At 41.4% G+C, this 72,089-nt stretch overlaps 3 protein-coding genes across 6 annotated transcripts in view; 2 read left to right on the forward strand and 1 right to left on the reverse strand.

Annotated features, from left to right (window-relative positions):
- The first annotated feature begins 4,148 nt into the window (after positions 1-4,148).
- On the forward strand, positions 4,149-30,419 carry pih1d1 (PIH1 domain containing 1). The gene is made up of 11 exons (XM_087837340.1): positions 4,149-4,381; positions 6,354-6,444; positions 10,228-10,285; positions 10,416-10,604; positions 11,752-11,813; positions 11,969-12,050; positions 14,281-14,377; positions 14,569-14,595; positions 14,675-14,762; positions 20,234-20,377; positions 30,308-30,419. Exons 2-11 carry the CDS (start codon positions 6,364-6,366, stop codon positions 30,341-30,343), a joined length of 864 nt encoding a protein of 287 aa, XP_087693466.1. The 5' UTR covers positions 4,149-4,381; positions 6,354-6,363; the 3' UTR covers positions 30,344-30,419.
- A 7,364-nt stretch (positions 30,420-37,783) lies between these two features.
- On the forward strand, positions 37,784-57,427 carry tnnt1 (troponin T type 1 (skeletal, slow)). Of its 4 annotated transcripts, none has more exons than XM_006805108.3 (15): positions 37,784-37,905; positions 44,326-44,353; positions 44,460-44,473; positions 44,849-44,914; positions 45,124-45,141; positions 46,897-46,917; positions 47,380-47,401; positions 47,515-47,575; positions 48,626-48,742; positions 48,855-48,932; positions 54,204-54,317; positions 54,422-54,531; positions 56,226-56,316; positions 57,055-57,095; positions 57,185-57,427. In XM_006805108.3, exons 2-15 carry the CDS (start codon positions 44,328-44,330, stop codon positions 57,228-57,230), a joined length of 825 nt encoding a protein of 274 aa, XP_006805171.1. In that variant the 5' UTR covers positions 37,784-37,905; positions 44,326-44,327; the 3' UTR covers positions 57,231-57,427. The 4 variants fall into 4 exon arrangements, with proteins under 4 accessions (XP_006805171.1, XP_035769917.1, XP_006805172.1 ...); XM_035914024.2 differs by having other exon boundaries at positions 47,383-47,401; XM_006805109.3 differs by lacking the exon at positions 46,897-46,917.
- A 13,374-nt stretch (positions 57,428-70,801) lies between these two features.
- The window catches only part of syt5a (synaptotagmin Va), a 12,652-nt gene continuing 11,364 nt past the window's right edge, over positions 70,802-72,089 (reverse strand). The window contains exon 9 of the mRNA XM_087837230.1: positions 70,802-72,044. Within this exon, the coding sequence (XP_087693356.1) occupies positions 71,835-72,044 (210 nt within the window). The 3' untranslated portion in view covers positions 70,802-71,834. The remainder of the gene's footprint in view (positions 72,045-72,089) is intronic.

A 72,089-nucleotide genomic window follows, 5' to 3' on the forward strand; every position in this document is an offset into this window, starting at 1 on the left:
CGCCTTTACCCAGGGGATGCCATACCCTGCATTTACGGACTTCCAAAAATCCACAAGGAAGCTGTCCCACTCAGACCCATAGTCAGTAGCATAAACTCAGCCACTTATAACATTGCAAAACACCTTGCTACCATCCTTGCTCCTCTCGTGGGGAACACCCCACACCATATCAAGAACTCCACCGACTTCACCGACAAGGTCCAGAAACTTACCCTGGATCCAGATGAAACCATAGTGTCCTTTGATGTAGTCTCTCTCTTCACTTGCATACCCACCACGGAGGCAGTGGAGACTGTCAGAAAACGACTACAAGAAGACAACTCCTTGGAGGACAGGACCAACTTCACACCCGATCAGATTTGCACACTGTTAGACCTCTGCCTCACCACCACATATTTCAAATACAACGAAGGCTATTACAGACAAAAACATGGCTGTGCCATGGGCTCCCCCGTGTCACCTATTGTAGCCAACCTTTACATGGAGGAAGTGGAAAGGAAGGCTCTTGGCTCTTTCAAAGGAAGAGTACCCAGCCACTGGTACAGATATGTAGACGACACCTGGGTCAAAATCAAGACACAAGAAGTGGAATCCTTCACTGCGCACATCAACGCTGTGGATAAAAACATCAAGTTCACCAGGGAAGACACGAAGGATGACTGTTTGCCTTTCCTGGACTGCGCTGTGCACATTGAAGAGAATGGCAACCTCAACATCGAAGTTTACCGGAAGCCCACACACACGGACCAGTACCTCCTGTTTGACTCCCATCACCCTCTGGAACACAAACTTGGAGTAATTAGGACCCTACACCACCGGGCAGAACATGTTCCCTCTAAGCCTAAAGGGAAAAAGAAGGAACACACACATGTAAAGGAAGCACTCAAAACGTGCGGCTATCCGAAATGGGCGTTTTTAAAGTCATCAAAGAGGCACAGAAAAGAAGATCAGACACCAGCGAGGGAGGATAAGAAGGACAGGCGCAACAACATTGTCATCCCCTATGTAGCCGGTGTATCAGAGAAACTCAGGAGGGTTTTCTCCAAGCATGACATCCCGGTGTACTTCAGACCCAGCAACACACTCAGACAAAAACTGGTTCACCCGAAAGACAAAACGCCAAAACACAGACTTAACAATGTGGTGTATGCCGTACAGTGCAGCGAGGAATGCCCAGACCTCTACATTGGAGAGACCAAACAGCCACTTCACAAGCGCATGGCACAACACAGAAGAGCCACCTCCACAGGACAAGACTCAGCGGTCCATCTGCATCTTAAGGATAAAGGACACTCTTTCGAGGATGCCAATGTTCACATTTTGGACAGAGAGGACAGATGGTTTGAAAGAGGAGTGAAAGAAGCATCTATGTCTACTGTGAGCGACCATCTTTGAACAGAGGCGGTGGTTTACGAAACCAACTCTCTGCCATCTATAATCCAGTTTTGAGATCCCTTCCCAGACGCCTTAACACCCACTCACACCCTGGGCCATCTGACCTCAGGAATTCGCATGATAAGGTGGGGCCAGGTTTCACAATGAACTCACCCGAAACTCTGGCTGATTGGGACCCACACCCAGTTCCACACCTTGGCTCAGGCGATTAGAGGATCATCAGGGGGTCCTTTTGTCCCTCTGTGGGGGGAAACTCCCACCAGGTTTATATCTGGGACTCTCCACCATTTGACCTTAGAACTGAAGAAGCCTCTCGGATGAGAGGTGAAACGTCTTCAAGTAACTTAAAGAAGTCCAGACGCTTTTCTTTGCAAGCTCCTTTGACCATATTTATTTATATTTTGCAAGTGTACAGTTTCTCTTTTAACTGATATCAAAAAAATTTGCTTATTTTAAACGCTATTTAACAACAGTACAAACAGTAAATACATACCCACGTTTTAATGTCAACTGTCATACCAAACCAGTAAAATCTGGAACACACTGCATTTAGCGTTTTGTGTGTGCCAGTGTGTCCTCCAATTGGAGATGAATGAAACTCATGAAATATCTTCCTGGCATCATCCATGGTTTTTACTACTCTTCTGGTTCCAACAAAGAGTTCTCCATCTGCAGTAAAACAATATATATTTAGAAATTAATTTAACCACATATATGAGCTGTTAGTATTAACAATAAATTACTGACCCTTTTGTTTGAATTTTGAGGCATATCTTCTGAGCCTTGTCATATCCTGAAGGGTAGGAGCCCGCAGAAATGAACGCGTAAATCTCTTCCCACTTCTTCTCCATATCTACGAATGTAAGTAAACATTTTCTTATGAGCTTCAATATGTGCAGTTAACAATGCAAATAATTTAACTTATTAAATAACGACATTACCGAGACAGCCTTAAAACACCGAAGCTGCGGACTCAAAAGTGTTGTGCAAATACCACGTGTCCAGTAACTTGACAGCAGACTTCACCGAAGCTGCAAATTCGACAGTTGTGCAGAAAGCAGATAGCGACTTCACTTTAATATTGACAAACAATCACAAAGGCTTAAAAAATCAAGTATCAACGTCAATAAAAAGTACTAATGCTTACTACTTACCTATTCTCCTGCAAATATGACAACGGGGTAGCGTGAAATCACAGCCAGATGCGCTTAGCTTCCCTTTTTGTGTTGTGTGCATGCGCGCACATGCTCAGGAACGGTTTACGGGGGTAGGAGAAATTCCCAGAACACCGGATGTAAGTTCCAAAAAACTGAATTTTGGAACTGAAACTGAATGGTGAGAAGTGAAACTGAAATTATTCGAGAGCTAAATTTTTAAAGGATAAAATGCAGTTTCAAAGCAAATCACTTCATTTTCAAACCATAAATTCAATTTCAAATTAGACTAATTCAAATTCAGTTTTCAAAAGCATTTATTCAAGTTACAATTCAGATTCAATCTGAGCAATTCAAATTCAAATTTAACTTATTCAAATTCAGTTTCTGATGGCACAGATTTCTGCCCATAGGAGAGCTGCAGCTTTACTGTTACAGCAACCGTGTGATTACTGTAAGGGTAGACAGCATGCAGCAAGGGCGTAGATTTGGCATGGACGGAAGGGACATGTCCCCACCAATATCCAGCGGTTATTGAATTGTCCCCACCAATAATTTGATCTCTTCGAGTAAAGAAAAACAAACCCGATAGAAAGAAAAAAACGATCTGTCAGCGTCTCATTCACCCAGCGGTGCAGAAAGAGTTAAATTACGTTCTCTACTGGAGTCCTACGTCATGTGACAAATATGGTATTGCTGTAATTGTTTATATGCTTTATATATTCTGAGGTAAGTTGATCTATAGTGTTACATCATATTCTATAAGGATGTTATGTGTTTGTAGACTTTCTGCCCAGTTTGACCCATTTAGCAGAAGTCAGCCTGTTTAAGGCTCTGATATCTATTCTGTATGACTTAAAGCAGTTATGACATGGTCTGATTTTCTCACCCAATAAAAGAATATTTCATATATCAGTCTACTCTTCATTCTATCAGAAACAGTTATCACAGCTCGTACATTTGCTTTTTACACATATATGTAAGCATTGAGCCAAATTTATTAATGCCAACATACTGAAGGAACAACATTTGTCTCTTATATATAATACATCTATAGATACACTGTCAAAGATACTTGAGTGTCTTTGAGTGAAGATTTAAGGTGATAAGACATATAAATAACTGCAACTTGAATCTTTACTGAAGCTCAGTATTTGACAGAGTTCACTCACATGAATTTCACTCACATGTGCTGTACCAGTGTACCTGCACATGTGATGTGACAATAGAAGTGATTTGATTTGAGAGTTCAAACTCACTGCTGTAATAACTAATAATGATTAATATAATAACTATAATATTGGCCACGTCATATTTACACTGACTTTAGTCTCATGAACAACATTAACTATTTGTTATTTACTAGCTAATCTTATATGACTGTTCAGTACAGATATGAAGCCCAACAATCATGTTTTACAGTCCTGTGGTCTCAGCCTCAGATACTTATTAAATCACACAAAGCTCATGTAGAAACAAACGAACGAACAAAATATGTCCAGCTATCATGGTTGCTAGGCAACCTGGGCAGCGCGACGGAGGCTAGACCGTCCCATTTCACAAGCCTCACACTTCCGGCCTTAGCGGTCTTTGAGTACGCGGCCCTTGAGGATCGTTGAGACTGCGTACTTTAAGGCTGCAGACCCTGGATTGGGATACAGCCTATGTTAACAAATGAATCGCTTCAGCCCATTTGTAGGAAGTCGTTTTCGGTCAGTTCAGTTTATGGATGATTTTATTCTGAAATTTCTGGTTCGGAAGTTGTCATTGGAACGCTGTGACGTCTAACAACTGCGCGACATCTGATAGCGATTACTGGTACGAGAAACAAGGTAAACAGACATTTATTTACGCACCTTGTAAACATAATAAATTACATAACAGAAGTTAAAATGACAGGAAACGGAAAGCTAAAAGGAGAGGTTTTCGGCTGGTAAGCTAGTAAACTAAGGCTAAGCTAACGTGTTTATACGGGTAGCAACATGGACAAACATGTGCATAAACAAGTAGTAACGATCTAGCCAGTAGTTTTATATTGCGCTTTGGGAACATGAAAGAGTTCATATTCGCCAGCTTGGCGAATATGGCAAATACTTTTTCACAGCACTGTGTATGGGTCAGATCAGAGGTGTAGCGCTACTTGTTTAAATAGGAGACTTCATTGGTCATGCACGTGTCCATGTGCACAAGCACCTTTGTCTTGTAGCTTTTACCACATTCAACTCTAACTGAGCAAAAGTGATCAGCTGTCAGACTGAGTGTAATAACATGAAATCATCTCTCTGACCATCTTCATCAGCTCTTACATGCTGCGTGCAGCTCTCCCCTTTCTGGATGTCTTCTCTCTCTTTTTCATAGTTTCCTGTGGGATTGATGCCTGCTCTCTTTTGCCCAGGCCTGATTTAGACTTCAGTGGGCAATCTTTGTCAAGCCTATAATGTAACTTATATAAATGGCCAATGGCATCCCTGGTATTTATGCTTGTCTGTGGTGCATTATGCGTTAATGGCCGTGTGGTCATGACCTAATGTTTTATACGTGATGCCAGCCAATAAAATGCTGATAATTCTTTTGCTCTTTGGTGCTCACTCTTGGTTGTGGTATGTTTTTTTCAGGGGCAAGAATATTTGTTTCTTTTTTTATCCTTCACGTTCATTCTGATAGTTTCATCTTCTGTGAATTCAGTGCTTGTGTGTCTCTGGTGTCGATCTGCTACCTGTGTTGTTCTTAATGTGTGATCTGTGGTACCAGGTTAGGACACTACCATACACCTTCGGTATATAGTGTATCTTTTCTGCATGAAATTTTATACCTTGCACATGACACATAATTATGCCCATGAACTGATCCATAAGTGAAATTATTTTTTTTAATTCAATTTTATTTATGTATTTATTTATACAGCGCCAAATTATGAGAACAGTTGCCTCAAGGCGCTTTATTTTGTAAGGTAGACCCTACAATAATACATACATGAGAAAAACTTAACAGTCATACAAACCCCTATGAGCAAGCGCTTTGGCTACAGTGGGAAAGAAAAACTCATACAATCATTATCTTTTGAATGCAGTAGCTCCGTGCAGGTGCATACACCGATTAGTACAATGTTTTTTCACCCTTGAGCTCTAAAAGGCTGATGGAGTAGTTTGTGAATGCCATAACTTTCAAACTGACACCATAGATGCATCTACTAAAAATCTCAGACTAGTTTGAACCTCGGTAACCTTGACCTCAAGGTCAGAGGTCAACATCTACTGAAAGGAGATGCACCTGCTATTGCTATTCAGAGGTAGCAATGGCAGAAACTAGTATTTTGTGCATTATTAAATGTTTTAACACGCTTTGGTGACGTGATTGTGCAGCACTTTGCTGATGGCTATCAAAAGCGTCTGGTTGAGGAGCAACTTGCTAAGAGACACTGAACCAAGTATTAGTGGGGATATGTAGATATTTGAGGTTGTATTCACATTTTACATTACACATCCATTTTATCTTATTAAAGATGTATACTGCACAATCATTCCACCCTGGAACAAACAGTTAAGGATTAAAAAGCCCAAATTACCAAGACCTTCATGGGGCTGAAGTTCCACTGATGATGAAGATGATGAGTGTGCATAAATTTCTGACCACAGCGTTACGCTTCTGCCTGTAAATCTGCCTCTTGAAACTGGTTGTTTTGAACTTGTGGTTGTCAGTGTTTTGTAAAGTTTATGAGAACAGCTGCAAGTATGAGCAAATTTAGTAACATTGTTATTATTAGAAATGAGTCAATTAAACAATTGATTTCTTATATGATTGTAGGAGTTGCTGAATGATGACGGACTCGTCGCTTCTTAACTCTGAGCTGGACTTACAGCAACAGGAAGAGTTGTATCAGCAGCTACTGTTACAGGTAAGTTTGCTTTTATGTTAACGGTGATCACATGGTAACGCATTTACAGTGGAACCCCGACTTACGAAATTAATTCGTTCCCGAGGGTCTTTCGTAAGTCGAAAATGTTCGTAAGTCGAAGCACCCATCGCACCTTTTGAGTGAACGATAGGCTATAGGCTAATTGCTAACTGCAACAACAATACGTCGTTCAAGTGGAACGAAGTGCAAGTACCAAAGCCGAGTGGGCTGTCACATGATTCGGAAGGCATTGTGGGCTCAGCCAATCAGAGCCAGCGGATTTCGTTACGCGGGCATTTTGCCGTAACACGGGCAGAAATATTGCCGTTAAGTGCCTTCGTAACTTGAATTTTTCACTAAACGGGGTATTCGTAAGTCGGGGTTCCACTGTACTTGGCAAGTGGTCGGCAGTTCGATCCTAGCTGGAGACAGAAATCCCCACAGGGTGTTAAATAGTAAAACACAATAAATGAATAAAGATGAATTGTTTTGAGGTAAAGCTGGCCCTCTTAGTCGTGCTACATGAGAAACAAAAATCTGACAAAATGTTACATTTGGTCATAGAGGAAAATTAGTTTCATATGTGTGGGTGAAATGCAATGGAAGCATTTGCAGTAACTGCTAGTCAGCCCTGAAAGACTCATTTTAATTTTTTTCCCATCAGCCTCTCGTCAAAGATGAGTTACAGACTGAGATGTGTTGTGTTGCTGCGTCACCCAAACTCTGTTTACAAACAGATGTTCTGTCATTTTCTTGTGATATGCTGCTATCAATCACAGCTCTTTGTTTCATAATGATAATGCAGCTGCACCATTATCAGCTCACTATTATGACTCATATACGAGATAAATATGGAATTTGTTTTCTTTTTTTCATTGTCAACAAAAAAGCGGTTCAACATTGGTCTCATCTGTCCCTAAAACTCTGTTTCATAGCAGGACTGACTATGTCAAAACTCCTAATCACAGTTGTGTTTTCACTACTGAGATTAAAGTTATATTTATTAAACTTACAGCACTCATGTTAAACGGTGGTTTTCTTGAACAGTAAATATATAAATATATATATATATATATATATATATATATATATATATATATATATATAGTCTATAATATAACCTAGATAAATGGGCCAATGGCGTCCCAGGTACTTATGCTTGTGCCAGCCAATAAAGACCAATAATATGCTGATAGTTCTCTCCCTCCTTGGTGCTCACTCTTGCTTGTCTTTTTCATCTATTTCCAGATTTTGTTCATCCTTCATATTCATTCTGATAGTTTCATCTTCTGTGACTTCAGTCTTGAAGCAACTTGAATCTTTACTGAAGCTGAGTCCAAGCTCACTGCTGTAATAAATCATAATTAATATAATAATAAATATAATATTGGCCATATTGGCAACCTGAGCAGCACAACAGAGGCTAGATCGTCCCATTTCACAAGCCTCGCACTTCCGCCCTCCTCGCTCTTCGGAGTACCCGGCCCACATAGATCAGAAAGCCCGGGTCCTACGAAGTGTGCGGCCCCTGAATTGGGACACAGCTAGTAACATACCTCTCGCTCACTTACAATAACTTAAATGCACATGGACCAATCGCATGATATGCACAAGTCACTTTGCAGGCCCACATGGGGTTTTGAGACAGATATCACCCTCCAGCCTTCTGCAGATCCAGAAAATGTACGGTGCATTCAAGTCCCAGTGGGAAAACTGGGACATCTGGGTTTCCTCTGTATTTTCTTCTCCAAATAAAGCAGGTGTTTCTTTTTCTAAATAAACAGAAGAGCTCGTCACTGCTCTAGTAGAAAGCACAGACGTTGTTGGCATATATGCATCCCAGATGATGACCACACGTCATGTACAGTGGGGCAAAAAAGTATTTAGTCAGCCACCGATTGTGCAAGTTCCCCCACTTAAAATGATGACAGAGGTCAGTAATTTGCACCAGAGGTACACTTCAACTGTGAGAGACAGAATGTGAAAAAAAAATCCATGAATTCACATGGTAGGATTTGTAAAGAATTTATTCGTAAATCAGGGTGGAAAATAAGTATTTGGTCACCTCAAACAAGGAAAATCCCTGGCTCTCACAGACCTGTAACGTCTTCTGTAAGAAGCTTTTCTGTCCCCCACTCGTTACCTGTATGAATGGCACCTGTTTGACCTCATCATCTGTATAAAAGACACCTGTCCACAGCCTCAACCAGTCAGACTCCAAACTCCTCCATGGCCAAGACCAAAGAGCTTTCGAAGGACACCAGGAAAAGAATTGTAGACCTGCACCAGACTGGGAAGAGTGAATCTACAATAGGCAAGCAGCTTGGTGTGAAAAAATCAACTGTGGGAGCAATCATCAGAAAATGGAAGACATACAAGACCACTGATAATCTCTCTCAATCTGGGGCTCCACGCAAGATCTCATCCCGTGGGGTCAAAATGATCATGAGAACGGTGAGCAAAGATCCCAGAACCACACGGGGGGACCTGGTGAATGACCTGCAGAGAGCTGGGACCAAAGTAACAAAGGTCACCATCAGTAACACACTACAACGGCAGGGAATCAAATCCCGCAGTGCCAGACGTGTTCCGCTGCTGAAGCCAGTGCATGTCCAGGCCCGTCTGAAGTTTGCCAGAGAGCACATGGATGATACAGCAGAGGATTGGGAGAATGTCATGTGGTCAGATGAAACCAAAGTAGAACTTTTTGGTATAAACTCAACTCGTCGTGTTTGGAGGAAGAAGAATACTGAGTTGCATCCCAAGAAAACCATACCTACTGTGAAGCATGGGGGTGGAAACATCATGCTATGGGGCTGTTTTTCTGCCAAGGGGACAGGACGACTGATCCGTGTTAAGGACAGAATGAATGGGGCCAAGTATCGTGAGATTTTGAGCCAAAACCTCCTTCCATCAGTGAGAACTTTGAAGATGAAACGAGGCTGGGTCTTCCAACATGACAATGATCCAAAACACACCGCCCGGGCAACAAAGGAGTGGCTCCGTAAGAAGCATTTGAAAGTCCTGGAGTGGCCTAGCCAGTCTCCAGACCTCAACCCCATAGAAAATCTGTGGCGGGAGTTGAAAGTCCGTGTTGCTCGGCGACAGCCCCAAAACATCACTGCTCTTGAGAAGATCTGCATGGAGGAATGGGCCAAAATACCAGCTACTGTGTGTGCAAACCTGGTAAAGACCTATAGTAAACGTTTGACCTCTGTTATTGCCAACAAAGGTTATGTTACAAAGTATTGAGTTGTATTTTTGTTATTGACCAAATACTTATTTTCCACCCTGATTTACGAATAAATTCTTTACAAATCCTACCATGTGAATTCATGGATTTTTTTTTCACGTTCTGTCTCTCACAGTTGAAGTGTACCTCTGGTGCAAATTACTGACCTCTGTCATCATTTTAAGTGGGGGAACTTGCACAATCGGTGGCTGACTAAATACTTTTTTGCCCCACTGTAGAACCATCTGCAGCTAAAATCAAATATTGTGCTGAATATTGAGAAGTTCATATAAACTTTAAGATAGACATGCGAACAGAAGCCTACGCATAAACAGAGGTGGCCTGTGACATTTAAAGTGCACTCAGAAAACTTGCATTGTTTATATTGTCCTCTGTTCGATGTTGGGAAAATAAATTTGTACAGAAAATGTTATTGAAGAATCTCCATGCACAAAAACTGTGAGAATCACAGATGACATTTGATGTTGCAGGTGTTTTTTCTTTGCTGTGAGTTTGCCAAACAATAAATAATATGTGTAATATTTGTTTAGACCCTTGGACAGATCAACAGTGAAAGTCCAGACTCCAAAGTAATCCGACCAGAGCCTGGTGAGCTACGTCACAGATAGATAGTAGATATAATCTTTACATTTTGGAACAATACTCTAAGTTTGCTCATTAATACAAAAATTTCTTCTTGTGTGTTTTTCCCTTCGCCTTTCCTGTCCCACCGTGTCAGGCATGTGTGTGAAGACTTTCTCAGAGTCAAACAAGGAGAAGGTATTTATAAACGTCTGTCAGTCGAACTCAGTCCCGCCTCCTCCAGAACTCTCCAGAGAGAAGCTTGTGGAGCTGCTCCAATCAGACGATCCTAGCGGCTTTCGAGTTCCCATGAGTCTTGGCGAGCCACACACAGAAACAGACAATAGTACGTAACCGCCAAACATGTGATTTTTTAATCAAGCAGACATCTGAAAGGTTTTCACCCTGCACACAGTAGGTTCAGTAAAATGTTGTGACAAGAGTTTGAAAAGGTTGAGAGCTGGTTTATTTGCCACCCAGTATGTTAAAGACAAAACACCAGCTGGCTGCTTCTTATCGAAACAGATTTGGGTTGTTTGGAGCTGAGCTCTGAGCTCTGCATGCCTTCCTTTGCTGGATCATAAGTTACATTTTAGTCCACTGCCTGGACTTATTAAAATGGTCTTTATTTGGGGAGTTCCTGACTGAGGCTTCCTTTGTTAAAATCACCAAGAACAATAACTAAGAAGTCTGCGATTCTTTGGCAAGTGAGCACTGAGCCTGGTGTATATACGATGGTGTACACACACCGACCAGAATGAATGAAGGTTAATGGTTAATTTAAAGGTTAACACGGGTGTTCACAGACGCAGACTACACCTTACTCAAAGCACACTGTGCGCTGTCTATCTTGCGTGCTGCACAATATCGTTTAATATTTAGTATCTACTGTTATCTACTGCTAGCTAGTTAGTAGTCCATACAGGTGATCCAGGTGTTTTGTTTTTCTTTCTTTCTTCCCCCCTTTCTCACCGTCTCTTCTCCCCTCTGGTTTTCTTTCTCTCCCTCTCTTTCTTTCATTCTTTCTCCCTGTCCTATCCCCCAGTCATGTCTGTCCCGTTTGTAGCAACCGAAAATAAAATAAATACATAATTATAATAAAGGTCAATCAAATGGACCAATATGGCCATGATGATCCACTTGGTAAAATAAATCCGCTTGGCATCTTTCTTAGCCTTAAGACAACAATTCTGATGCTAAAGATCCAAACGGGACACAAAAAAATAATAATAATAATTGAAAGGTTAATGAAACAGTGTTTCTGAATAACGATAACATTGTAACACTGTACTGTCCGTGTTGTTTACCTCATCTCTCAGTTGTGTATTTTAATGTTGTGGCTGACTGGTCTAAGGTCTACACAACATCAGTCTGTATAAGTAGTAGTTTATTTATTCATCGTCTCTCCTGATTCAATTTGCCGACAGGATGGAAGCGTTTCAGCTTCCTGTGTTGTGGTGAAAATATTTTTAATGTTTCTTTGTCTGTTTCAGGCTCTCAGGGTTGCACAGCTTATGACGTTGTTATTAACCAGGACTTCTTCCAGAAGTGTCAGGTGTGTTCATGTGCATGTGGTTGTTTTCCTTTTGCATTCAAAAAGGAAATTTTTATTTTATATTCCTTTGAATCCTCCTCATTGCACTGACCTTCATCAACTTTCTTAATTTATAAACTCTGCATAAAAAGTGTTGCATGATTTTTGTCTTGCAGAAGGATCCCTTATTCCAGCAGTTTGTTATCCTCGTGTCTGTAGAGGGTTTAGAAAACAAATACAATCTGGAGCTGAGTAGAGGTTAGTGTGTTTGTGTGTCTGTGTTAATAATTCTTGTTGTGGAAGTACTCCGCACTTGTTGACTCTAGCTTGAATGACGCCATATTATCAGATTCATTAAAATCCTGAATTGATTTTTAAATATAAATTTATTTTGCCCGAAACGCCAGAATCTCAGGTTAAACCTCGCAAAATTTCAACAACCACCAAACAGCTAAAACAGCAAACCAGAGCAGGAACACGGATTCTGCACAAAGACATAAACACAAAGCGCCGACCGCCGACGCATCAGAATCGGTGAGATGTCGCCTTTCTCACCTGACGACACGAACACGGTCGGGCTGAAAGCCGACAGCACGCTGATGTTGGTGTTTCGGTGGGTCCATGCTGTGTGTTTACGTCTTTTTTGCGTTCGATTCTGAAGCTGCAGGTTTTATCTCTCCAAACAATATTGACCGAACCAGCAGCAAAAGAAGATCCAAACTAAACTTCACACAAACATCGTCATGAACTCACTCTGACTTTTGCTGTTTTGCTTCCACCACGATAAAATCACACTTCATGCACAGCTCTCTCTCTCTCATGAACAGTTTCCCATCTAAAAATCAGTTTTCTGCATTATTCGCTTGCAGAATTCATAGCACGGCCCAGCCAGTTCCAGTTTCCAACAATGGCGGCAGCGACTTAGTTTTAATATTACTCTTATTTCTCTTTGTGGGTCGCAAAAAAACTTTAAACATATTTTCAGGTGAGACTGTAGCTGTGTAAACTTCAAATATCTGAGCCGACCGACACATCGTCTTCAAACCCCCGCGGTCTTTTGCTACTCGGGTAAACATGATATATAAGTCACTTTGATAACTTAAAAATGTTATTGTTTGGCTTTTTCAGTGTTTTATTTGTTCGTGAGTAAATCGGTTTGGCTGAGATTAAAGTTATTAGATTAAATTAAATTTAACTTTATTAATCCCTGGGGAGGGTTCCTCCGGGGTTTTCACACAGCTGAATAAACGTCAAACAATAATTAAACAGAAGAGTTTACGTCAGTGCCTGGTTATATATTAGATAGCGAGGAGCGGCAGAGTTTCACTCCACCGAGGGAGCTCGTGACGTGCTACCCTACTACTTTCTTTAGACCGCCAAGGCCGGGTCCTCAGGTGGAAGCAGCCTCTGAATTTGGACACCCCCGCTGTTTCCGGGCCGGCCAATAATAACGGTGACATTTAACATATTTTATCCGATCAATAAACCCTGTAAAATGTATTTATCACCCCCAAACAGCCCTTTTGAATGTCTCCCTAGTACGGCACAACACCTCACTCTTGGAGCACTTTTTTGCCACATGTATCGCAAACCACGTCTCAGCTGTTTGTGGAGGTAAAATAAGTCCGCACAATTACGCTCAGCCATTGTTGTGAGTGCGCACGCCAAGGGGCTGCGAGACATTTATACAGCCGTATTTCGCACATGACTATGAAAGGCGGAAGAGGAAGTAGTTCCTTCGAATGTAGACAATCCGAATGTTATAGTTTCTTTCCACTGTGTTCCTGTTAATGAAACTACAAATTTACTCTAAATTACTAAAATATTGATATTTTAATGTGAGAATCGATTCTAGAACATAAATGATTGGTATCGGAGGAATCGATATTTCAGGATCGATCCGCACATCACTACTTATTACCCACCAGTCTACCGTTGTTCACAGCGCTGTCGGCCGCTGTGTTTTTTACTTACTTCTGACAAGAAATCCTCATTTCTGCTGTTTAATCAGCTACTAAATAGATTTAAACTTTTTCAAATGATGCAAAGTTGCAAAATGCTTAACTGTGTCTCTAATAAAACCTCTGTAACTTTGCTCTGCGTCACTTCAGCAGCATCAGGTAATGTTCACATGCTGATTCATGGTTTTCTTCTGTTACTGCAGAATATTTTTAAGGTTATCTGCTATAAAATCCCAGGCCAGGAAAATCGCCTTCACGTTTTTCTGTGTTTTATCCTCAGTTACTTTGACACAAAAGCATCTGCTGTGATGCTCACACCTTTGAAAAAGTCTCACAAGTGTCAGCTTTCTTTTTATAGATATAAAAATATGGAAATGTACTGATGCATGATAAGAATTATAATATTTCTGACTGTCTGAGGCAAAATTTCCGCGATTGGAATCGAATCAGGACCTTGTGAATCGGAATCGAATCGATTCTAGAAATCAGTGACGATACCCAGCCCTACTTGTTGTGTGTTTTTGCAGAGTGGAAGGTCCTGAAAAACAGAAGGTTTTTGGGTTCTGTCAGTGAGCAGAATATCCGCACAAAGAGCAGGCCGGTCATTGAAGAGCTGCAGCCTCCGTATGTACCCCCGCTGTGCTTAGCAGAAAACACACTGACACACATTTGTATGTTTCATTGCACGTAGCATTGAGTAAGTAATAAAAAAGTTTAAATAAATTGCGCTTTCAGCTTTCAGCTCTCACAGGAATCTGTTTCTGTATAATTTGTAATACGTGTTGAAATTTCCTTGGCTTTCTTTCATCCCGCAGGGAGACGTCTTGTGCAACCACTAAGAGGTGAACCTTTGTTCATTGTTCTGTTTGTCTCATTTTCCATGAAAAGCAACATGATCTGAAATGTCAACCCTTTCCTCAGTTTGCCCACACCAGAGTTCACGCTGATTGTTGAGCCTTCTGCTGGTGAACCAGAGTATCTGATTGCAGAGATAAAGCTCCCCGGAGTGGTGAGATATTAAACAAACACATAATGAACCACACATTTATTTCAGTGCTCTCTGCCTACCTGTTTCTTTCAGGTAGACGTCCTCCTCAAATACAGGCTGGTTTATTTTAGCTTTACTTTGCTGTTAGGGGAAATAAGATGAGTATCTGATTGCAGAGATAAAGCTCCCCGGAGTGGTGAGATATTAAACAAACACACATAATGAACCACACATTTATTTCAGTCCTCTCTGCTATGGAACGCCAGGACTGCCATAATGAATTAATTAAATACACCATTAAATAATTAATTAAATGTGGCAATAATTAATTAAAATTGGAATTAATTAATTAAATAAATAGTTATGACACATGTAATTAATTAATTATTGACACATTTAATTAATTATTTATGTATTTCATATTTTAATTAATTATTGACACATTTAATTAATTATTGACACATTTAATTAATTATTGACACATTTAATTAATTATTTATTGACACATTTAATTAATTATTTATGTATTTCACATTTTAATTAATTATTGACACATTTAATTAATTATTTAATGATATATTTATTTATTTCATTTTGGCAGTCCTGGCGCCTGGCTCTCATCATGAAATAATTTTATCTGTCAACCTCACCCATCAAACTCAGGGGGCGGAGTTAACGCTGATCGACTCAAAACCAGTGCTTTGGCCTGGTGGCCATTGTTTTTAGCACACAACAACCAGCATGTGGAAACTAACAGAACTGAACTTTGAAAAACCCTGTTTGTGTGTGTCACCAAATACAGTTTTAATATTTTTTTAGCCGAGAATGTAGTGGTTTAATCTTCATGTGTCTGGTCGGTTTCTCAAGATACAGCCTCTTTGCAAAAGTGCTTCGATGATTTCGGAGATGTCTGCCCAGTCTCACGGCAAAGCGTGGATAGACCCGCTCGCCTCGCAAGCAATCGAGCTGTTATTACCGCCGACAAGGCTCAGGCCCCGGTACACAGCTGTAATAATCCCCGCTGACACGGACTTCTTTTACTGAGGTTATATTTATCAGGGTTTTATTTCCTGATGTTCTTATGTGTCCTACGTGTTTCACTCGCCAATTCTGAATTATAACTAACATTAAAAACATGTTTAAGGAGGAGAGAGAGCAAATAAATTCGATTAACAGCTGATCTTTGGGTTTTTGTTCAGTAATCAGCGTGACCTGTGTATAAACGCATAAAAGAGATAACGTTGGTGTTTCCTCATGTAGTAACTGCTGGCTTTAACTGTCCAAAGGTTGTTCGAAACTATGACACACATACAGACTTCATGATGTTCGGCTAATATTTTTATTGTGAATATTAATCATGAGGGTAAACGGACCTGTACACCACAGAGCGAGGTCAGCATGTCCACGATATCTTCAGCTCTCTGAGGTAACACAGTTTCCCAGCTGACTAATCTAACTGTCATCTACGAATAATTCACGGGTCATATCGATATGATTTTACAGAAAAGCATCCTTAATACTGCCAACTATTCCAGAGACGTAAACATCTACAGCATAAAGAACAAAAAATATAGCAGTCTAACACAACACTGTAACAGAGATGAACCGTCAGTTTGTCAAAGTGGAATGAAAGCGATTAGTTGAACAGGTGTTCGTGATCTGTGTTTTCTACATTTTCATCAGCGTAAGAGACTCAGCAGTTATAACAGTTATACATTTAATAAATTACCAAATGAACGCAAGAAACGAGCAAACCTGTTCGGACAGTTTGAGTTTGTGTTCCCTCAGCTGCAGACTGTTTAAATGTTTGAGAGGAAGATTAGATATAAAGCAAACGTCAAACATAGACTCAGTCTGCGTTCACATTTGATATGAGACCAGGACGGATAATGGCTGTGTCCTGTTTTAAGATCATACATGTAAAATTGTTGTCTGACCTCCGTCGATCCAGCCGCTCAGAGTTAACTGAACTTGGATAAATTATAGTTAAGGAGTATCACAGATAACACCCACGTGAGCTGTGTGACTGTTCACCACTACACTGAAATCAGTAGGCTATTACTGAAATACACGTGCTATTTCATAAACTATGATATAAATACTAAAGTCCTACTAACATGTTTAGTTTTAAAGGACACCTTCCTGCCTTATTAGCAGTATTAGTTTTCTTCTAACATCCAGAAGTCTGCACCATGTGTTTCATAGTTTGTAACAAACCTTTGACAGTTAAACATAACATGACCGAAAAAGCAAAAAAATAAATAAATGAATAAAAAGAGAGAGAGAGAGAATAAATCACACAAATTATATGTTAACCTCATTTATTTTTAGTTAAGTAAACTCTAAAAATTCTAACAGACAACTGGTGCTTAGAATACAGTTGAATAACTATTAAAAAACAGATGATATAATATTTCTGTCCAGGTTGCAGTCTGCATTATGAACATGTAGTTGGAAACTCTGCTCCTCTCGGTGGAAATGCGCCTTCTCTTTCCTCTTTGTATAAAAACATTTTAAAAGTCAGTTTAATCTCAAAATTCACTGTTAAATCCAAAACACACCAGATAAAGAAAAGCGAATGGTTCAGTCTAACACATGTGCCAGTGAACCATTAAACGTCTGTAAAACTGTGCAGTTATGAAACGTAACTTTAACCTCAGCCAAACCGATTTGCTCAGTTGTAAATAAAACAGCGAAGTAAACGTGACCCGACAGACAAAACCTGAGTGAATTAAGTCCAGCGTTTAACACTGAGAGCTAAAACTCAGGTGAGGTTTCAAAGCTGTGCCGGTGATTGGAAGTGGGTTCGCCTATAAAGTGCTCTGTTGGGAAACAAGCTCCAGCAGCTCTGCGCTCGGGAAAAACTATATTTACTTATCTTGTGCAGAAAAATGTGCTGACGTTGCGTAATATCGAGCACCGGCTGCCCAGTTAAACTGTGACTATCACCAGGTAACGTGGGCGTGTTTCTTGAATTAGCAGCAGGTGTTAAACAGCTGACAGGTGAGGAGGAGGATGCATGCAGGTAAACTGAGGGCCTGTTGAGCTGATCGCTGGTTTTGTGAGAAAAATGTCAGCTCGTTCTTTATGTTACAGAAGCACAGAGACACAAGAGCAGGTGGAAAGAGACGATCGTTCGGTGAAAATGAGAATCTGCGAATGCAACACGTGGAACACGGAGAGTGGAATATGTAAACAAACCGGTTAACGTAACCCCCTCGGTGCACTCTGCATGCTGACTGTTAGCAGACCTACTGAAATCTCTGAAAACATCTGAGCACCTTTGCAAACATGTTCTATGTTGACAACCTGACCCGACATGTGAAGATTACAGCGCGACATTCGCAGCTAAAACACAGTTAAAAGTGTAGTTGGTGACAGAAAAACGGGGTATTTTAAAACTACACCACCAACATTGCTGCCTGTGATTTGAAATGCATTCTGGGATACCTGGCTGCCCCAAGTCTACACAAGCAATCGATTATCTAGGATCGACCTGTTTTGACTTACTTTGCACGGCAACCAATCAAATGTTAGAGAAGCTGCATGGGCAGCGTTAACCCCGCCCCCTGCGTTTGATGGGTGAGGTTGACAGATAAAATTATTTCATGATGAGAGCCAGGCGCCAGGACTGCCAAAATGAAATAAATAAATATATCATTAAATAATTAATTAAATGTGTCAATAATTAATTAAAATGTGAAATACATAAATAATTAATTAAATGTGTCAATAAATAATTAATTAAATGTGTCAATAATTAATTAAATGTGTCAATAATTAATTAAATGTGTCAATAATTAATTAAAATGTGAAATACATAAATAATTAATTAAATGTGTCAATAATTAATTAATTACATGTGTCATAACTATTTATTTAATTAATTATTTCCCATTTTAATTAATTATTGCCACATTTAATTAATTATTTAATGGTGTATTTAATTAATTCATTATGGCAGTCCTGGCGTTCCATACTCTGCCTACCTGTTTCTTTTAGGTAGACGTCCTCCTCAAATACAGGCTGGTTTATTTTAGCTTTACTTTGCTGTTAGGGGAAATAAGATGAGTATCTGATTGCAGAGATAAAGCTCCCCGGAGTGGTGAGATATTAAACAAACGGCTTTGGAATTCCTTACCCCCTGACCTCAGAAATATTAGTTCATTCCCTCTTTTTAAGTCCACCCTCAAAACTCATCTGTTTAAAATTGCTTATGTTTAAACCTCTGTATGCTCTTAACTTTTATCTGTTATTCTTATTATTGTGTATATTTCCAGTTTTTGTGTTTTTATCTGTTGTACAGTGTCCTTGGGTGCTTTGAAAGGCGCTATTTTTAAATAAAATGTATTATTATTATTATTATTATTAATAGGGATGCAACAATACCAATTTTTTAAAACCGATACGATACCGATACTTGGATCTGAGTACTTGCCGATACAGAGTACAAAACCCGATACTTCTACCACACACACACACAAATGCAGACAAGTTTTATTTTATTCTCTGCCGATAAAAAATAAAATCTTAATAAAAATGACCACAAAAAAACAAAAAAAAATTTCTTCGCTTTTCCAAAACCTGAGTTAAAGTTGGCTGTTCCGGTCCACACTGCTGACATTTTGTTTAGCCTAGCTACAGCAGCCTCCAGTTTCTCTTTTTTATCTGGAGCTGCCAGTCTCACTCGCCTAACCTGTGCCTGTTTAGCGCGGGATGTCCCCCTAGTGGCCAATCTAAAAAACTACAACAGAAATGACAAGCCACCCTCTGATTAATGAAATAAGTTAGTATCGGTTCATGGTATCGGTTAACTTTTACGAGTATGAGTACACACACATTTTACAGTATCGGCCCCGATCCCGATACCCGATACCAGTATCGGTATCGGTGCATCCCTAATTATTACATAATTAACCACACATTTATTTCAGTGCTCTCTGCCTACCTGTTTCTTTCAGGGTAGACGTCCTCCTCAAATACCGGCTGGTTTATTTTAGCTTTACTTTGCTGTTAGGGAAAATAAGATGAGATTAAAAATGTTTTGAAGGTCATTTTTTGTTGTTGCTGTCACAGACCTGAGGTGTCTTAGTAAGGCACTGGTGTGTGTATATATCTAAGTGTTAGGGTTTGCGTTTACCTTGAGCTTTACCCCAGCCTAGAGCAGTACGTCTGTCCAAAACAGACTGATATATTTGTCTTTGAATATATCAGAAACAAGAAACAACCTGAGTGGTTAACTTAAACTTCAGTGTGGAAACCAAAGTCCAGCAGAAAGTTAAAAATATGCCTATCTTGTTATATTTACACCAAGCTTACAATAGTCACATGTACCTGATGGCCTCCACAAACAGCTGAAGAGGTCTGTGCCAGTTGGCTAAAATTAAAAAGTTGCTTTCTTAGTTATTTTTGCTCAAAACCATCTTAAAAGTAGAGATCGACAGCTCTGCGCCTGCACACGATGATATGATATGTTGATGTCTCCTGCACAGGGGTCGTCTCGCTCTCTGGTTCTGGATGTGGGGGAGGATCGACTGGTGTTAACAGCTCGGCCCTCGCTCTTCCATCTCGACATCTTCCACCCCTTCCTGGTTGACCAGGAGAACAGCGTGGCACAGTACAACAGCAGCACACAGGTACAGAAAATATACACCCTGTTCTTGGACCCTGTCACATACAGGATTGTGTTCAATGCCCGTTGTTGTTTATGGGATTTATACACGTGCTTCTTACCAAGCAGTGCCACCAGCAACAGCAAGCTTGCTGAGGTCAGCATCACTTTAAGTGGAGCTATGTTTCTGCAATCTGCGGTGTAGGAATAAATGTGCTCTGAGGTTATTTTGGCACCGTCAAGTAGGCTCCGGGTTGCCAGTACTTTGAATGGCTGTAAAGCCTTTTAACCCATCATGCACATCCTTTCACTCTGGAGAGAAAACAGAGCAGATGAAGAAAATTCAAACGGGCACAAGAAGAACGTGCATATGCTACACGGGCGAGCTTCAGACTACAAGCTGTGCCGTGTCGACTGCAATAACACCGGTTTAAATATTAATGTGCTATAGAAATGTTATACAGCAATATCATTGCTATGGCAACACAATACGTTCACGTTCCTTAGTGCATGCAGCGAGCAAGAGCAGTTTGTCAGCCTCAGAAACTTGAACACTGTGTGGGCCTTATTCCAGGAAGCTGGTTGGTTAGTTTGTTTAACCTTCACATTAGGGAAACTCTGGTTTTCTGTTCTGGAAAGAGAGTAAACTCATCTTACCGGGGTCGGAGAGTGAGCGGGTTCAGTTCAAGAGCAAGTTGATCTGTAAAAGTTTATGTTTTTACAGTCACTGAAATCCCAGTCAGATGTTAATCTGTAACTTTGTGTCCTTAACACGAGCACTTTAATAGTTGTTCAGTCCTTGAACTATAAGAAGACAGCACAGATTTAATATCGTCTCAGAAAAAGATCTCTGCTCTGCATCTTTGTAACTCTGAGCCTCTGTGGACAGTGATGATGTCCACAGTAGGGCTGCCACAAATAGTTGCTATTAAAATCATTGATGACTGATTTAATAGTCGACACGTCGTTTGAAGCTTTGTAAGATCCCAAAAGACGCAGGAATAAGTAGTAGGATTTAAGAGTGTAATAACGGACTGAAACAGAAGATGGCAGCACTGCATGTACAAGGATGCCAGCTGCCGTTAAACCCCGAAGAAGAAGAAGCTGTGTCCGGTATTGTAGTTGTGTCCAAATTTAGGGGCCGCATCCTTCGGAGGCCGCGTTTGTAGGCCGATTACTTTACAGTGTCGCGATGAAGGGTGTCCAAATTCAAAGACTCTTCCAAATGCGGCCTTCATTTCCCCAGATTTGAAGGATGGGTCGGGTGTATCCTTTGTGGCCCAACCTATCCCAGAATTCATAGCGCTGCCCAGCCAGTTCCAGTTTCCAACAATGGTAGCAGCTATTTATTTTAATATTACTCTGATTACTCTTTCTCGGTCACAAAATAAACTTTTAAGATATTTTCAGGTGAGAAAGTAGCTGTGTAAACTCCAAATATTTGTTCAGTTTATCAAGATATCACATATTTGCAAAAGCGCTCCGACGTTTTCGGACACGTCTGTTACCCACCAGCTCGTAGCTAGCCGGGGGCTAGGCTAACTAGAACTGGCGAGAACAACGAACTCCCTGCACATCGTTTTTGCTACTCAGGTTAAACATGATATATAAGTCACTTTGATAACTTAAAAATGTTATTATTTGGCTTTTTTCAGTATTTTATTTGTTCCTGAGTAAATCGTTTTGGCTGAGATTAAATGTTAACTCAAAAGACACAACGTCGTACTCTCATTCACAGCGCTTTATTCGTTCCGCCATTTCACATAGGAACAACAACAATACTTTTCGCGGGCAACAGTACTCTCGCGATAAAACAGAAATAACAAGTTAACAATCTCCCTCTTTCTTAAAAAAAATAAAATCAAAATAAAATAATAGTATAAACACACCGCTGTAAACATTTGTATACATATATGTATATATTTATATAAACAAAAAAAACATTTCAAAAGTGCTTTGCTTTACTTAAAGCATACTATCATTGCACACAATAAACAATGGTGCATTTTAATGCAAAGACACCTTTGTAAACAAAGGATTACAGTATCCAGAGTCCTTCATCTAGCGCCTTTAGAAGGGTTAACGGTGAAACTCCCTTTTTTGTCAGACAATCAGCAAGTTGGGATTTTGAATCTGACCAACAAACCTGTCTGATTTTCTTGGCTTGTATGAGCTCTTTAATGCTGCTCATTTCTAGCCTCAGTCTCTTCTCTGTAACCTGCTTAGTAGATTTGAGTGCATCAAACAAGGAATGATTGTCAGTCACACAGATCAAAGGAAGAGCGTTCAGACCAGCGTTACCAGTTGTAAGCTCGGAAAAAAGTGTTGCCAGGAAGACAGCACTGTCTATTCCATCTGACATGGCAAGAATTTCTCCTGCCAGTGTACTTCTGACCACGCGTCTGATTTTTTTAGACTGCCAGAAGAGAGGGCAAAACTTTCCTCCTTTACCCATAAGGAGGATTAATGCCCCTCCTTGAGTACCGCCATCAGGAAGGTTGCCAAATGAAGCATCACTGAAAACAACCAATGTCAGATCCTCACTGTTACCCAAGTTCTGAAACTTAAGAGTCACTTTCTCTGCCTTAAGTTTACGGATAACTTTGTTCACTTCCTGAATAGACTGTACAGTTGCATCTTTGATATTAGATCCAAGGCTACATGTGTCAAACATAACATCAGGCCTCGTTTGTTTGGCAACCCACAAAATCTGTCCTATTTTTGACCTGAGTTGCTCACGTTCTGTTTCACTTAAGGAAGCCTCCCTCTGTACAGCCCGTGCTGCTTGTAACTGAACCGGTTGTAGGTTGTCAATGTAAAGTTGTTGATGCACCTCTATTACATCATTAACTGTACAAATGTCCATACCAACATAAGAAAAGCTGTCATGTTCTTCACGGCCCACAAGGAAGGTAGATTTCAGTACAGGAATGATATGAATTGCAAAGTGACTTGAACCAGCCCAAAGGAAATCATCAACGTGACATGCAAGCACTCCTGTAACCTCAGATTGTTCATTCTGCCAATAGAACACTGCAGGATCAACCTGTGATATTTTACCACCGGTTTTGAGCATAATGTCTTTGACTTTATTGTACCAATAAAGTGAAGCATCTGCAAGTCCATAAACACACTTTTTCAGTTTCCATAGAACATTGTCCTTGCCAGCTTCAGGTGGGGGACGAAGATAAATGTCTCTTGACAGTTCCATTCCCTGCAAGAAGGCAGATTTAATGTCTATTGAATTGACCCTCCACTTGTTTTGACATATCACAGCTAGCAGCAGTCTGAGGGACTCAGACGCACATGTTGGAGAGTCTTTCTGTAGTTCTTTAATATTTACCTCTTCAAACCCCCGTGCCACAAGTCGAGCCTTTGGAACAACACCATCAGTAGTTTCTTTGAGTGTACAGATCCATCTAGTAGACACACATTTTTGACCCAGGTCTTTCACTTCATCAAACACACCATTACTTTGCCAGCTCTCAATCTCCTGCTGCTTAGCAGAATCAAAGGAAATATCTTTTGTTATGAGTACATCTGCATCTCTGTTTTCAGCTTCAGTGCAAAGACCATCAACAAGTGACATGTCTACAGCTTTCTTTTCACCTTCACTACCATCATGCTCAAGATACTGCACATTGTACCAGTTTTTGTATTGCCCTCTTGCTTTTCCCGCTCTGCCTAGCACTCTGGCTGTGTGTTGAACACCGTTGTCTCTGTTGGTAAAAGTGATCAGCTGTCCTGATCTTAACGTTACATTTGCAGAGACATGATCAGTGGGTGTAGAGGGCTCATTTGCAGTTTGTGTGACAGACCTGTTTTCTGTAGTGTTTGTGACAGACATGTTTTCTGTAGTGTTAGTTTCTCTGTCAATAGTGATGTCTTCTTCCTCACTAATACTCTGTTCACCATCGGGTGTGTTAGTGTCATCATTTTCAACTGTGTCTTTGTTGTCATCATCAGTAGTACTGTGTGGTATTTGTTTATCTCCAGTCTGTGAATCCACTTTACTCAACCTTGACTGGTGTACTCTTACAAGAGTCCCCCCATGTCTTACAAATACAACACTTCCATCCTGCCCAATAACTACACCTGGACCCTTCCACTCTGTACAGTCGACTCGTTTGTAGTAAACTTTATCTCCTGCCTCATATTTGTCATCTGTAGGCCTAAGTTGTTTGCGTAGTGCTCTCCTGATCCTTTCTGAACACTCTGCCTCAGTAAATGCTTTCCTAGAAGCATGTAATGCTGATATATGTTCAGCTACTCTTGCACTTACAGTTGTGCCCTCTAAGGCAGGTGGCTTATCCATCAACACAGAAGGAAGGTTGGGGTTTTGGCCAAACACAAGTTGATGTGGACTATAACCATGTACATTAAGCATACTGTTTTTGGCCATAAGGGCCCAGTCTAGCGCAGTGTGCCAGTCACATCCTCGTTCCTTTTTTACCTTCAGGAGGATTTCTGTAAGTGTCATGTTATGTCTCTCCAGTAGTCCGTTGCTCCAGGGACTATACCCCGCCGTTGTTTTTACCTCAATGTTGAAGTTTTCAGCCATGTCCCGAATCTCTGTGTTGTTGAACTCTCCGCCGTTGTCTGTGTAGAGCCGTCTGGGGGCACCGTGAATGCTTATCCAGGTGTGAATGAAGGAGTTGACGATCTCTGGAGCTTTCTTTGTCTTTACAATGCTGCCGGCACTGAAACGTGTGAAGTGGTCGATGATGTGAAGGTACCACACATTGGGCTCCAGCTCATGTAGATCCATCGCTACTGTCTCATTATACTCAGAAGCCAGGGGTAGACCAACAGCAGGTCTCGGCTTGGTTTTGCAATATTTCTGACAAATGTCACAGTCACGAACTATCTCTTGTAGAATAACTGCACATTGTTTATCTGTATTGCCAGAGCTTTGGATGAGCCTCAATAACCTCTCTGCAGATGCATGACCAAACTGCTTATGAAGCTTCACAAGGACTTTCTGTTTCTCTTTTGTAGACATTTCAGCAGTTACCATGAGAACTTCATTTTCATTGCAGCTTTCTGTAGTATTTTCATCTCTAATGTCCACACAATAGTGTCCCGAACTAGTGAGCTCTAGGGGAACAGGCTGCTTGAACATGACAACACTGTCCTTCTCCATGTCTAGAACAGTCCCTGCTTTCTTGAGAGACGTTTTGCTCAGTAGTAGTGGAATGTCAACAGGAACTACTTCACTTTCAATGTCACACTTTGTTTGTCCAATTTTGGCTGGAAGTTTCACTTTTCTTCTGGAATACACTACAATACCATCCCCAAAGCGAAATGGTCTGGAGCTGGGGGTTTCTGATTGCAACAACTTGTTTACTTGGCCTTGGCTGAGGTCACACATGTAACTATCTAGCCACTTCTGACCACAAACTGTACGTGTACATGCAGTATCAATAATGGCTGACCCCAGTGCCTCAGTCAGGAAGATTTCAGAGTCTGTCATTGAGGCTTTAGTGTACAAAGTAATGTTACACTCCTCCACTTTCCCATCTTCAGTTAGCTTTACTTGGTCACCGTTACGATGAGGACAGTCTTTCGCCTAGTGGTAAGTGCTCTGACAAATAGCACATCTTGTTCGCTTGCCAAACTTGTCAAGTGGGTTGGTACCTTGTAGTGGTTGTCGCTGTCCACTCCGCGACGAAGTACCGTTGTTTCGTTTGTATTTGGCACCTCTTTGTTCCGTAAGGAAAACTGCATCTTGGTTCAGTTGAATTCCGCTGAAAACTCCGGTTACTTTCCCTCCGAAAATCCGTTTCAGTGCAGACTTCATAGACGCAAACGTTAAGTCCGTGCACGCTGTCAGTGCAAGCTGTCGACTTTTCTCATCAAGACAAGCTGTATCTAGAAGCTTAAATGCTAGCACAGCGTCAGGCAGCGTCATGTTGTACTTTTTCATCCGGTTATAACGCTGTTCAAAGTCTATAATGTAGTCTGCCATGGACACGCTGTGGTTCTTTGCAATGGAGTCAAAACACGAGTAGGCTCCATAAGCGCGGTCTTTCTCTTCTCTCTGAAACACCGCGTCAAGTTTTGCAAGTAGTATTTCCATACCGTCATCTTTGTCCAAATCTTCCGCGGGTATCTCCATGGCCGTTTCTCTGGCTCTTCCCTCGAGCCCCAGCGCCACCGCGAGTGCCTGTTTCTTTTTATCCAGCTCCGTAACTCGTCTCCAGATATTGACTTCATTCTTCCAGCACTCGTATGGCCTGGCTTCATCAAGCTTTGGTGGTACTTTGTAATTGGTAACCATCCTCTGCTACCAATGTTAACTCAAAAGACACGACGTCGTACTCTCATTCACAGCGCTTTATTCGTTCCGCCATTTCACATAGGAACAACAACAATACTTTTCGCGGGCAACAGTACTCTCGCGATAAAACAGAAAATAACAAGTTAACATTAAAGTTATAGTTTTTACACAGCTGAATAAACATCAAGCAGACAGCTGATTATCAGAAGTGTGAGATGCTCCAGAATTTACTCCGGTGTCCTGTTATATTTTAGATAGCAAGGAGTTTATTAAACTTCACCGAAACAATCTGCAGATTTCATTAAAATTTAATAAACTATCATCTTGTCTTTATTTTTAGTTAGCACATACCTTAAACACTTAAAGCTGTAAGCTAATGATAGTTATATAAGAGCAGATGCTGCTGGTGCAATAATCTGTACGTTTTACGTCCAATGGATGATGATCTGATTAGTCGACTATCAAAATAATCGTTTGTGGCAGCCCTAGTCCACAGAGTCAGTTTCCCCTTTATAATATGCTACACACTGATCAGTGATCAATCATTAGATGTATAAGTGATCACACTGATGGAAAAATATGGCGTTGTTTTAGTGCCTCTATTCTGAGCACACGTTAAAAAAAACTGCAAGCGCAAATGTTGCGTGTTGAGGAGATTTGATTTTGAGCGAACAAATTAATTTCTGCATGCAGGAAATGTATTTCAGTGTTTGCTGGTATCCACACACACACACAATAGCAGCCCCTCTCGCTCTTGCTCAGATCTCTGCGGACTCAGTGTGTCGTTCCCCACTCACAACATTTCTGCTTCATGTGCGCTCAACTCTTTCTGTACACCGTTATAAGTGTGCCACAAAACCAACCAATCACAGACTTGGATGCAAAAAAATCTAACTGGCTGTTTTGGTCTCCAATCAGCTTGCTAGCTACTGTAGCCAAACCCAGGCAAATATCCCAGAATGCATTTCTTCCAAACCTCAAAGGAGGCAGTGGTGGAGGAACGCAGAGTGGCAGATTTAAAATATTTCTTTTAACATACAGTGGATGCAAAAGTATTCGGCCCCTTGAACTTTCCCACATTTTGTCACATTACAGCCACAAACATGAATCAATTTTATTGGAATTCCACGTGAAAGACCAACACAAAGTGGTGAACACGTGAGAAGTGGAACGACAATCATACATGATTCCAAACATGTTTTACAAATAAATAACTGCAAAGTGGGGTGTGCGTAATTATTCAGCCCCTGAGTCAATACTTTGTAGAACCAGCTTTTGCTGCAGTTCCAGCTGCCAGTCTTTTAGGGTCTGTCTCTACCAGCTTTGCACATCTACAGACTGAAATTCTTCTTTGCAAAACAGCTCCAGCTCAGTCAGATTAGATGGACAGCGTTTGTAAACAGCAGTTTTCAGATCTTGCCACAGATTCTCGATTGGATTTAGATCTGGACTTTGACTGGGCCGTTCTAACACATGGATATGTTTTGTTTTAAACCATCCCATTGTTGCCCTGGCTTCATGTTCAGGGTCGTTGTCCTGCTGGAAGCTGAACCTCTGCCCCAGTCTCAAGTCTTTTGCAGACTCCAAGAGGTTTTCTTCCAAGACTGTCCTGTATTTGGCTCCATCCATCTTCCCATCAACTCTGACCAGCTTCCCTGTCCCTGCTGAAGAGAAGCCCCCCCAGAGCATGATGCTGCCACCACCATATCTGACAGTGGGGATGGTGTGTTCAGAGTCATGTGCAGTGTTAGTTTTCCACACAGAGCGTTTTGCATTTTGGTCTCATCTGACCAGAGCAGCTTCTTCCACATGTTTGCTGTGTCCCCCACATGTTTGCTGTGTCCCCCACATGTTTGCTGTGTCCCCCACATGTTTGCTGTGTCCCCCACATGTTTGCTGTGTCCCCCACATGTTTGCTGTGTCCCCCACATGGCTTGTGGCAAACTGCAAACGGGACTTCTTATGGTTTTCTGTAACAATGGCTTTCTTCTTGCCACTCTTCCATAAAGGCCAAGTTTGTGCAGTGCACCACTAATAGTTGTCCTATGGACAGATTCCCCCACCTGAGCTGTAGATCTCTGCAGCTCGTCCAGAGTCACCATGGGCCTCTTGGCTGCATTTCTGATCAGCGCTCTCCTTGTTCTGCTGTGAGTTTAGGTGGACGGCCTTGTCTTGGTAGGTTTACAGTTGTGCCATACTCCTTCCATTTCTGAATGATGGCTTGAACAGAGCTCCGTGGGATGTTCAAGGCTTGGGAAATCTTTGTGTAGCCTAAGCCTGCTTTAAATTTCTCAGTAACTTTATCCCTGACCTGACTGGTGTGTTCTTTGGACTTCATGGTGTTGTTGCTCCCAATCTTCTCTTAGACAACCTCTGAGGCTGTCACAGAGCAGCTGTATTTGTACTGACATTAGATTGCACACAGGTGCACTCTATTTAGTCATTAGCACTCATCAGGCAACGTCTATGTGCAACTGACTGCACTCAGACCAAAGGGGGCTGAATATTTACGCACACCCCACTTTGCAGTTATTTATTTGTAAGAAATGTTTGGATTCATGTCTGATTTTGGTTCCACTTCTCACGTGTTCACCACTTTGTGTTGGTCTTTCACGTGGAAGTCCAATAAAATTGATTCATGTTTGTGGCTGTAATGTGACAAAATGTGGGAAAGTTCAAGGGGGCCGAATACTTTTGCAAGCCACTGTATTTTCAGGCAAGAATGTTGCTGCGTAAACTTCAAATATCTGCTCGATTTATCAAGACATCACATATTTGCAAAAGTGCTCTAATGTTTTCCGAGATGCCTGTTACCCACCAGCTGACTGCACAGCTGGACTGGCCATCGGGCACACCCGGTTTTATGTTTATTTGTTGTTTTTGTAACGGTATAAACAATGAAAGGTGGTGGATTAGCCAATTGGTCATGATCGACTCTGGGCTGGACCAAGTACAATACATCCGTATTGAGGTGAAATGTTAAAACATTCTTTTAAATGCAGCTGCCCGGCATCTTTTCAGCTAAACGTGAAACGACTACAGAGCTCTGGGTATTCACAGAAACTCAGTGAAGCATCCCTGCTGTGGCAGTTAGAGAGCCAACATCTGTCAGTGAAGGCTGACATTAGATCAGATTAGAAAACTGTGGAGCATTAAAGGTTTGCTGTGAATGTCATTAATCATTTTTATCTAATAATTCAGAAATAATGAAACGAGGTTGATAAATATCATGGTCAGCCCTTCATTTACCTGTTGCCATGGTGAATCCTGATCTGAAAGCTGCATTGCTGGATGCTTTCTTTCCCTACTGATGTAGGAGTACTCAGGATAAACACTCGGATGTTTTCTGCTCAAGAACATCCGAGTTGCGAGTTGATCCGTTACAGTTTGTTGGACATACTTTCTGGAGGAGATGCTAGCAGGTGGTGATGTACGACCCAAATTTGCAAGCGCCAAATGATGAACAGTCAAAATAAATCTGAAATAAGTATAAAAATGAGTGAATTAGCAGACTGCACAATGTGAGATGACGAGTAACAGTTCAGAATTCAAATGGCGCAGCAGCCACAGGAACCAGCAGCGAGCAGCTTAACGTTGCAGCAAACACACACATAACTCAGTCAAATTCAGTCTTTTAACCTGCTGTACGATGTGTTTCTGTTTTCTTTTCCCCAGATCCTCACAGTCACGATGCCCGTAGTGTCTTCATGAAACTGCAGAAGTCTTGTTCAGTTTGTGATGTTTTTTAAAAAAATAATACTGCAGCAATAAAAGTGTTATTCATAAAGTCGTTTAGTGTTGTTATTCCATTAATCCTCAGTTATCACAAGGATAATCTGGAGGGCCTGAAGTCTGTAAAACCTGTTTTGAAGGTTTTCTCAGGCTGTTGCCCCACAGTTCATGTTTATTTTTCTTTTCTAAAGCAGATGTTAGACCTGTCAGATTTAATGCTTTGACATTTTGAAATATTCACACACCATGTAGTAATTACAGGTAAGTTTCAGATGTCGATGCCATATGTTATAATAATAATAATAATAATAATAATGGATTGGATTTATATAGCGCTTTTCAAGGCAATGCCACTATTCATTCACTCTCACATTCACACACTGGTGGAGGCAGCTACGGTTGTAGCCACAGCTGCCCTGGGGCAGACTGACAGAAGCGAGGCTGCCATATCGCGCCATCGGCCCCTCTGGCCAACACCTGTAGGTGTCTTGCCCAAAGACACAACGACCATTAAGAAAGCCCGTCAGCGTCTCTTCTTCCTCAGAAGACTTAGAGACTTCCATCTGCCACTGAAGGTGCTCAAGAACTTCTACTGCTGCACCATCGAGAGCGTCCTGACGGCAAACATCTGCACCTGGTTTGGGAACAGCACCGAGCAGGACAGACGAGATCTGCAAAGAGTGGTGCGCTCAGCCGAACGCATCATTCAATCAGAGCTCCCTGACCTGCTGTCCATCTACACCAAGCGGTGCAAGACCAAAGCTAGGAAGATTATGATGGACCTCTCCCATCCCAACAATGGACTCTTCTCACTGATGAGGTCTGGGACGCGCTTCCGCTCCCTTAAGGCCAAAACAGAGAGAACGAGGAGGAGCTTCTTCCCCCAGGCTATTCAGGCCCTGAACCAGGTGTAGGACTGGACTCTCCCACACATCACATCACCACATGCACCACCACACTCTTCCTATAATCCTATCATTCCTATAATTTATAATCTTGATAATCTCTTTTGTAATTTTGTAGTAAATTGTAAATACTGTAAAACTGTTTTCTGTCATTTAATGGTCGGGCATTGTACAGCTACAAGCATTTCACCCCCATGTCATACTGTGTATGGTTGTGTGTGTGACAAATAAAAAATTTGAATTTGACCAGGACAGAGCGTCCGTGAATCGAACCGGCGACCTTCCGGTTACAGATATGCTTCCCAACCCCCTGAGCCAAGGTCGCCCCTATATAACAGGGAAATCGCTCAAAGGTGGAAAAGAAAATATTAATAACACTTCACATTTTGCTAATCTTGTAGCAAAGCCTCTAATCTCTGTGAAACTCCTGCTCAATAAGCACCCGTTGAGTGAAGCGAGGCAATGAATGCCTCCTCACATTATTCTGGAAAACCAAATGTTTTTAGAAAAAGGACAAGAAACAAACATAGCAGCAAAAGGACTACTGTTACCATATATCATAAACACATAAAACGCTCATTAATAATTCATTATCTTGTTGGAGAAGATTTCTGACTGTAGAGAAGCCTGGAGTTACTTTAAAGTTACTTTAACCAACAACAGCCAGTGCAGTAAATACCCTCCATGGTCCCTCAGGGCAGTGAAGATGTTGAAAGAGCAAGAAGTGATTTTGCAACTTTGACTGACTGCCAGATTTCCTCTGTGCATCCTCTTTAACACAGAGCATGTGAGATACATTAGAGTGTGTCTGAACTGGTTTCCAGGCTTGGCTCCATTTGCTGCCAGCTGCTGGTTCTTTGTGTCTGGTGGGAAATTGATAGATGTGTTTTCAAAACTTGGCAAGATTTCAGTTTTATCTGTGAAGCAATCTTGATGATGGATAGGTGAAGATTCTGTAACTGAAAGCTCAGAGGTTGAAAGCTTGGAGTAAAAACATGGTCTCAGTGTTGTCAGATCTGTTTGCGATTAATGAAATTACCCGCAAGTATCTGTGAAAGCGCTGGAGGATCCTTTACGACAGGAAGCTCTCAACATGACTGACAAATCACAGATGTAAGAAAAATGAGTGTTTTTTCTTTTTAAAGGCATGGCATGATCTGCTGATATGTTCTCAGGCTGTTACACCCTCAGCTCATCAATGAATGTTAACACTTTATTACCCAAGCATCAAACAGGCCGCCTGGAATTATTTTGCAGTTTTGGCTGTAAAATTACAAAATACTTCTGATCTTTCAGAAACAATTTGGAATTTCCTAAACATTCATCTCTCTATCAGGAATTGTCCCGCACACATTTCCTCACCCATTCTGATCTGCTCAACAGCACCCTCCCCTGTTTTCGTGTCACTCTTATAACTCAGCAGTTTCAGAATCAGCTCATTCAACACAAACATTCACGTCTGTGTCCACACAAGCCGTTTAAAACAAGTAGGTCTCTGTGGTTTGTTTGTTTGTTGATTTGATTCGACTGCACTTCTTTTAAAGCAGTTCATCAGCACACAGTCGCCTTCAAATGAAAGAAAAAAACTAAATAGTAAAACTTGTATTTTTACATCTTTTTCTGCTGATAAATACCAATTAATGACCATTAATACTACAAAGTAAATAAATGAAAGATGAACAAATCACATTTTTCTAGTACTTTACAAACACATTTCTTACAATTTAAGCACAAACAGTCATAACAGACAGAAGGGGAGTTCACTTATCATCATCAAAGTGAACTGTATGTTGTAAATTGAGTTTTATATTCCCGGTATCCTGAGACTATCCATCCATCCATTTTCTTTCACTTAATGACTTCAATGCCACAATATAGTGTTGATATAATGTTTCCTTACCATGCATGTGAGTGCGTCACCAGAACAGGTGGCTTTGCTTGTTCATGTGTGTCCCAACCAGTGTTGGTCAAGTTACTTGAAAAAAGTAATCAGTAACTAATTACTGATTACTTCCCCCGAAAAGTAATCCCATTACTTTACTGATTACTTATTTTCAAAAGTAATTAATTACTTAGTTACTTTTCAAAAACACGATTTACAACCTGAACAGGTGATAAAGCGATAGATCTTTCAGCCCAATTCTACTTTTTCTACATAATCATCATACAAAATGTAATCAAATGGAAAAGTCTCTTTTTAAAACTTGTTTTATTAGTTTTAATCTTTTAACTTTATGCATCAAGCAAAAATGTAATTATATGCAACATTCTTTGACTGGAAGAAATTAGTTTAACATTTAAACCTATTTTCTGCACATTCCAGCACATAAAATAAAATATTTTTTGTGTTTACACTCAGTCTTTCAAATAGATGCAAGTAAAACACAGCAGAAAATAAATAAAGTCAAAGACTAGCGGTCCTGTTGCTCTATTTTCACCTGTAAAGCAGGAGTGGGGTAGGCGGAGGTTTACCCTGGTGCAGGTGTGCCGCGGTCAGTGGAAGAATCCGCGAGTTTCTCTGTGAGTTTCCCATTACGTCGTAGCTACTCGGTGCTTGCTCGGAGGTTTAGGGGTTTTTTCGCTGTAAAAAGAAGTTTTCTTCCCACGCACAACGGACACTAATAGTAACGCAGTAATGCAGCGTTCCTACGGGAAATCTAATTACCATTTTTGCAATAGTAATCCCTTACTTTACTCGTTACATGAAAAAAGTAATCGGATTACAGTAACGCGTTACAAGTAACACGTTACTGCCCATCTCTGGTCCCAACTCCATACATCAACAGACGACAGTTTGTCGCTATTTATTTAACGTAAAGGTTTAAATTATTTTAATTGTTTCTTTTATTGATTTCAGTCATCGTGAATGAGCAAAAGCTGTCTCGGGTCTTGGGGAGGAAGTCGTAACATTAAAAACAGTTTTGATTTAGTTATTATTTCCAGTTTACTCCGGCTGGATATCTGGTGTCCTACACTACCCATGTGATCCAAGTCTTCAAAGAATGAACTCTTATCCAAGAATCTCAAAATAACCTTTGAATATCAGTTGTGTGTTCACAGCAGATCACCAGACTGTTCCATCAATTTTCCTAATACTCGCCGAACTGTCCCAGGTAGTACAACAATCACCATTGTTGCTTGTTTTAGCTTTAGCGCTAAAGGTCTGATAAAGATCATCAATTTATGTGCACAGAACTGATGACCTTTAGCTTTTGAATCTGATTGACTACATTTTATTAGACTGTGTCCTAGAAGACTTTAGCGTGAAGCAGTAATTGGCCTCTATAGAGGTTTCGCAGATAGTCCAGCCCCTCGAGGATGGCATTGCCAGAAGGTTTACTGTTTCCCAGCATGGTCGAGCATGGAGGAGATTCTAGGAGACAGGAAGTTACCCTACGAGATCTGGACAGGGACGTAGAAGATCCATAACCCATCAGCAGGACTGTTACCTGCTCCTCTATGCGAGACAGAACAAGATGAGCCATGCCAGAGCTACAAAATGACCTTCAGTTGGCCACTGGTGTGAATCTCTAACCAATCAAGAACAGACTTCATGAGGGAAGCCTGAGGTCCTCTAGTGCAGCGGTCCCCAACCCCCGGGCCTCGGACCGGTACCGGTCCGTGAGTCGTTTGGTACCGGGCCGCGAGAGTTGAGGCTCAGGTGTGAAATATATAATTTTCAGGGTTTTTATCGGTTTTCAGCGTTATTTTGTTATCGTTTTTATCGTTAACTCGGTTTTCCTGGGTCTTTTCATGTGTGTTATGAATAAATCTTCTTTTTTTCGGTACCAGTACTAGTTTTATTTTGTTGTATTTATCCGCAACACCTTAAAGGCCGGTCCATGAAAATATTGTCGGGCATAAACCGGTCCGTTGCGCGAAAAAGGTTGGAGACCGCTGCTCTAGTGGGTCCTGTGCTCACTACCATGGAGCATGATTGGCATTTGCCATAGAATACCAGAATTGACACGTTCACCACTGGCACCCTGTGCTTTTGTCATTAGGTTGTCTTTTGAGTTTCCTCATAGGTTACATTTAAGTACAGTAAGTTAGTCTTAGGGTGTATTCCAATAGCCAAGAGAAGTGACCTGGAAGTATCTGCGTGGGCACCACAATAAAAGCTGTTCTAATTTTCCAAACACAAAGGAAAGACTCTTGAGTGCTTCCTTTATTGCACAGGAAACACTGGAACCATCCTTTAAGAAGGAATAGGAGAGACTGTCATGCCATAATTCATCGCGGCGAACCATTCGACGAACAGTCAACATCATAAAAAAAGTGGTGGAGATCATATAAATGTTAGCTGTAGCTGGATTTTCCATTTCATTATAAGCTGAACTGATCAAAGTGTGTTTAAGGTTCTGTAAAATCAAAAAGAAAAGTTTGTTGAAATTAATTTTTACTGTCCTTTTCAAATTCTCAGCTGGAAGCTTAGGGAGGGGGGAAAGGGGAGCAAAGGAGTTGCACCGGATAACAAAAAAATATTCTGGAATTATAGGTTTAGATGCTACGGGGCAGATTTAGTAAGAGGAGGACTAACAGAAACCTCTTCTATCAGGGCTGTGTAGTGTACTCACTTGGTGCACATTAGAAGTTGTTGGTGCACTTGTACTTTTTCATATTCTAGTAAGTTGCTTGATTGCTTTTGTTTGTTTATATATATACAGTCCTCTGAAACAAACAACACACTTTTGTCTCAGAGGACTGAGACTCAGATTCACACTGAGCTTATGCTTCAAGCAGAGAGAGGAGGCTGAAGGAGAATCAGGATGTTTTTGATATTATGGAAAACTTCTGATAGAAATGAATGGACACTGCACTCTCCTGGCACAGCAGACTGCAGTGCAGGATTATCCAGATGAGAGCTGCAGCTGACCTGTGCACTCACGAGATGAGCGTTTACTGTCAACGCACGAGCTGTTCCTGTGCCACGTGGGATGGACCAATGAGAGAGAGGTACTCCAACATCAATATCCTAATGCCACTGTCATTACGTCAGGTTGACATTTCATAAATAAGCTTAAATCATCTTCTAACCAAGCAACACTTCATCCATGCTAGTTTGTAACTGCCAGTCAAAACTAATTATCACCTGTTGAGAAAGAAAAAAGAAAACAAGCAGAAGAAAACGAGAGCAACATAATAAACAACATCATGATGATCTATGTGAATATAACAGTAAATACTAAATGTTAAACATTATTGTGCAGCACGTAAGATCGACAGCGCACAGTGTGCTTTGAGGTAGGAGCCAAAAAGGGTGTAGTTTGTGTGTGTGAGCACCCGTGTGAACACCTGTGAGCATGAACGCGCTTGTTTTTAAAAGGTTCCTTCATGTAATGATCTGCTAGAGGGTGTGGGGGGGCCACAGCCCCGTCCTCCAGGGCATGAAGCAGGTATGGAGGAGATCAAGACTCAAATGAGCAATGAACAAACAGTATTATTAAAATTCTTCATGACTGGGACAAGTGTCCTCTTTTTTTGGAAACCAAAATGTGGTCGCCCTACTATTAAATATTATGCCACTAATAGAAATACTTTTCTTTCTTATTCTCATTTAAAATGTTGAGCTTTTAATAAATAATTATCTGAATCTTACAACCAAAGTTTTCATCTGATGTAAAATGTATAGAAATCCATTATAGTATTCAGTAAATATCAAGTGTAGTATATATCGTAGTAAGTTATAGTATTCTTTCCTTTGGGAAGGTACCATCAGTGCAGTCTGCAGTTCTGTTGAAGAAAGATGTTGAATCTATTTATTACTGGAGAAAAATAACAGATTTCTGTGCATTTGTTTTATACGTGCATTAAATTAAAATCGGTTTTGTCAGTTAAGCATCTTGAGGCAGGGAGTTGGCAACCCTATTAGTGAGATATATGTAATTATAAATTAGGTTGTTTTAGATTTTTGCTAAGTACTGTTTAGAATACCAGAATAGGGAGGATGGTGTAGGTTTAAGTTTATTATAAAGGCTTTATGGCTTTTCCTATAATACCATGGTGGGCCGGTCACTGGTCAAAATGCCCGGGCTGATTTTTTGTCCCAGTCCCGCCCTCCTCCAAAGACAGCGTGTCGTGGCCCCGTACAGAGAGAGACGGGGAGCCGGGGTTAAATGCGAGCGTGATGTGAGCTTCTGTAGTAGCAGCTTCTTCTTTCTCTTTTATCTTCTCCACTCCTCATTATTCACCCCCCAGTGTTCAAACAGTTTGACTTAGTAAAAGAAAAACACTCCTCATCCACCCCATCCATCAAACCCACCCTCTCTCCGTTTTATCACCCCTCTCCACCTGCCCTGTGGCATCCCTCCATTTGTCCAGTGAGGTCATCCCTCTGTTCCATCTAATCCTGCGAGGTGCTCATCTTTCTGCCTCCATTTAATCCGCCTGTGTCCCCTGGCTCCAGCCACACACACACATGTGCATGCTTTTGCACACAGTTATTCTTGTATTGTATAGTCAGACACTCAGTAATTCTCACAGCATGCACACACGCACAGTCATTCAGATAGCACACATGCACTCATTGTGCCACGCCGCCGCTCTCTATAAAACTGCCCTCGTCTCTGTACAAAAGCCATTCTGTCTGTCCCTCTGTTTGCCTTTGTCGTCTGCTGATACCCCATCACCACACAGGTATGTCTTTCAGGTTTTTAATGAGATCTTTCTGGGGTTTTATTCTCACGAGTTAGCATAATTAAACAGTTAGACAGTTAAACATCATAGAGTGCAAATTTTATAATCTTTAGAGTTTTTTTCCTCTGTGGGATAATATAAGTAAAACTAAATTTAACAACACAGTGCAGTTTTTGCCGACCAGCTACTGTCACTGTGACGGATGAGACTCATTCATCATCACTGGTCATTCTTTCCCACGTTGGTATGTTCAAGGAATGTAAGCATCCCCGAACGCACCACAAAGGAGAAATCTGTAAAATACGAATATTAAAATCAGCGATTCAGGCAAACTTAAATGTGTTAATATTAGAGAAAAATCCAAATAAATTTTAGATTTGTTACTGCACAGAATAATTGTTAAGGCAGCACAATTAAGTGTTCGAGGAGAGGTCAAAAGTCATCAACACAGCACAGTTGTTGTGTAGCTTCTTCAGAGTTTGCTGTCTGACAGCAGATTAACTCTTATGAGTGTGTGTGTGTGTGTGCAGCATCATCAGCGCTGTGGCTTTGCGGTCACTGTCAGCAGCAGACAGTTGCTGATAGTCTGATATCAGACTGGTTCATTTAGCACTCAGATGATGTACTAACAAGTGTGCACAAATTGTGGTAGCATCATCACGCCTGTTTCTTTCATCATCCGGTTAGTCGCTATCCAGTGTTTTTCAGGCCTGGCTTGTTCCCGTGTTCAGTACAGCCTTTATTACAAAACAAACAACACAGTGGGAACTTGCATGTTCTCCCTGTGCTTGTGTAGGTTTCTTCCAAGTATTTTGGAATCTTTCCCACATTTGGAAGATATGCATGCCATTCCAGTTGGACGTGTGTGAGGTGGATAAAGGGCATGGAGTACTGTATGACTGAAAATAGGACTTGTAGTCTAATAGGGGTGGGGGGAAAAATGGATACTGTGTAGCATGGTGATATTTTGTTTGCTAATAATGTATGGATACAGGGACAGCAGAAATCGATATTTTGTTACAAAAAACTGAGCAAGAATCCTGACATTCCTTCACTGTCCAAATGTGTTTAACTTTTTTATGGCAGCAATAAACATGACAGTTTACTTATTTTAATTTAAGACGTGTTTTATTTTAATTAAGTTAAAAGGTCGCCAGTCTGTCGCAGGGCCAACACACAGAGACAGACAACCACTCGCACTCACATTCACTCGCACATTCACACTTAGTGGCAATTTGGATTATCAATTAACCTATCCCCACAAGCTGCATGTCTTTGGACTGTGGGAGGAAGCCGGAGTACCCGGAGGGAACCCACGCAAACACGGGGAGAACATGCAAACTCCACACAGAAAGACCTGATGGTGGAATTGAACTCAGGACCTTCTTGCTGTGCAGCAACAGTGCTAACCACCGTGCCAGTATCGCAAAATGTTTAAAGAAATTGCAATAATATCGTATCGTGCGTTAAGTATTGTGATAATATCGTATCGTGGGATGTATGGTGATTTCCACCTCTATAGTCTAAAGTACTTTGAATGGTCAACGAGGCTAAAAAGGCGTCTCATTAAGAAATAAAGTTACACTCCTGTACATGACACTAAGTTGGACACACAACCTAAAAACCACTGAAGCAGAGATGTGCTGACAACGATGGATACAAGCCTGTAAAAAGAAAAGCTTTTAAAAAAGTTCTGGAATCATTTTTGTTTCCTTTTCCAAACTCTTTTGAGTATGACAACACAATGGCTCATACTCAAAATAAACTAATGATATATTGTGCTGTGCGCTGTGCATGACACACACACACCTGTTGTCCTTGACTAAAATTAACCCACTAAAGCCTCTGCTAGTTGTCCACTGAAACTTGACCCTTCTCCAGATCCCTGGTTTACTTATCCTCCCTCCATTCAGTTCCAAATATGCACTTTCCAGCTATACCGGCAAGAAGTGTTGAAATATAAATATTTAAGGAATCCAATTGTCATTTCTCTCATTGCCATGCGCCATAGCTTTATTCATAGGCTTCACTGCTGAATTAGGAGTCAAAAAAATTCATAATAAAATGTCACTACCTTTCTATGTGAATGCAGCGTGAGGGCAGCACAAACTCTGGGTCCACTAGGGCTCACAGCTGGGCCCACCCAGATGTGGGCCTACAGTCACAGTGGAACCAGTAAACCAGTTAGGTTGGTGTTCATTCCAAAGCCACCTCAGTCAATGCACTGAAAACACTTTTGTTATTCTTGCAAGAAAGCACAACACACTCGCACAATGGGAGAGGCGAGCTTGTATAATTAAGGTTATACAACGGGTTTCCCATCGCAGTACTTTCAGACACTTTGATACGAATTTACATGGAGGTTAATACGTTTTTCTGTCTGCACACCAACGATATCTCATGCTCAGTTCCTGTTTTCATTGTTCCCTGACTTTCAAAACACGCTGTTCTCGAAAAATATTATTCACATATTTCATTTGAATCCATGAGAAAGTCTGTTTGAAGGAGAAATAGCTGTAAAAATCGGCTGGTACAGCTGCAGGAAATGTCACTTCATAAAATGAATGATATTAATGAAGGATTTTACATTCCTGATAAGAAGTGTTTTGAACAAACAGTTGCTCTGCAGCTCTATTTAAAAGGCGTTAATTAACCAGTTTTATAAAAGCATTAAAATAAAAGCCAAAAGTTCAAATTTATTAAAAATGATTATAAATAAAATGCAATCCAGCTTCATAATTAGGGGTGGGTTTCGATCAGTGTTGGTCAAGTTACTTAAAAAAAGTAGTAACTAATTACTGATTACTTCCCCAAAAAAGTAATCAGTTACTTTACTGATTACTTATTTTCAAAAGTAATTAATTACTTAGTTACTTAGTTACTTTTTAAAAACACGATTTACAACCTGAATAGGTGATAAAGTGATAGATCTTTCAGCCCAATTCTACTTTTTCTGCATAATCATCATACAAAATGTAATCAAATGGAAAAGTCTCTTTTTAAAACTTGTTTTATTAGTTTTAATCTTTTAACTTTATGCATCAAGCAAAAATTTAATTATATGCAACATTCTCTGACTGGAAGAAATTTGTTTAACATTTAAACCTATTTTCTGCACATTCCAGCACATAAAATAAAATATTTTTGTGTGTTTACACTCAGTCTTTCAAATAGATGAAAGTAAAACACAGCAGAAAATAAATAAAGTCAAAGACTAGCGGTCCTGTTGCTCTATTTTCACCTGTAAAGCAGGAGTGGGGTAGGCGGAAGTTTACCCTGGTGCAGGTGTGCAGCGGTCAGTGGAAGAATCCGCGAGTTTCTCTGTGAGTTTCCCATTACGTCGTTGCGTTACAAGTAACGCGTTACTGCCCATCTCTGGTTTTGATTATCCAATATTATCCAAGCTAGAATCGATTTTAATCGGAAAATCGATTCTAGCTTGGATAATATGATATCGATTCATTAAAATCCTGAATCAAAAGTCACTCAAAAGTTTGAGAACCAACAAACAGCTAAAAACAGGTCGCACAAATCCACCGTTATGTACAGCGCTGACGTTTTTTTGTTTTGTTTTTTTAATTTAACTATCTTTCAACAAGAAAGTCTCATTTCTGCTGTTCAATACTGAAGAAATGTAAACTTTTTAAAATCATGCCAAATTGCAAAATGCTCGGCTGTGTCTAATCCAACCTCTGTGACTTCAGCAGCATCAGGTAATACTTATATGTTAATTCATGGTTTTCTTCCATTTTTGATCTACTGCAGAATATTTTTCAAATCAAATCAAATCAAAATTTATTTATGTAGCACATATTAAAACAACAGTGTTGACCATAGTGCTTCATTTTTAGGTTATCTGCCATAAGTGTCCGTTACTGGGAATTTACTGCTAGATGTGTTATTTTAATTAACAATCATGATGCCCATCCTGTGTTTTGTAAGAGAAAGATGTGTAATATTGTTGTGAATGAACATAGCTAAGAGGGTGGACAGGAAGGACATTACATGAAAGGCTCCTTCATCCAGCATTTAATAAATGGCGTGGACACGAGTGCTAAACAAGGCCTTTCTGCTATAAAGAGTCATCAAAATCCCAGAAAGGTTAAACCTTTCCACATGAGTGTGTGGAATTTGCTTTATATTTTATACATACCAAATGATTTGGAGGTACTTTTGGCATATGATCTTTAAGTGAGACTGAATCTTTATAATATTTTGATTTAATGATGAGTCCTTTAAGATGACTAATTACGTCTATCCATGATAGTGTTTTGGATCAGTACGTTTCTGGAAGTTATATATCATGTGCTAAGCTAAGTTAACCTGTGGCTAGTGTGTATACAGAGAAAATTAAGGCCATGCAGCAACTCCGAATGCTGTGGCTGATTTATGTAAAGGCCTTCCTCTGTATATGCACATGCACATGGAGTGAGGGGGTGAGTAACAACACATGGAAGATTTCAGATTTTAAGATGTAGCATTAAGGAGCCGATGGGCAAAGCTGTGGGTCTAATGTTGGCACTGCATCACAGAGGGAGGAGAGGCCACAGCCTAGAATAACAATTCTGCCTCTTTCAATTCAACGGCACAAATTCATAAATGATTCAAGATGAAAGGAAAAGGGCCAGGCCACGATGGAAATGGTGATAAACGGGTCTTGTGATTTATTTATTTTTTTAATTGTTAACAGACCGGTCTTCCTACATGGAACTTTTTCCACTCGTTGAAGTTTCAGAAGCCCAGTCTGTTAAAACTTAAACCTAAACAGGAAATCAATCAAACACTCTTTCAAGTTCTCCCTCACACTGTGTTTATACTGTAATGTGCAAATGTGCTGAGCCACCATTACCACATTGTAGTTCCTAAATTATTTTGCTTTGTTGGGTCAGTTTTCACATTTTAATGGATTGCTAACGTGACACACCGCTTACAAAGTTTAATCAGAATTCCTTCACAATGTTTTGAGCTATCATGTTTACAGGCAACCAGCCTCAGAACCTCCTACGTGGAGGTTCAAGACTTTTGCACAGTACTGTATTAGGGCACACAATAATGCGACAGGGACCGGAGCGCCTGAGATGAACCGATGAAAGAGCTCGATAGTTATCTGGCTGCTTGCAAAATGCTCGTCTGAACATTTGAAGCTTGGAATTGAGCCACCTCCACCACCACCTTTCCAAACCACACCTGCTAACCTGTCAGACGCACCACTGAGAGACTGCACTGAGGACAAACATCAAGAGAGAGAAGGGAGACACTAGAAAGTGAGAGAAACCCGATCTCTCCTGCTCTTTATGTGTTTGACCCCTGTCACATTCTCACCTGTTGACACTCCATCCATCTCCAACGTGTCCCCCTGCCAGGACGGTGTCAGCGCACACCCACTGTGGATGTTTGTCTCTGTGCAGGGTTTTATGTCAGAACAATGGCAGCTCAGATGGATGGTGTATGACTAAAAGCGTCACGATGGGGATTGTGTGTTTTTCTGTCTCCAGAGTGATTAATCGCACAGAAACGTTAGTCACCTGTGATTTAGTGAGGACAACAAATGGTCCTTTGTTTCCATAATCCAGGAAAAGCAGATTTTATATATATATATATATATATATATATATATATATATATATATATATAAATATATATATATATATTTGTTTTCTTCATCTCTCACATTTGGTTGCAGTCACTGCTTTATTTTACACGTCTACAGGACAAGAACATTGTTTTGAAATGTCACGTTTCACCCCTGGTAGCCATTTAAAAACTTGTTGTTTCCCTTTTAAAGTAACATTTTTCTATCCATTTTCATCGTCCAAGATAAATTGTAGAGTTTTTGGACGTCCCTGTGTGTTTGCTTGTTTTAATTCTGGGCAGCCCGTTGTATACCATCAGTCTCCATGAAGGAATAAAGGGTTCCTTTGTCCTTGTAGGCTCTGCTTTAAATGGGGCAAAATTATATAACTGCATAAACAACAGGATCATTGCGGTTCTCACTTTATTGGATTTGATTTTTATGCTTCTTTCAGGGATCCAACTAATCATTTTTGACTGAGTCAGTTGATCCCCGGCTCCTCTAGTCTGCATAGCAACGTCTTTTTGGGCTCTTATGGAAACCCACCTGGCAGCGAGGTGCTTTCACCAGAGTGTGTGGGGCTTGTAGTAAAAAGAGCTCCATTAGAGTCGAAAATGAGACATAAGTTCATTTAACCATTTCCCCTGACTTTCAATTTGCTTTTGTATTTATTCCTTAATTTTAAGATGTGATAATAATATTTTCTTTTCAATAATAAAAACATTAATCACTGCACTCTTTTGTTTTATAAAAATGCATTGGTTAGTTATGCAATCAGTTGGAAAAAGTCTTTTGCATTTATGTTTAACATCTTGGCGTCATCATCCTGCATTTTGCTTTTGTTGCAGGCATGTCAGACGCAGAAGAAGAATACGAGTGAGTGAAAGAGAACTTACAAGAGTTTTTCATTTGATGTCACCATGAGCTGACAGGCCTACTGATAAATATTGGTTTTCTCTCATCCTTTTTCTCACCTCTCCAGGGATCAGACTGTGGGTAAGTTCAGTCAGATCGGTCCATATCAGTCACACGCATGGTGCAGTAAAACCATTATGCCTTAAAAATATACTCTTTGAAGTCGAGTAAGTTAAATGTAAAGACCTCAGTAAAAACTTTCCTGATTAGCTTATGGTGTCATTTGTAACTTGATCACTTTGTCCATTATTGTTTCTGTTGGTGCCAAAAAAGTCAACAAACCAGGGTTTGCTTTACAGCAGGCCAAGACATGTCCACCTTTTAAATACACGATATAATCAGCATGGGTCTTTAATGTGGACAAGACACATTCAATCAGACACATATAGACATATAGTGACTGTACTATTGTACACACATCTGACTTGGTCTTTATCTTTGTTTTCCTTCTCCCAGAGGTTGAGGAGGAGCAGGAGCCTGAGCAGGAGGAGGAGGAGGAGCAGGCGGAGGAAGATGGAGGAGGTAAGGTGTTGGAAAAACTGTTTCTATTGTGAGTGGATGAGAACTTTTCTCAATCTCCAGAGATGCTCTCAAAGAGTTGGCCAAGCACTCTTATTCATAAATGTGCAAGTTGCGGATGGACTGACCTATCGATTTTCCCTGTGTCCTTCTTTCCCTCGTTTCCCAACATTGTTGGCTAATATTCTGCTGTTGTTCTTATGGACCATCAGAGCAACAAGAATATCAAGGTAGGGTGATTCACACCAGCTTGAGCCTCAAGTTTGCCACATTTCATTTCATTAGTCACTCACTTATCAGCAGACTGAAAACTTTAAATGATTCAGAGTTAGCCCTACAGGCTAGTTTAGACACCACTTGTATACACACACACACATATCTATCTATCTGTATACACACATACACACACATATATGCTTGTTGTTGCAATCTGTGTTTTAAAGGAGCAAACACTCAAAACAGAAGTTAAATATAATATTTGTTTGTAGAGTGTGCCGTTTAAAGCTGCAGTAATAAATGTTGCTTTATTGCTTTATTGGATCAAGTGATGCATAATGTGACAAGCTTAGCTCATAAAAACAAATGAACTGGGAATTTTACAAACTCTGCAATTGCCCTGTGCTCCGAAATTTAATGACTTTCAGTTCATTGTTGGGGTTTTACAGACCACAACTTTACTGTAAGAAGCTTTTTACTGTTCAGTACCACATAGCAGTTAGACAAGTTAGCAGCTAAGTGCGTAATTAGCAACTAAAGCTACAGAAGCTGTCCTTAGAAGCTGGGTTTGCTTGATACAAATGGATAGATTTCATTTGAATACCAGCTGGATACTTATAACATGAAAGGACATTACTTCAGTTTTAAAAGCGCAGTGAAACATCATAATATTATATGAAGCTTCTGTTTTGGAAAATTGTTTCCTTTTAAAACTTGTACTGTGTTGTTTTCATTTCTTCATCTGGAACCATTCGAAATATTCTGGCGTTCATTATTACACAGAGTGCAAAGTGTATAGATGTGTTTCCTGCGTTTCCAACATGAAATCAGTTCGACCTCAGAGAACGTTTATGAGTCAAACTAAAATGCATGCAAAAACATCTGCATTTTGCAATAATGAATGCTCACAGAATATTCCAAAAGGCTACATTTCCCACAGCCACCATGAGCCAGTGTACAACTGGCTCTAGTTGCATGATGGGAAATGATAGTTTTAAAGCAATAGCTAAGCATTTTGGAATATGTGCTTATTACTTGGATGCTAAGAGTCAGATGAGATGGTTGATAGAACTCTTTTAGTAAAAGCTACAGCTAGCTGCCAGCTAGCTGTAGCTGGCTAGCTAGCTAGTTTTTTTTCCCAGCTCTCGGGCTAAGCTAAGCTAGCTGGCAGCTAGCTTAGCTTAGCCCTAAGCTAGCTGGCAGCTAGCTTAGTTTAGCCCGTGAGCTGGAAAAAAAACTAGCTAGCTACCAGCTCCGCTAAAATGAGTTTATTAGTGTCAACTTACAGAAACAGTGTTTCCACGTTTCCAGTCTTGGGCGTAGATTTGTATTTACAGTACAACTTTAAATACTCTAATCCAGGTATTAGCTAGAAAGGTAATTGGTATATATTCCAAAAATAGCTAAATCCTGCAGCACCAGATATAACCTGGAGCTTCTTCTGGTCATTTCACACCTCTTTTCCCATTCATTTATCACGTTTTTTCCCTTCTATTTTTATTTATTTATCTATTTTTTACTTTCTTTTGTTTTACACTTCCTTCTTCTGGATCTTTACAACTTCATTTCTTACTCGTCCGTATTTTGTTCTCCTTTCAATTTTTGTTCCCACTGTTTTTCCTTCCTACCACCTTTTTTGGTTTCTGCCTCCTCTTTCTTGCTTTGCTCATGTTCACACTTCACCCACAATTAACCCTCCTTTTCATTCCATATTTCCGTGTTACCATCCTTCCATGCTTCACTGTGTCTTTATGTGGATGGTCCTTCAGATCAAGATGCCCAGGAGGAAGGTGAGATCTAGTAGGCGTGCAGTTCCCTGAAGTGGTCACACTCATCACTTTCTGTTGGCACTGTATTTACGTCATTAATTATCTAACACATTGAGAGCAGGTTAACTTTTGTGGTTCTCACTGGACTCAACAGTTTTAACTGTAGCCTTTGAAAGCTATGTTATGTTTCCTAAGTTATTACTTTCCATATGCCTCATTTTCTGGTAAAACCTTCCAAGACAGCCTAATACAAACTATGTGGTCAAATTCCTGTAACGGTTTAGTGTACCCAAGCCCAAGTTTTTAATAGTATTATTTCACATTTTGTTATAACATTTAAAAAACCCGTGTTGCATTTCTTTCTCACTCCCATGCTTGCTGTGTATTGAATGCAACATTTTGTATTTGACTAATGACAACCAGTCATTGTAAACACTTTTTGCTCATATAGCCATTTGTTTTATCTTTGTCTCTTTTATTCAGAAGAAGAGCGCCCCAAGCCCAAGTATGTTCAGTCCATCTGTTTTTCTTTTGTGTTTTGTAGCAGAAAACAGATGTTCTCTATTCATTTAAAGAACAGCAGTCTCACTTTGAATCTCTCGTAATTTTTACCTTCAGACCCATGGTGCCACAACTTGCTCCCCCAAAGATTCCTGAAGGAGAGAGGGTGGATTTTGATGTAAGTCACAAACATGATATTAAACCAGAACATCTTTGTAATAAACGGCAGACCTCACCACGTTTTCATAATTTTCAGCACACTTAATCATTATTTCACAAACTTGGCTGCAGCTCTCCCTCTGCCAGCCGCACACATCACCCACAACACACCCTCAGGATCCATTTATGCAGGGCCGTGTGATGAGCCGATGTGCGTCAGCTTCTACTGCAGCCGTGCCGCAGCCACGCCCACCACAATCTTTATATTCCTTTTTTAATTTTCTTTTTTAATGTCATCTTAATCTTAGTCAAGTTTCAATTTGGAATTATTTCTGTTTCCTTTACGTTTACTGTCCTTGCATATTCCTAGCCTGTAACCAGATCCAATCCCTTTGGCAAACACATGCCAGCCAGGGCAAGAATAAGTTTGTTAATATCTGAGACTTGCTGCTGTTTTAGGTGTGCAAATTGACTTTAACACTGTGCACATACTCTTGCAGCATTTTAAGGACATTTTCTTTTAAGCACTGTGGCTTAGATTGTTCTTCCACATCTGAATCGAAACTCAGTGTGTAATATTATATCTTTCTATTCTATGAATACGGTGTTCCTCAGGGACTGGTAGTAGGATCACATCTTTTTGTGCACATGCGTCTAATTATACAATGTTATTTATTGTTATTATGCCAGAAACATTCATCTTCCCGTTACATTTAATGATTCCTGCAGCCTGTAGTCTATCTAAGATCTATCAACAGATATGCTACATTTTCTGAAAACTGTAACTGTCCCAAGAATTTCAAGTTTGGGTAAACTATTTGAAAAACAGTTTCTGGCCAGTGCAGCACTGTAGTGCAGCTGGTAACACTCTTTCCTCACAGCAAGTAGATTCTTGGTTCAAACCAGCTGGTTGGTTCAGACCTCAGCATGGGGTCTTTGCATGTTTTATCTTGCGTGGATCTCCTCTTGGTAGTCCCTTTGGAAGTCAAAAAGAATGCATTATGGGTCAAGTGGTTGTACTTGACCCTAAATCTTTTTCTAAGTTACAGAAACATTTTTCTCCCCTCAGGACATCCACAGAAAACGTATGGAGAAAGACTTACTGGAGCTACACACTCTGATCGATGTGCACTTTGAGCAGAGGAAGAAGGACGAGGAAGAACTCATTGGTCTTAAGGAACGAATTGTAGGTTTACTTTGCTACCAACACCTCTCAAAGCAGTTCATCCAACAAATGAATCATGTGTAGGATAAATGCTTCTTCTGTGTTGTTCTTAATATTACATGTTTTGCTGTAGGAGCGTCGTCGCGCAGAGAGAGCTGAGATCCAGAGGGTTAGAGCAGAAAAGGAGAAGGACAGACAGAACAGAATTGCGGTAACAAACATACACTCTGACATAACTGTAAATATTTAGAGTGAAGGCATTTCCAGCTTTTCCAGCTTTAGACAAAGCTAATAGAGTTAGCCAAATTGTGAAATTACCTTTAATATACGGTGCTTCATAATTTTAAATTATTATTGTGCAAAAGTCTCAAGCCCTGTGAATTTCTTTGTATTTCTGTAAAAAAAGAGGAGTGCCAATTTATTGAAACATAATATAAGATATTAAACCCTGATTCTTTTGTCCCCGTGATAGAACAGAGAAAACCGACTCATAGTGTGTTAAAACATTTATATTTCTTTTTATTCAATCATCTTCCGGAAGAGAGAGACCCCTGCACAGCTCAAACGCCAGTTGCAAGAGCTCTAACATTTTTAGCTCAACATGTGTCTTATATGGTGTTATTTCTGTACTTCAGACGTCACACACGTCACACACAGTTTCAAACATTGCTTATATGGCAAAGTTCCTCTTTTCTGTGTCTTTATCTATTAATATGCCTGTGCACTAAAACTTCCTGTTTTTCAGTCGGGCTGAGTACTTAGTGAGTCAAAAGTGGCCTTGCTCTACAAGCCTTCATTATTAAAGTACATAAAACAATATAATAGGAAAATAAGGATACTAAGGACATTGATTTCATGACGAAGACAAAAGCAAAGTTTGAACAGTTCTAATGAGCTTGAAAGGTAATATTTGGTCAATACGGTTTGAACTCTCTTAGGTTTTCCTGTCATTTCTTTAAGTAGTTTTAAGGAACAGTTCTCCAGGCTTCTTGAAGGATATTCAAAGCTCGACTTCGGATGTTTGTCTGCCTTTTTCACCCGTTCTCTGTCAAGGTGATCCTCAGTTAGCTTGCAAGTCAGATGCTTTCCAACAGTTTTAACATGGTGGATCAAAATCTGACTGTACTTTTCTACAATCATAATTCCATCATTTCTGACAAGATCCCAACACCACTGGCTGGAATGGAGCCCCAAAGCATGACAGAGACTCCAGTGGGTTTAACAGATGGGCTGTAGACCCTCACTGTAGTACCTTTCTCCTGACCTCCTTTATGCTTATCGACAACAGTTTGAATCCATCACTACACCCATTGCCACTGATTTTTATCCCACCAGCTTCTTCATCTTCTTCTCTCCCGTTGCCCGTCCTTTTCTTAACCTCCTGGCGTCCACACATGTGGACATCACATTTTGGGTTGTCGAGACCAAAATATCTATTTTTACTGTAGGGCCTGATATCTACTTATGAGGACATTATGCTGCCACTGTTCTATCAAAATTTAAAACGAATGTCCTCATATGTGGCTCTGATTTTTCTCAGAAACAAAAATTAGGTAAAAAAATAAAAATCTGGTGATTCTTTGTTTTTACATTCATCAGGTCCCAATCAGCCCAAACAGCAAAGAAAAATTAAAAATGCATGCCATGAAAGAGTTCAGGTCTTAGGAGGTTAAAGTGGCTTCATCACAGAATATTGTGCAAAAATACATTTTTATGTCCGTCAAGATTTGTTGTCTTTAGTAATTTTTAGAGATTCAACTAAAGAAATGAGAACAAATGTGTTTTTGCAACAGGCTGATAGAAAGCTAGAAATACTAAAGATACAATTAAAAAAAATATGCTGACTGTAGGTTATGTGTAGAGACAACCTAACTCACTGTCTTTTTTATGATTGAACGTGCTATATATCAGTGTGTAGTGGCAAAACCCTGACCTACAAAAATGGCCAGGTACAAGAACTTGACTGAAAATAAATGATACCAAACCGATGTCTAAAGACATAGGGAACTGTTGTTGAAGACCACTCGGCTCCTTGGAAGCAGAATATAAAGACATGAGGGGTTACTCTAGACCAGAGGTCTCAAACTTCAGTCCTCGAGGGCCGCTGTCCTGAATCTTTTCCATGTGTCCCTGCTGCAACACACCTGAATACAATTAGTAGGTCATTAGCAAGAATCTATAGAACTTGACTGCATGGTGAGGTGGCAACCCCTAACCCTACTCAAGTATATGTAAGTGTTTGGAAAAATGTACTTTTAAAAGTACTTTTATTGCACCGTGTTCATTCACTCACGAGCTGCTGTAACATGAATCCAATGGCTGAAATGCCACCTCAGCATGCAGTCAAGAGCTGTGTCCCAAAACGTCGGCTGCATCCTTCGGAGGACCCGGCCTTCGCGGTCTACGTGGGCCGGGTCCTTCGAAGGCCGAGAAGGCCGGAAGTGCGAGACTGTGAAATTGGACGGTCTAGCCTTCTGATTTGCGTCACCGCTGTGTCGGTGGAGTTTAATAAACTCGGCTGTCTGCTCCTTGCTATCTAAATTATAACAGGAGACTGCCGTAAATTCTCGACCGTCTCACACTTCTGTTTAATCAGTTTTCTGTTTGACGTTTATTCAGCTGTGTGAAAATCCCAGAGGAACCCACCTGATGGATTAATAAAGTTTTATTTAATCTAATAATCGAATAACTTTGATCTCAGCCAAACCGATTTACCCCGGAACAAATAAAACACAGAAAAAAGGAAAACAATTACATTTTTAAGTTATCCGAGTGACTTATATATCATGTTTAACCTGAGTAGCGAAAGAGCGGGGGTCTGGAAACGATGAAGCCGGGGGTCCGCTGTTCTCACCGGCTGGAGTGACCTTTGAACCCCCCGGCTTGCTATCGAGCGAGTGGGTAACAGACGTCTCCGAAAACGTCGGCGCACTTTTGCAAATATGCGATGTCTTGATAAACGAAGCAGATATTTGAAGTTTACACAGCTACTTTCTCGCCTGAAAATATGTTAAAAGTTTATTTTGTGACCCAGAAAGAATAATAAGAGTAAAACTTAGAAGGGGAGAGGGACAGTGAGAAAGGGGGGAAAAAAAAAAAAATCTCCGGGATCACCTGTTGAGAGAAAAAGAATAGAAAACAAGCAAAAAAACCAAAACAAAACAAAGCAACATACTATACACAACACCATCGCATTAATCTACCTAAGTGTAAACAGCAGTAAATACTAAATATTGAATGTTGTTGTGCAGCACGCAGGACAGACAGCGCACAATGTGCTTTGAAGTAGCAGCCAAGAAAGGTGTGATTTAAGTCTACAAACAGTGAACACCTGTGTGCACACCTGTGTGGGTCGGCGCGCTTGTATTCAAATGGTTTCCCCATGTAATGGTCTGCAAGAGGATGTAGAGAGCCATAGCCCTGTCCCTCAGGGCATGAAGCAGGCATGGAGGAGATCCAGGCCCCAGACATCCAGAGGTCCCAGAGTGCAAGAGCCCAAGGAGGACCACCGGAGGGGCATCCGTGCCACCTTCATGGGAAGGGCTGAGGATACCCAGGCGAGGGGTCACCCAGTAGCCACCGGGCAGAAACCAGAGGGGGCTGCACCGGCGTGCTCGTCGGCTCCGCCGGCAGCCAGCTGTGCCAGAGTGAACCGAGCCGCAGGCACAGAGGCCGGAGGCCCGAGGGCCCTCCGCGCCCCGGAAGAGGCCTGACTGAGCAGCAGGCGCCAGGCCCCGCCAAGTAGCCACCAGGAGTGAGCTGGCAGATGACCTGAGCGCCCAGCCCCGGACACCGAGAACCAACAATGCACCGACCCCTGAGGGCATCAGTCACCGGCAGGGAGTGTGGTGAGGGGAGATAGGCCTCCACACTTGGAGGGCCTGGGAGTTCCCAGAGAGGTGGAGTCTAAGACCCGACCTGACATATAGACACAGACAAACAGGCACACACAGACACAGACATGCATTCCCACCCTCATGCACACATATACAAACACTCAGCACTCACCCAACGTAGGAATAAACGTAAATGGACATGTACACACAATCACACTCCCCAAACATACTCTATACCCCGGGTCCAGGTATCCTCGCCCCCAGAGGGGGAAACGGCACCCAGACCCAAGAGATGTTACCCTTCCCTCCGGGGTGGAGGCCAGCAGACCGCCCCAGGCTCCGCAGCAGCAGGGAGGCCAATCGGACAGCCAGCATCTCTTCCCAGCCCCCCCGCCCCGATGGCTAGCAGAGAACGGGGGTGTGTTAAGACCCCATACCCTCCTCCTCCCGCTCAAGTGTAGTGTTGCTGCGTGTTGCTCTAAAGTGTGTTTAAAACAAGGGAGAGCATGGTGCTGCTGCCAGAGAGCAGCAGGTGTTAGCACGGCCCCTCCCGAGAACCCTCAATGTCTACATGGATTTAAAATTGAGAGGTGGGCACCGGCGCCAGAGGTAGGTTTGAATACACAGACCGTCTACTGGACGCCGTTAACGTGCCCACCCTCAAGGCCCTATATATATATATATATATGTGTGTGTGTGTGTTATGAGAGTGTAAGTAATGTGGATGTCTAAGTTGTGAGATAAAATTGAGGCACAGGTGGCCAGAAGAGGACAGAGGGGGGGGGAATGTCTCCCCTGCACCCTGGTGACACACCCGCACCCCAAAGCCCTACCTGTGTGGGTGGGTGTGGTGGAGCGGGAACCTTCTGTTTTTCTTTTCCTTCCTCTTTCTTTCTTTCTCCCTTTCCTATCCTTCACTCATGTCTGTCCCGTCTGTAACAACTGAAAATAAAATAAAATAAATAATAAAAACAAAGGTCGATCAAATGGACCAATACGGCAATGCCATGATGATCCATTTGGCAAAATAAATCCATTGGGTATCCTTGTTGGTCTTCAGACAACAATTCTGACGGCTAAAGAACCAAATGGGACAGGCAAAAAAAAAAAAAAAAAAAAAAAAAAAAAAAAAAAAGAGTAAAACTTAGTAGCGGCCGCCATTGTTGGCAGCTGAAATTTGGCTGGGCCGCGCTATGAATTCTGGGATATGGTGGGCCACGAAGGACACACCCGACCCATCCTTCAAATTCGGGGAAATGAAGGACGCATTTGTCGGCCGCATTTGAAGGAGTCGACGAATTGGGACAGCCTTCGTCGCCTGGCTGTGACGTAATTGTCCTTCAAATGCGGCCTCTGGAGGATGCAGCCGACGTTTTGGGACACAGCTAAGGTCTACAGAGTCTAATAAACTACTAATTGTATTCAGGTGTGTTGCAGAAGGGACACATGGAAAAGATTCAGGACAGCGGCCCTCGAGGACTGGAGTTTGAGACCCGTGCTCTAGACTTTGGCACAGTATTGTATATTTTGAGTTAAGAATACCAAATGTCAGTTGAGTTCTCTGGACATTTTACCACAGCGTGTCTCTCAGGTCAGCCAAACTGTTTCCAAATGTGTTTCTGGCTCAATTTTCGTTCATCTGACAGGAAGAGCGTCACAGAAAAGAAGAGGAGGAGGCCAAGAGAAAAGCTGATGATGATGCAAAAAAGAAGAAAGTGCTGTCTGGAATGGGGGCGAACTTTGGAGGCTTCCTGGCCAAGGTAGACAAATGGCTGTTGTCAGTCTGGGGTGTGATGGTGATGATGAGATATGGAGAAAGTGTTTACATATAGAATAACTGTGAAACATATGTGTTCTGTCCCAGGCAGAGTCGAGGAAAGGGAAGCGCCTGACAGGCAGAGAGATCAAGAAGAGAACTCTGTCTGATAGACGGCAGCCACTAGCCACCGACACTCTGAGAGAGGACGGGCTAAAGTGAGTCTCCTCCAGTTGGGACTGTAGACAGCTAAGTAGTGATTATAATAAAATAACTACTATAACTTCTCTATAAAGCAGCCCACCTTTTCTTAAAGCATTTTCCGGAAACTCAAGATAGTGATGATGTAGCAATAATGTCATGATTTCAGCACAATGATTTAATGTATTTATAAAGCTCAAAGATCCAATGAATGAGTGGTTTGTAGAACCATTTCAGCAGAAGTAAATGATTGTCTTGTCTATAAGTATGTAGCTTAATCAGGCAGCAGGTCACAGCTGATAAAACCAGGTAGCTAAGTACCAAATTAGCTAGATTAATCCGGTCGTTAAGTGATGATGTGACGAATCCTACTTCCGGGCCTAAAGTAGTCTGCATTTAATATGGCTTTTGTGTTGTTAACATGTTTAATGTTTTGTATTTTCTTCTATTTAATCTCAAAAAGCTCCTGAAACAGTCAGTGATCACTGTTGACCTCCCTCGGCTTTTATTACCGCTAATCATTTATTTAAGCTCAGTTTTTAAAACCTTAGGATGTAGCTACAGCCCAGCCCATGCAGCAGTATATGAATGACTAACCTCGTATTGTGGATGGATTATCTCAGTTGTTCTCCTGGTTGAAGTTTGGTCCTTTTACAGCATCCTGCCATGCGATTACATTTGTTCCTGACCACCGAGAACACTCACGTTAACTTTTATCGAGTGGAAAAAAAGTTAGCTTGTTTATATTATGCTAACATAGCTGTGTCGCTAGCGGTCACGTAGCACATCATTATATACCAGCTAGCCAAACTTCAGTAACTCTACAAACGTCACTGCTGTTTAGTTTTCTGTCTTCATTTATGTTGGAAGTGATAACAGAGCTGTACGTTTGAATTTGTTTCCAAAACCCCGCAGTCAGGACATGCTATATTGTATTTAGATAGAAGCTAGCGAGCTAACTTCCTGCTAACTTCTAACTCCGTTAAATGTCATAAATTCTGTTTTCATGGATGCCTGGATGTTAAACTCAATTGTTACACCTGGTAGAGCAGAACGCTGATCATTTTATTAAAGATGAAAGACTTTAGACAGTTTTTCAACTCTCAGTAATGCCATAGTGATCGTTTGATATATGGACCTGCAGCGGAGTTTAGGCCCAGACACGGCTAGTGATGTCAGACTGAACGACCGGATTAGACAAATCCACAGTCACTGACTACAAATGTGTAGCCTGCTACAAAAAGTAATTCTAACTATTTTTCACTTAAATTACTTAAAGCAGCGGTCCCCGGGCCATGGACCGGTGCCAGTCCGTGAGTCGTGAAATTGATGGTTCTCAGGGTTATTAACTCAGTTTCCCTGGGGCTTTCGTGTGTTATAGTTGTGTGTTTATTTTGAAATAAATATTTACACGTTACCATAGCGACCAGAGAGCATTAAGGGGCAGAGAGGAGGATGTTACTGTCAATGTTGTTGGCGCATTTCAGGAGGACTCTGCTAATAAAGTTACACAATCACACAGTGAATTCGCGTTTATTATTATATTTACAAAATACCACCGTTTTTGTCTCAGTCGTATCATTTTATTTTGTTGTATTTATCCGCCACACCTTAAAGGCCGGTCGGTGAAAATATTGTCTGACATTAAACCGGTCGCAAAGAAGGTTGGAGACCGAAGATCATTTCTAACTTTACCAACTCTGCGTTCTAGGCAACGGGCCCAAGAAATGTGGAACTGGATCTACCAGCTGGAATCTGAGAAGTTTGATTTCATGGAGTGCATGAAACACCAGAAATATGAGGTAATACTGCAAACGGACTTCATCACTTTAAATGTCAGACGAACCTTTACCCTGCCAGTTTTGTTCTTTCCACTGTCCATATGTTAGTGAACACTCTGTTTGATCGGCTGTGACATGAGGTCGGTTATGTAAACACAGGCAAGTGGGATATCCACCGAAACCTTACCTTAGCTAAAAGGTCATATAAATAATTTCCACTATGGATCAATAAAGTATTCTGATTCAAACCATTATAAACCATTTCTATGACCACCAAATACAGTGAAAACAACAAACCATTAAAAGAGCAGTTAAATAATTTCACAAAATTGACATAACACACAAACAAATGAACCCCGTGTTCACTCTGACCACGTCAAACCAGGCAAACAACTCATTTTCTAAAAGCAACATCTCACAGATTTCAAAACTGCAAGTTTCATCAAGCTCTGACCAAAGTTCAGCCGCAAAAGAAGACCACAAATAAAGTGCTGTATACAACATCTCTCATCCAAACAAACATTATTATGAGCCCTTTGTTTCCACTGCTAAGTGCTCTCTAGCTCACATTCTCACTCCAACAAACCCATCAAGAGCAACTCAGGGTTCAGTATCTTACCCAAGGATAGGGTTAGGGAGTAGCAAGGGATTGAACATCAACCGTGGCAGATAACCTGCTGTACATCTTGAGGTAGACTCAACAGTAGTAGTCAATTCAAAGATGTGTTTTTTAATTGTGTTTCTGTGTGCCTCCTGCAGATCATTGTGCTACTGAACAGAATCCAACATGCCCAAAAATTGTGAGTAGTCGCTTTTATACTTTTTTTTATACTCTTATATACTCTTGTTTTTTCTTCTTTTTTAATTATCTCTGTTCTTCGTCCTCCAGCAAAAAAGGTCACGGCAAAGGAAAGGTTGGCGGTCGCTGGAAGTAAATCCGGGTAATTCCAAAAAGGAAAACCACAGGACAGATGACAGGGGAGAAAAAAATGAAGTCACCGTGGGAATTAAACATTTCTTCTCCGTGCTTCTCTAGAATCAGAGCCTTTCTGCTTTCATTTTAAGAATGTGGTAGATATTATATCTCACTGCAAATGGATAATAAAATATATGCACTGTGTTTTGAGTAGCATCTTGAGTCTGCTTCATTTGTTTTGATTTTGCAAAGGCATGTATGCACATTATGCGGAGCAAGTCTAATTAAACCATTGCATTTGTTCTGATTCTGCTGCTTGTGGATCACAACTTCATCTGGTGTCAGTTCTCGTATATCTACATGGATAAATGAGCACAAATGAGCACGTACTTTTACTTCATTTTGCTACAAAATGTTTATTAAGCATGGTTGTGAGACTCCAGTGTTGGGGAGTAACGGAATACATGTACCGCCGTTACGTATTTAAAATACAAAATATGAGTACCTGTATTCTGTTACAGTTACCGTTTAAAAAGGTGGTATTTAGAATACAGTTACTTTGTTGAAATAAATGGATTACACGGCGGTACTTCCCTCTTTCATATTGTGGCGGGTCAGGACTGTTTGGGTTTTGTTTGACAGCTACGTTCTGTTGTTCCAGGCGGCAGCGTTACGGTTGCCATGGTTACAGGGTGACGCTCTCTCTCTGCGTGTTTTCTGGGTGTTGTTGTTGTGCTAAGCTAATAGGCAGAGTGCTACCAGTATAGCTCTAAAGAATGTAGCATCATAGGCAGTGTAGTCCGTGCTGCAGGGAGAATGGACTGCCATACCCGTTATGTGTCTGTGAGCGAGGGAGGGAGAAAAAGGAACAGTACGAGCTGTCATCGAGCAGAAACGGGAGCTGGAAGCATGTAAATATAATAATAACCACTGCAGCCAAGAAGAGTGCCTGACGAGCCCAGTTGTAAGTAAGCTATTAAGACTCGACTGTACACCGTGTTCGTGTTTTCCTCCAAAAACAATAAGGTCCGTTGGAGCAGCCTTTCAACGCCTCTCTCTGTCTCTCGCTAGCAAAGTTGACCCAGACAACAAAGTAAAGCTAGTTTTCGGCTACGAGCCCGACACGAACCCGCCGTATTAGCCAGAGGTCCCTTTACTACGGTTTACTACGGTACCGTTTACCGCAGACCTTCAGTAACAATAATAAATCACAGCAATAGTACATTCACGTAGTTGTAAACAGCATGATAATATATTAAGTAATCCAAAGTATTCAGAATACGTTACTCTCATTGAGTAACGTAACGGAATACGTTACAGAATACATTTTGGGGCATGTATTCTGTAATCTGTAATGGAATACATTTTAAAAGTAACCTTCCCAACACTGTGAGACTCTCTGAGAAACATGAGGCATTTATCGGTCCACCTTTTTACAAATCTACAGCAGTGACTGAGAGGAAGAGCCGTCAGATGAAAAATGTGAATGTTTAACAGCCTTGGTGACAGGATATGAATGTCAAACTCATGTATGCCAGTGTAAACAAACTTTAATTACACATTTAATCCTGGAGATATTTTCTTATAAGAAAAACACAAGTCTGTTGTTGTTGATAAAGAAATCTGTCAGCACGATTCTTTGGGATTAAGTTGTCAGAAATAAATGTGTAAACTCCAGAAATGTTCTGGATGCTCATCGCACCGACTGTGTTATAAAACAGAGTTTCGAGTTTATAAAAAAAATCTTATAACAAAAAGAGTTTTGATCATTCACATTTTTTCCTGACTTAAAGAAAAACTGTCAAAAAACAGGAACTTTTATGTCATTTAATTGTTTTTTTAATTACTTAATTACTTTGGTACGTAGTGTGAATGTGACATGCTAGAAGAAGAAAATGTAAACAGACAAAGAAGCTGTACAAGCCCGTGAGTTAACAGGAACAGGAGGGGAAACAATTGTTGCAGTTCATTGATCTGGGCCCGGTTACAAATGGTAAATGGTCTGTATTTGTATAGCGCTTTACTTGGTCCTAAGGACCCCAAAGCGCTTTACACTATACACAATCATCCACCCATTCACTCTCACATTCACACACTGGTGATGGCAGCTACATTGTAGCCACAGCCACCCTGGGGCACACTGACACAGGCGGACACTGGCGCCACCGGGCCCTCTGACCACCACCAGTAGGCAACGGGTGAAGTGTCTTGCCCAAGGACACAACAACCGAGACTGTCGGAGCCGGGGCTCGAACTGGCAACCTTCCGATTACAAGACGAACGCCCAACTCTTGAGCCACGATCGCCCGGTTATAAGGCAATTTCCAAATAATTTGAAGTGCGTCATTGTACTGTGAGAAAGATTAGTAGATATTTGAATTTTTTTTAAAACTTTTAAAACAGTTGCCAAAATTCATCCGTCAAAGGCTGAGCTGGGGGATTGGAGGCATCAGTCTGCCAGATGCAAGACTGGCCTGAGGGAGTCCTGCAGAAGCAAGTACCACAACAGAGCAGCCTGCTATGGTTGGCCTGCAAGATGCCAAGGTGACCACGGAGACGAAGGCTGCTGCTGAGGGGCACCCACTCCCGAAAAAGGAGCTGGCTGCTACACTCGGGCTCCTCAGTGCCTGTTGCGGCACTGAGGAGGAGCCACAGGGTCGCCAGAGCCCTGCCTAACACCAAGACTTAATCGTGGCCTGACTCTGTTCCTGGGGAGCTAGCCAGAGGTTGTCCTTAGGACAGGTCACAGCTTTGAAGGAAAGGATGGACATCCTCCTCCTGACACTCAATCTTCACTGACTCCTGCCTAGGGCGAGGGCAAGGGAGTGGCAGCTGGAGGATGGCCACACAACAGATGGTGGAGCGTCCCTGCCTGAGGGCCCAGACACTCCGCCATTGCTTAAGAGACATCTACCTTCCTCACCTTGCACAAGCATCCAAGACAGGGGAGGAGGGCTGGTGGTCTAGCCTTCTGAAAGTGGGTGGCCAAGCTAGATTTGTGACCCGATGGTGACGCAGGTAGAGGGACCAAATGGATGCCAAATTGGCTATTAGACATGATCCTGTGCAGCCTAGCCAGCAGGGAGTCTATAAACTGTCCCTACTAGGAGAAGTGGCCCTCAGGCAATCTGCTCCTGGCTGTGCATGTTGGAAAACCTAATGCAGGCAAGGGACCACCTGTGCAAAGCAGCACGGGCGGCAAACTGCCTGCAGACCAGGTCCTTAAAATAAAGCTGCAGCTGAGGGTGCAAAAGCTGCGTGGCATCAAACCTGGAAGCCACCCCTGCATGTCGGGAAGTGGTTGGCTGACATGTTTAGAGGCAAAAAAGCGAGCATGGGCCTCTCTACTACATGCTGGTAATATGAAACAGTCCATGCAGGACTGAGCTTCCCTGGTCAGCATGGCATCTTGATAGCCTAAGCATAACACATATTTATCATACCCATATTGCAAAGGCATAGAGATGCCTCATCAGACACAATTATGGCACATTTGGACCACCATACTCGCAAAGGGGCGGGGCCAGCTCACACACACACACTATGATTTCCCTGCTTCCAAAAGTAAGTCACAAAATGCTAAGTTTAGGTAACTTTGTTACCATCCTTTGCAGGGCTCTCTGCTCTCCAGGAGCTCACTCTGCAAGTGGAAGAGGGATCTAGCAGAGGTGGAGGATGAACTCCACCTGGCTGTCTATTATCTCATGGAGTCTGGGAGTTGATGGAATGTTGGGGCGGGTGTAATTTTCCTCTGCAGTGGGGTTGGGTGGGCCACCTCGGGCTCAGTGGGGCTTGGCGGTGCTGCTGCGGATGGGTCCCCTGCCCTTGGTGGATTCCAGGGAACGGGGCTGCCTACCGGGGTCAGCAGGGGAGCTGGCTCAAGGGAGGAGGTGCTTTGCCAATTTTATTCCACAACCTACACATCCACTGTACTTACACTCTCACAACACTTATATATAGGGCCTTGGGGGTGGGCACACTAAACAGCATCCAATGGACGGTCTGTTTATTCAACCTTACACATTTTTGATGGACATGAGAAGAATTATGAACTGCGGGCGACAACATTTTTAGCACATCTTAGACCAGCGGTCCCCAACATTTTTAGCGCCATGGACCGGTTTAATGTCAGACAACATGGTAAGGTTCACGGATAAATACAACAAAATAAAATGATACGACCGAGACAAAAAGTGTGGAACTTTGTAAATATAATAATAAACGCAAATTCACTGTTTAATCGTGTAACTTTATTAGCAGCGTCCTCCTGAAATGCGTCAACAACACAGACAGTAACATCCTCCTCTCTGCCCCTTAATGCTCTCTGGTCGCTATGGTAACGTGTAAATAATCCTTTCAAAATAGTTAACTGAGTTAACATACCGCCGACTCCGTTGGTTTGGCCACATTTGTCGAAAGGACCCGAGCCGCTACCCCCATGGCCTACTCTGGTTGACCCGCCCCACCGATTGGAGGGTGCATCGAAATGCACCAAAGAAGACATGGATGAAACAAATCCAGGATGATTTGAAGGCCCTTCGACTTGACCTCGAGCAGGAAGAACCATCGCCTTAGATCGAAAAGCGTGGAAGATAATCGTTGATCAAGCAAGAGAACCTGCGGCACCTACAGCAGCGTACTGGTTGCGCGGCAGACCACCGCCACTGGTCGCTCGCTAAGGACAAGAAGAAGAAGAACTGAGTTAACGATAAAAACCCTGAAAACATTAATCTCACACCCGAGCTTTAACTCTCGGTACCAAATGACTCACGGACCGGTCCGTGGCCCGGGGGTTGGAAGGTCGAAAGACACAACATGGAATAGTAATGGTGAAGACGAGGACGATGAAGATAAGAATGCCCAGGCCTATACAGAGTTAATCACTTTTGATGAGAGAAGCTGCTGCTGATGGCCGCAAGACAATGAAAATATTAAGAGACTATTATGCTGGAAAAGGTAAACCAAGAATGATCAGCCTTACTGAATTGATTTCTCTGAAGAAAGTAAGCAGTGAACAAGTTTGCTGGAACATGACATGACTGTTTGATAGAAAACAGTTTCCTGCAGAGTCCTGCAGATCACTGTGTTTACTCAAGGAAAACAAGAAAAGACAGTGTGATCCTCATCCTATGAGGTGATGATATTATTATTGTAGCCAGTGATGAAAGTGTTTTAAAAACTGTGAAGGGAATGCTAACTGCAAGGTTCAAAATGAAAGATAAACTCGAGCATTTTCTCAGTGTTGATTTCAGTCTCAGGAGAGACTGTGAACCAAGATCAACTCCTTATGAACAGCTGAACTACAACGATGATGCTGAAAATGAAGAATGCCAAGATGTACAGAGAGGCAGTAGGCAGCCTTATGTACTTGACCTCTTGCATACGACCAGATTTGACTTTCGTTTTAAGTAAGCTATGGCAGCAATTCAAAGAAGCAACTTTGGAGCATTACTGTAAAAGCAATCAGGAGACGAAACATTGTGGTACAGGAAAACTAACAAGGTTCTGGGAATACAAGCTCACGGTGACTCAGACTTGGCTGCAGAGGTGACTGATGAGGAGTACTACATGGTTTAGTAAGTCTGAATGAATGATACCTTAGTATCAGCCAGCTGTTGCCTTATCAACTTGTGAGACAGAGTGCATAACTTTGGTGGCAACAACACAAGAAGGTTTGTATTTGACACACCTGTTGCAAACCACGTATGTGCAACAAAAGGGACCACCAAGGATTTTTGAGGATTATAGCATTGGCAAAGAATCCTGTTAACAGGCAGAGATGTAAGCATATTCATAGCACATTTGGGGGCAACTTGAAAGAAAGGCAGACCTGAAATATAAAAGTGGGGTCTGAGGTGGCGGGGAATCTACGGAAATGGGATCTCCATCAGTGGTGATGGGCGCAACGGCGCTTTCGGCACGGCCGGCTGGTTAACCAGCTGGCATTCTGGGCACGAAGCACACCAGCGGCGCACGTCGGCCCAAATGCCCGGCCAATATAATCGGGCCATTATGCGCTCCAGAGTTTTCTCACAACCCAAATGCCCTGCCATGGGGTTCGAATGAGCTTTGCGGCACCAACAACTGGGTGCGGATCTCATTAGTGTGAGTGTCGTGGCTCAATAAAGCCGATCGTTCCGCAATTGGAAATGAGGGTAAGTCCGCGGAGCGTCAGGGCGCACCAAGCGACCATCAATATCTATCACGTGGTCATAGGCTGAGCATAGGGTGTCGTCCCGAGACTGGGGTGCACAGTGGGGAGGCAATGGGGCTACCGTAGAAGTCCCCGCCACCTCCTTCCCCCCCGAGGGTCAGTGTCAGTCGACCCTGCGTCACCGCTGAGCGCCGCGCAAACGTTATACAAATTTACAGACCGCGATCGCATCCCCGCGTACTGCCCCAATAAGCTGTGGAAACCCGGCCAATCCGTGCCCAAAATTAGGGGATGCGACAGGTGCGGGCTAACCGCTGTCTTAACTCTATGCGTTTTGCCCCTGAATTTCAGCAACAGCGACACAACCGGGTACTTGTGAATATCCCCATGCACACATTTCACCTCCACCCACTCTGCTTCCAACAATGCCCCGGGGCGAACCAAGCTTTGGTGAACTAGGGTCTGCGTACAGCCAGTGTCCACCAAAGCGTGGCGTATACCCCCTCGACACCTTACCGGTATGGCCCCGCCACAGTATCTTATCTTATCTCATCTTATCTTATCTTATCCAACTGAAGTTGAATTTGAAGTTGCATAAAGAATGGTAGGTGGTGCTTCTCTTTTGCTACGATGAGATAGAGCATCATCTTACTAGCAAATGTTGCTACGTTGATGATACTATTTGACTTTAATGTGTATGATATTTTTGTCATGCTATTTTAAATCCGGTCCTACAAGTGCATCCAAGAATAACATGCAGATTGTTATCTCAGTCCGTCGGTGGATGGTGAGCAAAAAAAATCTAAATTCTGGGCCCATAAAAGAGGTCAAAGTAACAGAGCTCTACTCAAAAGCTGGCAACAAACAAACGGACCCACTTAAATGAGACCAAGGGGAAACTTAAACAGTGTGTGATCAGCCCACAAAGACAAATAGGCTAGAGACAAAAACCTGACTGAAACTAACATAAGAAATTCCATTTCCCGGGATGATCCACAGTTGTCGTAAGGCCTAATTTGCAGGTCTCCATATAGGCTTGCTCCGCCACTTTTCCACCTCTTAAGTCATCAACCAAGGCACTGGGAGCAGCTGCTACTGAGGTCGCTCAGAAAACAAAGAAAGATGAAATGATACACATAACAGTGTAAAGTAAAAGTGCGCACTTATTTTAGAATACAGTATTGTTTGATTGTATACATAAATTAATTCTAAAGCAAAATGAATTCTTACTACACTTTAAGGAATGTCTTAAAGACATAAAGACCTGGATGGCCGCTAACTTTCTGCTTCTTAATTCAGATCAAACTGAGGTTATTGTACTCGGCCCTGAAAATCTTAGAAATATGGTATCTAAGCAGATTGATCCACCGTCAGCATCGGAAGGGAATAAGCGTCGAAGGCGTTTGGAAAGGGAGGGGGGATGAGTGTGTGCATATCAGTGTATATGTATGTGTGTGTGTGTCCATAGTTCAGCTGAGACAGTGTCCTTCGCCCTGCCAGGCTAAGTAAACAGTCTTCCAGCCAACCCAGGTGGCCTTGCATGGAATGGGAAGAAGAGTCTAAACACAGTCGTCATCACATGCAAACGTTAACAAAGACATAACCTCCTGGATGGAGGTAAGTAGTTGGTGCACACTGTGCAGAATAGCAGCAGCTGAAGAACCAGCCACCAGAGAGTTAACATCAAACTTACCTTTTGACATACATGCTTAATAATTTACCGTTTTTATTTTTTTTTAATCCCCTTCACAACACTTGGGAGAAAATATTCAAAAATGGGAACAAAAACTACATACAAAAGAAGCATAATTGTAGGATTAGGTTTCAGGGTCATGTTCAGGGTTACACCAGAGGTAGAGGTTGAAGAGTCGGTCTGTGAGCCACAGGGTAGAGCACCGGATTGGTAGCAACGTGGCATGTCTCAAAGAAGGAAAACACAACACTTCTGCAAAAATCAACATGTTTTCCATACTGAAATATTTCCCAACAGTTAGTAATGTTTGAAGCTTTGTCATAATTAGTGTTTCACATGACAAGCCTTTATCTGAGCTGTCTATAAAACTGACAAGAAACCCAGAACACAGCATTGCACAACCTGAAAGGACACGCAACAGCAGGTACAAACGCATCATAACAGGAACGATTATTACATTTTTTTATTTATTTAAGCTAACATAAAATAACTATAATTTACTGCTGAGTGGGGCTTTTGTTTGATACAAGCTGCAACTAAATCGTGTGTTCATTAGAGGTCCTTTTCCTTGGAAAGAGCCTGAAGGGAAACAGGCATAAAGACACTTGTTCATTGTAGTTTAATTGGCCCAGCAATTATCAGAACAAATCAAACTGGCATGTGTCCCAGGTCAGCTTCAGTTTGAAATGTGACTTTGTAGAGTTGCACCATATCTGGTTGATCTGCTTTTGAGTTGCAATGATTGCAGCGATTTCAGAAGCAGTCTAAAATCAAAGCAAAGCAACATGCTCCCTCAGGTGGACTATAGTGGCACTGCACTGCCATGGAAGCAGAGGACTGCACGGCAGTTTTTCATTTAAATTTATTTCATCGATTGTATAACTTTTTAAATCAATATATTTATCAGTTATATATTGTTTTTTTTTTTATTCTATAGCTAATAAGTGATAGTAAAATATATGTTCTGGTAAATTACAACATTTTATGTGCTCTGTTGAATACTTCTGTTTAGCCAGTGTTTCTGCTGTTATCTGTTACAGATACCTGCAGTTTATCCTTTAGCACAGGTCCTGTAATGCAGCGGTCCCCAACCTTTTTTGCGCCTCGGACCAGTTTATGTCCGATAATATTTTCACGGACCGGCCTTTAAGGTGTCGCGGATAAATACAACTATATAAAACTAGTATAAAACAAAAAAATAAGATTTATTCATAACACATGGGAAAAGACCCAGGGAAACTGAGTTAATGATAAAAACAATTAAAACCATAAAAACCATGTTTGACCAGGATATGTCCTTCAACGCACATATTAAACAAATATGTAAGACTGCATTCTTCCATTTGTGCAACATCTCTAAAATTAGAAATATCCTGTCTCAGAGTGACGCTGAAAAACTAGTTCATGCATTTATTACTTCCAGGCTGGACGACTGTAATTCATTATTATCAGGATGTCCAAAAAACTCACTGAAAAGCCTTCAGTTAATCCAAAATGCTGCAGCAAGAGTACTGACAGGGACTAGAAAGAGAGAGCATATTTCTCCTGTTTTGGCTTCCCTTCATTGGCTTCCTGTTAAATCCAGAATTGAATTCAAAATCCTGCTCCTCACATACAAGGTCTTAAATAATCAGGCCCCATCTTATCTTAATGACCTTGTAGTACCATATGAATGAATGAAAGCCTTTATTTGTCACATACAGGTTGCCCTGGTGCGAAATGGAGACCCCCCCCGACCTTACACACAAGACACAAACATTACATGGGGTTACAAGTCGGAGATAGGTAGCGTTACAGAAAAACACCGAAATGTTCACACAACGGGAAGGTACAAGAGGAAAAAAAGAGACCTCCCCTCATGCTGTGCTTCCATGGTAGGACAGCACGAGAACAGGAAACAAAAAAACTCCTCTGCACAAAAAAGCACATGAATGTCCACGTCACAACATAATAAGACATAACAAGCCACAGGGTTGGGTAGGGGATAAGGAGTAGCCCCAGGCAACACAGCAGCAATCCTTCCACAGCGCCGTCTCTTGTACAGCGCGGGCCCAGACCAGCCTCGTGTTCCTGGGGGACAAGAAGCATCGAAGGCGTTGGAAAAAGGGGGGGGGAGATGAGTGAGTGCTTATCAGTGTAAGTGTGTGTGTGTGCGTGTCCATAGTTCAGCTGAGACAGTGTCCTTCGCCCTATCAGGCTAAGTAAACAGTCCTCCAGCCAATCCAGGTGGCCTTGCAAGGGATGGGGAGAATAGTCATCACACAGTCGTTATCAGGGAGTGTTTGTCCGGCTTCAGCCTTGGGCCTGTGCAGCTGGCGCCGTGGTGGTGTCTGCATTTTCATCCCGAATTTGTTGATTTCCTTTCCAAACGAGCAGCTCACGAGAATTTTCAAGCTGATCTTACACTGATGCTGGTCTCTCGATCTCCCGTTGGAGAGCCGCGAGCCTCCCCATGATGGTATCAAACTTCTGATCCATGGTGTTATCATTCTTTTGATTCTGAGACCTCACAACTGCAGTGATCCGTTCTGTGATGTGATCCAACTTTCGCTCAAGGGTCTCATCTTGAGCAGGGCCCTCTCTGATGTATCCCACCATACACTCAATGGTGTTGTTTTGAGCCTTCACAGCAGCTGTAAGCGTCTCCAAGGTGTTAACCATGCTGCGTTCGTTGTGAGAGGTCGCGCCTCGTCCCGTCACTTCGATTCCAGTGGGCAGCCTTGGGGGGGTTTGAACAGCCGGTTCCGCTCTCTTATTTCTCCGATAAGTCAGGGCCATGCCAGCTCCGATCAGCAAGAACCCCGTTATCATGGTTCCGAATAGGTAAAACGCACTGTCTTGACCTATTAGAGCATTTCGCTCTCGCTCTGCAGGCCTACTTGTTGTTCCTAGAGTATTTAAAAGTAGAATGGGAGGCAGAGCCTTCAGTTTTCAGGCCCCTCTTCTGTGGAACCAGCTTCCAGTTTGGATTCAGGAGACAGACACTATCTCTACTTTTAAGATTAGGCTTCAAACTTTCCTTTTTGCTAAAGCATATAGTTAGGGCTGGACCAGGTGACCCTGAATCCTCCCTTAGTTATGCTGCAATAGACGTAGGCTGCCGGGGGATTCCCATGATGCATTGAGTTTTTCCTTTCCAGTCACCTTTCTCACTCACTATGTGTTAACAGACCTCTCTGTATTGAATCATATCTGTTATTAACCTCTGTCTCTCTTCCACAGCATATCTTTATCCTGTCTTCCTTCTCTCACCCCAACCAATCACAGCAGATGGCCCCGCCCCTCCCTGAGCCTGGTTCTGCTGGAGGTTTCTTCCTGTTAAAAGGGAGTTTTTCCTTCCCACTGTCGCCAAAGTGCTGCTCATAGGGGGTCATATGATTGTTGGGTTTTTCTCTGTATCTATTATTGTACGATCTGCTGTACAATATGAAGCACCTTGAGGCGACTGTTGTTGTGATTTGGCGCTATATAAATAAAACTGAATTGAATTGAATTGAAAAATCATGAATTTCACACCCGAGCCTCAACTCTCGCTGCCCGGTACCAAACGACCGGTCTGTGTCCCGGGGGATGGGGACCACTGCTGTGACGCATGCAGTACTGTTACCTCTAATTCTGCGAGAGTAAACCCAAACTTCATTTTTTTTGTAAACCTAACCATATAGATTTGGTCCCTAAACCCACTGAATAGTAAACCTAACACATGAAAACCAAACCAAGCAGTAAGTCCAGCAGGATGCGACCCCACCTGCTTTATTAAAATTAGAATGTAACAGTTTTTACACACATCAGATCCAACTTTGTAATAAGCATCCACATTTAAAAACTGATCCTAAATATTGTAACTTTACTCGTTATCATTTCACTGTCTCTTAAGGGTAAAAGAAAAAGAATTAAAGTTTAATGAATCATTTTTCAAAAACTGATGTTTTTTGTTGTTTTTCCTGCTCATCTGGCCGAAGGACCTGCAAGTTTACGGCATGTCGAGACATCCATCTGTCCGTCTGCAGTTAACTGGAATTGGTAAATGTCCAACAGTGTTGGTCTGAATTTAATTAAACTTACACATTCACTTAATGGGCCTGCATCAGTACTATCACATCCAGAGATGGGCAGTAACGCGTTACTTGTAACGTGTTACTGTAATCGGATTACTTTTTTTCAGGTAACGAGTAAAGTAAGGGATTACTATTGCAAAAACGGTAATTAGATTACCGTTACTTTCCCGTAGGAACGCTGCGTTACTGCGTTACTAAAACCGTGATTTTTTGCGAGAATGCCTCATGACAGTGACGTAAGCGAGTGCGACGTTCGTGACAACAGCTGTGTGCAGATCAACAATGGATCATATATCGAGTGCAGAGAGAGTATGAGCGTGCAGCGTTTAAAGCGTGGAAGTACTGACCTTACTTTGAGTTTGATTCCATAAAAAGTGACAAAAACATTAGTGTCCGTTGTGCGTGGGAAGAAAACTTCTTTTTACAGCGAAAAAACCCCTAAACTTCAGAGCAAGCACCGAGTAGCTACGACGTAATGGGAAACTCACAGAGAAACTCGCGGATTCTTCCTTTGACCGCTGCACACCTGCACCAGGGTAAACCTCCGCCTACCCCACTCCTGCTTTACAGGTGAAAATAGAGCAACAGGACCGCTAGTCTTTGACTTTATTTATTTTCTGCTGTGTTTTACTTGCATCTATTTGAAAGACTGAGTGTAAACACAAAAAATATTTTATTTTATGTGCTGGAATGTGCAGAAAATAGGTTTAAATGTTAAACTAATTTCTTCCAGTCAGAGAATGTTGCAGATAATTAAATTTTTGCTTGATGCATAAAGTTAAAAGATTAAAACTAATAAAACAAGTTTTAAAAAGAGACTTTTCCATTTGATTACATTTTGTATGATGATGATGCAGAAAAAGTAGAATTGGGCTGAAAGATCTATCACTTTATCACCTATTCAGGTTGTAAATCGTGTTTTTAAAAAGTAACTAAGTAACTAAGTAATTAATTACTTTTGAAAATAAGTAATCAGTAAAGTAACGGGATTACTTTTTGGGGGGAAGTAATCGGTAATTAGTTACTGATTACTTTTTTCAAGTAACTTGACCAACACTGATCACATACACTGATTTTCAAAATGAGTTAACACACTGATTATGGGCGATGTAAAAAAATAAAATAAAAAAAAAGACTGTAAGAAATGGTTTACAATAAAATGTGTCGGGTTAATACTCCTTGGTGTGAAGCGTTGTCTTGTATGGACGATAGAGGGTCCTTCATTTTCCTTTCCTGTGACACCCTGTGCCTCTCTCTAATGCCTCCCTCACATGTTTGGCTCATTGTGTGAGACAAGGACTAAAAAGGACACAGTGTTAATCCAGTCTCACACACACACACACACACACACACGCACACACACACACACACACTGGTACACTGAAATAAAAGCCACCAGCATACAGATTGGGCAGAAAAATAGACTCCACTTTCAGTGCTGGTAATTTTAAGTTCAGTAAAACCTCTAATGTGCAGAATTATATGTTAAATTGTCCAATCTGACACATAATAAATAAATACATTTGTCATTGTTTGGAAACATTTATTCAGCTATTTATTTACAGTCACATTATATGCAATGAAAATGAAAACATCTTTCTTTATACAGTCCTTTATACAGTTTATACACACAAACAGAGAAGGAACCACAAAGAGAAAGATCAATAAGAAGTAAAACATGGAACACTAGATACAACAAATTTCATCACTTTCATTGAAACGTTTTAGGTTGTGTTGAAAACAGGAGCCATGAAGATAAATTCATGGGACAAAATAAGGAATAGAAATGTGAGAAGAAGATTCACACATGAGCTCAGAGCTGCTCTGGTTTCTCCATTTTGCTCTTCTGGGACAATACAACAACGAGAACTGACAGCAGCAGGCTCGGTAGGCTAGTTTTTGTACTGTAAGAAACTAACAAAACCACATTTTTAACTACTAAATGTTAACAGCAATATTTCACATTTCTCCTAAACTCTATAATGTTCAGCTCTTTAACCTCAGTCATTAGACCCAATGTTGTTGTATAAAACCTCATTAAACAGAACTTTGCTAACAGGTTAGCATCCTTGCACTTAAACCTGCTAGTGGCCATGCTAATGTAATATAAGACTGGGCTGTTGCTGGTCATAAAAATCAATCGAAAAGCAGGAGAAGCAGGGTTTCTAGGAAATGTAGTACTATTTTGGAGAACTCTAATAACCAGGCAGAGTACCAGAATAGCAACGTTAACTGCTACATAATTATACTAATACTAAAGAAGACAATCAGAATTAACCTGAAGACAGGTTTTGACTACATAAGTCAGAATAAAGCTTAATGATAAAATGGTCGATAAATAACAAAGAGTAGACTTTTGCCTTGAAGCTCAGCTAAAATCTTAGATGATGCAGTTTTGTTAGTCCTCCAGCTTTATGGAAGCAAAATGTTCAACTGTGTTGTGGCTCTTTAATTTATACTTTGTGAGCCATTCAGAAGAAGTGTGCAGTTAATATGTTAATATGTTTGTAAGCATCTCTATAGGATGCACTCAGTATAACACGCAGTCATACAATGACATCCTGAAGTTATGTTACAAAAGGAATTACGTTTAAAACTGAAATGTGGTTAAAAATGCATGAAGTTATAAAACTCTACAGGCGTTTGGTTATTATTGAAACAAACACCCTGCTGTGCACATGATGCTGTACACATGTGTAAGTTACTATGTGAGCGTCTTTAGCGGATGGGGGCCTTCAGAGCAGCATCCACCTCCTCCTCGGGCAGCAGCGTATGCCACTGGGCCACAGGACGCCTAGGATTGGCCAGCATGTCTGACCAGTGGCGCAGCCCGACGCCTGAGGCGCCGTAGCCAATCCAGCACTTGCCGATGGGATCGTTGCTGCCCAGCTTGTCATAGTCGTACACGGTGATCAGCACCTGAAGTTTCTGTGGGAGGAGACAGATGAGGGTCAGGTGTGCACCTTTATTCCA

The sequence above is a fragment of the Neolamprologus brichardi genome, unplaced genomic scaffold (genome assembly GCF_056152115.1).
Source record: "Neolamprologus brichardi isolate AB-2024 unplaced genomic scaffold, ASM5615211v1 NODE_ptg000031l+_length_7269946_cov_1, whole genome shotgun sequence".
Lineage (NCBI taxonomy): Eukaryota > Metazoa > Chordata > Actinopteri > Cichliformes > Cichlidae > Neolamprologus > Neolamprologus brichardi.

Coding starts and splice junctions, on each gene's coding strand:
- pih1d1 (XM_087837340.1), top strand. CDS start 6,364: ATGATGACGGACTCGTCGCTTCTTAACTCTGAGCTGGACTTACAGCAA. Junction 11,814..11,968: donor ACTTCTTCCAGAAGTGTCAG/GTGTGTTCATGT, acceptor TTTGTCTTGCAG/AAGGATCCCTTATTCCAGCA. Junction 14,596..14,674: donor TCTTGTGCAACCACTAAGAG/GTGAACCTTTGT, acceptor CCCTTTCCTCAG/TTTGCCCACACCAGAGTTCA.
- tnnt1 (XM_006805108.3), top strand. CDS start 44,328: ATGTCAGACGCAGAAGAAGAATACGA. Junction 54,532..56,225: donor CTGAGAGAGGACGGGCTAAA/GTGAGTCTCCTC, acceptor TCTGCGTTCTAG/GCAACGGGCCCAAGAAATGT. Junction 56,317..57,054: donor TGAAACACCAGAAATATGAG/GTAATACTGCAA, acceptor TGCCTCCTGCAG/ATCATTGTGCTACTGAACAG.